Source organism: Nicotiana tabacum, chromosome 16 (assembly GCF_000715075.1).
Source record: "Nicotiana tabacum cultivar K326 chromosome 16, ASM71507v2, whole genome shotgun sequence".
NCBI classification, from domain to species: Eukaryota; Viridiplantae; Streptophyta; class Magnoliopsida; order Solanales; family Solanaceae; genus Nicotiana; species Nicotiana tabacum.
The window spans coordinates 166252665-166324753 of NC_134095.1; the positions used below are offsets into that span (position 1 = coordinate 166252665).

Below are 72089 nucleotides of genomic sequence, written 5' to 3' on the forward strand. Positions count from 1 at the left end.
TTTAATTAATATTTATTTATATAAGAGTATATATATATATAATATTAATATAAAAGATTTATGAGTTAGAATCCAATTGTGAATTGGATAACTTTACATGTAAAGTCCTAAAAAGGACGTTCGGCAAGTTCAAACCCATTTGGAATGAGATTAATATTTTCCTTATATATGAAAAGTTCATAAATAAGAGAATTCAACTTTGAGTTGGAGGAATTACGTGAAGGACTCAGCAGTCACGTTTTCATTAGTTACGTGATTTTCTAATTTTCCATAAAATTCCATGAAGTTTATTTTTGGAATAAACTTTACCCCAAATAAATCATTACCTCAACCAAATATGAAAAGGGTTTATATGGAACAAAATTTGTCATCATTAATTCTTGAGAAGAAAAATACTTTGTGAAAGTGAGAGTGACATACCAAGCCAAGACAGAAAATACAATTACAAGAAAAGTGATTCTTGTTCTTCTAATTTGAGTTGAAATTTTTGAGAAAAATTTCAGCACAAGTTTTTTCGTTCAATTTGTTCGCGGGTTTCATTGATCAAAGAGTTGATAGCAAAGGATTGGTCTCGGTGTGGATACGCATATAGTCTTCGCACTATCAAAGAAATTTTAAAAGGAGACTCATTTCACCAGGTACGTCTTAGGTCCGATCTTTGACATATAAATAAATTTTAAACACGAAAAAATCTACCGAGAATTATTATTGTCTTTCGCTGCGTGTTACGGACACCTATACGCCATCCTTCAGATTTGTTGTCGGGCTTTTAGAAATTTGTAGTTTTAGTAACTGAAATTGTCAAGGCTTCTCATCTCAGTTGTGAGTTGCTGTCTTTTTGTGCCTCCCCTTATTGTAATTTGTAACATCTAGCTAGAATCTAATTTGGTGGTTACATTTGACAGTCTTTTTGTTTATTAATATAATTGGACGAATTTCAACTGTACATATTGACCAATTAATTACACAAAATTGATTAAATGGTACAGTATTAATTAATTAGCTGAAAATTAGTTTCAAGGATTTCTAATGGAAGGTCGAGGATTAGGGTAAAAGGTTACGTAGTCGAGTGGTTTCCTTGTTCATACTAATAGTATTAGTACATACTCTTGTATTTTTTAGTCTTAGGTTTCTACTATTGCATGTTGTTTCTTTCATTTTGGTTATCTTACTATCTTGATGTTATTAATGCTTCTTTTCTATGGCTCCACACTGTTGTTTCTGGACTGTTGTGCTTATGTTTTATTGAGTCGAGGGTCACTGCAAACAGCTTCTCTATCTCCACGAGATAAGGTAAGATTTGCGTACACACTACCCTATCCAGATCTCACTATGTGGGTTTATATTGGGTATGTTGTTGTCGTCGTCGTCGTTAATTTTCTGATTGGAGGACCTAACCGTCAAGTGTCATTTTTTAGTTACCTTTTTAAGATTGCACTTTTCGAAGAGTTTTATAGCCCGTTTTATAGGCAAACAGGCTATAAAACTCTTCGAAAAGTGCAATCTTAATAAGGTAACTAAAAAATGACACTTGAGTTAGGTCCTCCAATCAGAAGTGCTTTTTTTCAAAAGTGCTTTTCTCAAAAGTACTTTTGATGAGAAGCAGTTTGTGTTTGGCTAATTAGTTTGAAAAACAATTCTGAGCAGCAATTAGTGTTTGGCCAAGCTTTAAAAAAACTGCTTCTAAGTGTATTTTTCTCAAAAGTGCTTCTCAAAAAAGTGTTTTTGGAGAGAAGCTACTTATTTCTGCTTCTTCAAAACTGCTTCTGCTTCTCCTCAAAAACACTTTTTTTTCCTTCCAGAAGCTTGGCAAAAAAACAACACTTTTAGCCAAAAATAAGCTTGGTCAAACACGCTATTAGTCTACTTTCATCTAATGCAATTTTATTAATGCTTGACTTTGTTGTTAAGTGAATGTTCGTGCTTGAGTTCGTGGTTCAATTTTCTAGAATATGGCTTTCAAAATAATGCTTGAATTTGTTGTTAAAGCTTTAAAGAGAGATGCAAAACCAATGTAACAAATGTGACCTAAAATTTCTTCACGTTATCTCAAATTTTAATCATATATCGTAGAAACTACATATACTTATAACTTATAAGCGTACAATATCCTGACATAATGCTCATTATTTTCTTTTATAGAAATGATTTTTCAAACCCGAATAAAAAGAGAAGGATTGTGGTAAATTGATCAAAACACTATCTGGTTGGCTAATATCACTATAAATCTTTAATAAATATTTTTCCTGAGAAATATTTTCACTTTCCGACCAAAACATTTGCAAAGCTTTTTAAATTTATATTGTATACATAATATAAATGTGCTAAACAAATATTTGCATGTGAAAATTAATCTAGGATGCTACAAAAAGTTGGAAAGTGAAATAATTGCGATTTGGTCAAAGCAAATACTTAAAAAAGGACCGTGAAAGAATGTTAAGTCCAAATAGATCGTGGAAACTCTGATATATTATAGCGTTGAATAGTCTGCATTTCTATATTTAATTACATGTTCAAACTAAACGGCTAATACGATTTAAATATATTAAGAGTATGAAAAAGAAAAAGAAGACACAGAAACAAGAATGAGGGAAATGAACCAAACCCAACTACCCTCCATTAATACAATTTTTAATTCTTATTAGTTACTTATGTGTAGACTTTTCGAGGCATATTCAAGTTCAAGAAAATAAAAGTTATGGTAATTAACTTAAAGACCAATACAAAAAGATATGGAGTATTCATATTGCTGTATAAACTATCTGACTTAATTTGGAATTTAAGCATGGTAGACTGGTCTATTGGCAGCCTAAACTTCATGTTGTTTGATTAACATACTAGTTAAATTATAATGTAGGAATTGTATGCGATGATTAAAATGAAGTAAATGCTATGAGGTAATTAATTATGAGAAAATTATTATACTCAAATTATTTATTCTTCAAATAGTTTAATGTCTGTGTTATTATTACTGTTATTCTTATTCCATAATATAGCTTATCGCATAACTTATTCGTATAAAATAATATTATACAACTTAATGTTGTTCTTATTAGAAGAATTAACCTAAATAGTTGCTCAAACAATCGTTTAAATAACTAATAATAATTGATGGATGTATAATATATATACGTAGTGTAGCATAATATATGTATGATTGCGTGTAATCCGTATATTAAGTATATATATCGATTAAAAATAAGTAAATAGTGAATCTAACCAAGAGCCAGTTTTTTTTTTTCTTCTTGTGTACATATTTTCGATTGGTAAAAATAAATTATTTACCAGAAAAATAGTAATCTAACCAACTATTTGTGTAAAGATTAGTACCGTCTATTAACACTACATTAGTTATTAATTTTTTTTATGAGACCGTTTATTGTATTATCTTATGTGAGATTTTAGCATGTTAATGGTATGTTTAATTTTTTTTATCAATAATAATAACAACAACCCAGTAAAATCTCACAAAGTGGTAGAGTGTACGTACACCTTACCCCTATCCCGAAGGAATAGAGAGGCTATTTCCGGGAGACCCTCGGCTCAAAAGGCGAACAGAGATAATGGATACTTACCAGCAACAACAACTAGAGAGATAATATAATATCAACATTGTAAGAGATGAGAAATAGGTGGAAAGACAATAAGAGCCCCGTTTGGATTGGCTGATGGTAAATAGTTGATAAGCTTGAAGTGCTGAAAAACATTTAAGTGCTGAAGTTGATTTTTTAGATAAGCATTTATGTGTTTGGATAAACATGCTGAAACTAATAATAAGCAGTTGTTGTGTTTAGTAGAAAAGTGCTGATAAGTTGTTCTTTTATTAAACTGACTAAAATATCCTTAAAAACTTTACAAAAGATTATAAATTAAAAAGTTTCTTTGTAAAGAAAAAGATGAACAACGAATATGGAATGAAAAGAAAGTTAGAAAATTTATTTTGGGAAAAATATTTTGTGAATTTAAAAATATTATTTAGGATAAACTAGTAAAAGACTTAGTCAAACTAAAAATACTTGTAAGCTAAAACGCCATGAGTTGGGGATGACCAATTTATGACTTATGGCTAATTTTAACTTATAAGTACTTGACTTATAAATATTTTGAGTATTTACCAAACGCGTAGATAAGCCAAAATGTACTTATAAGCCAGATATGCTCTAACAAAAACCGTTACTAGTAACACAATACTAATAACCAATTAAATTTTGTATACAATGTGTATTATCTTATTCCAAAATTTATGTTAGGATTAATTATTCCACTATTATCAATCAAATACAACTCCTATACTATCTTTTTGTGGGATCTTAGACAGTAGTGCTCATTCGGTCATTCCATAATCCACCCATTCCTATGCTCCATTTTGCGCTGTCCCTTTGTTGAATCTTGGCTTCTTCACTGTTCAAAAGCAAAGAGCGATCACAACAAGAAAATCTTCTTTTGCTTCATGTGAGTTAAACAGTGTTCCTTTTTTCCTTCTTGCTGTTTTAAAGTTTTCTTGAAATATCTGGTTCTGCTTCATGTAACATAAAATTTGTTCCTTTTTTTTTTCTTTTCTGATTTTTTAAAGGTTTTGTGGAAATTTTAAACATATGGGTCTGCTTCATCTGCATTAAAGATCTTATTTTTTTGGTCTGTCTGCTGTTTTTAAGGTTTCAGCTGCTTATTATCTAGTTGGACACTGTTAATGAAGTTCCCTTTATCAAGCTCAATTCCAGGGTTTTGTGTAATTTGTTGCTGTTGTGTCTGTTTTTTGCCAGAAATTATCTCCCACTCTTGACATTTTCTTCTTCTTTTTAATTAGAGCTGAATTTTTCTGCTATACTATCTGTGTTTCCTGATCTATGTATCATGAAATGTCTAGAAATGCATACATTTCTGTCAATAAGTTTCATGTATTCCCATGGATTGCTTCAGAATTTAGTCGAATCCTGTCATATAGTTTTATAAGGAAAAGTTCCACCTTTGCCCATGGCGAGTCAGATGAGGGGTAGAGGGAGGCCTAAGAAGAACTGGGGTGAGGTGATTAGGCAGGACATGGCTCTGCTCCAGCTTACCGAGGACATGACCCTCGATACAAAGGTGTGGAGGTTGAAAATTAGGGTGGTGGGTTGATAGACAGTTTAGAGTTTTGCCTTGTCTTACCGCTAGTAGTAGTACTAGTCGGGTACTTTCCAATTCATAGTCCCTTGTTTCTATACGGTGTGTCAGTATTAGCAGTAGGATTAGCACTATTCTTGTAGTTTCATATCCCTAGATCTCTGTCATTACTTGTTATATTATTTGCTTCCACTGTCTTATTACTTTGTTGTTGCTATTGTTTCTCTATTGCTCCATTTTTAATGTTCTTGAGCCGAGGGTCTTTCGGAAACAACCTCTCTACCTTCATAGGTAGGGGTAAGATCTGCGTACACACTAGTGCACTACCCTCCCCAGACCCCACGTGTGGGATTCCACTAGGTGGTTGTTGTTGTTGTTAATGAATTTCCTAATACAAATACAATGTCTAAGCAAAAGTAATTAGGTTCGGCCGAACACGCACCTAATAGACTCGCTCCACTCCTGCTTTCTGATATCCTCTAATATGTTCAGGATTCTATTTTATAATAAGGTTAAGTTGCCTTGTAAAATGCAGCTCTGAGTTTATGACATTGCAGTAGTGGATTATGGGAGACAAATTAGGACAGATAAAAGTGACCGTTGTACAAGGAAAACGTTTGGTGATTCGGGATTTCAGGACCAGTGATCCTTATGTCATTCTCAAGCTGGGTAATCAGGTCGTTCTATGTTTTCCCCCTCTGCTTCTTCCTTATGATATTATCTGTCTCATAGTACTCAGATGTTATTTATTCTTGGACGTTCAGAGATTTTACTAGTTTTATTTCAATTGCATACTATGAATCCTTGTTAGTGAGTAGCGATAATGAATTGTGATTGTTAGACCAAGTTTAATATTTTATGATGTGATGGAAGTCGCAGATAAATTGATTTCTTCTCGCTAGATTGTTTGCCTGTCTCACGGATAGAGCTGGAAATAGGGCGTCTCTCTTTCATTTATGGAATTGTTGTTGTCACTTCCTCAACCTGCAAGACAATAATTTTCTTGTACTTATAGAGTTCTCTTCATTTACAAAATAGTATTTCAAATTAATCGTACAATTGCTTCGCAAAGATTGAAAATAATATCTTTTATGTTGTATGTCACCTCAGATGCTCGTTACGATATATGATGTTACCCTTTCAGTTTACATGAGAGTTTTGTAATTGCTATGTTGAGCTGACATCTGATAGTGCATTTTATTGTTTTACCAGACTGCCAAAACCAAAGTCATAAATTGCTGCCTTAATCCTGTTTGGAATGAAGAATTTTGTTTCTCTATCTCCGAACCAGCTGAGGTTCTCGAATTGGTATATGCTTCTACCTACACTTTTATATTGTTAGCAGTTGTATTGTCATCTCTCGTAGTCCACGTCTGATCCCATTTTATAGACTTGAATTCAGGCAGATGACGTGCTTGCCTCTTGCAAAAGTTTTGCATATTTCCTTTCTTTATTTTGGACTATTATTGGTGTAGGTCTCCGGGCTGCCCTTTTGAAAGGGGAGCCTTGGCGTAACTGATAAAGTTCCTGCCATGTGACCTCCACCATGAGGTCACGTGTTCGAGCCGTGGAAACAGCCTCTTGCAGAAATGTAGGGTAGGCTGCGTACAACAGACCCTTGTGGTCCGGCCCTTCTCCGAACCCCGCGCATCGTGGGAGCTCAGTGCACCGGGCTGCCCTAGTGTAGGTCTGTTTAATAGTTGGGCTGCATGTTCTGAAATGTTTGAAGTTTAAGATTGAAAAGGATATAGCAGTTACCCATAGGGCCATCCTATGAAATTTATGATGCGGCTGAACTTCAGTCATTTCACTCTACTGCTTCAATTAGTGTATATGTTCTTCAACAATTTTTCGCCTAATTGGTCGAGATAAAGCAAAAGAAGTTAAGATAGTTCTTTAATATGCTGGAACATATTTTCAAGGATTTCTAAGGCCTTGTTCTTCAGTGTGTATATTATTTATTACATGAAAATGAAATCATGTCCGCATCCTGAACTGCTATCTAAAAAAATTTCTGTAAAATTCGTTCCAAGTCATTGAAATGCAATCTGTGACAGGAAGTATTTGACAAAGACCGTTTCAAGGCAGATGACAAGATGGGAAATGCTCAACTTAGCCTTCAACCTTTGGTTGCAGCTGCTAGATTAAGAAAGATTCTCGTTGTTGCTTCCGAGGGGACAACATTAAGGAAGGTTATCCCGGAGAAAGACAATTGTCTAGCAGTTGATAGCAGCATTAGTTGGGTAAATGGTGAAGTTGTGCAACATGTTTGGTTAAGGCTTTGTGAGGTGAAGTCTGGCGAGATAGAGTTGAAGATCAAATTGATCGATTTTTCGTGTTCTGCTCCCTCCAAGTAGAATGGTTCTTAATGACATCGATACATTTCTTGTTTGATCAGCGTTATCGTACAGTGACATGTCAAGTAGAAGAAGCGCCTACATTTAGCATCTTTCAGTTGGAACTCAAGGGATTATTTGTTGTTTTTAATCAAGTATGTGCAGATCTAATCTTATTCTGTGGAAAGGAAGGGGAGAAACAGGTCCTTTTTAAGCAGCAATTAGCACTGAATTTGTTCACTTCTCATAACCAAAGAACATGAAAAGGCTATTCTCTTTACTAGATTTGTCTGGGAATATGTGGTGTTGTATCTTATGTTGCAAGTTAATAATGGTGATTTAGGCAACAATATATGGTATTGGATTCAAACTACTGTCAAGTTAGACATTCTCTATTCCTTCTTAACTACTTCATCCGTTTCAATTCAGATGATGTAGTTTGATTTGACACAATGTTTAAGAAAAAAAAGAACATTTTTGAAACATCTTTGAAACATTTTTGAATGTTTAAGGGGCAAAAGCTTTGTGGGGCTATGATATTTTTGTGGCTATAAAAGCTTCTTATTAAGGGTAAAGTGAGTAAAATGAAAAGTTTAAAGTTAAATTGTTTAATATATAAAATGTGTTATTCGTTTTGGAATAAACTAATAACGAAAGTGTGTCATTTAGATTGAAATAAAGGGAGTATTTGAGTTAAAAAAATCTTGTAAAAAGAAAAAGAAAAATGCAAAAAAAATCTTGTCGCTAAACAATAAGGCCGTAATCCGAATCCCAAAGAATTAACCTAAATAGAAAACCCACTTAATTACTTAAATTAAAATAGCCAATGAATATATAATATATGTATAGTTATATATAATTATTATATAATCTATGTATATCGACTAAAAAGTAAACAGTGACACTGGTTGGCTATTTGCGTAAACATCAGTCACTTGGACAGGATGGATGGACACTAAGGCCCATTCTGCTTTGATTGGATCGATTCCGGGTCGAATTTGCCGCCACATTCCACTAGGCCCCAAATCATTACCAATTTCATTTCCGCTCTCTTTCTCCGCCAATGGCGACGGTGACGAAACTGAACCTGAAGGCCGAGGCCGTCGAGTCCGGCGACCGCCACGGCCGTGACTCTGAGAATGAGGCGGAACAGAATGTAGCTGTGGCAGCAACAAGCGATTCAAAAACAAAGAGAGTAGTTGTGGAATTAGGAAATGGAAGCCAAGTAATCTACATGCCTAAGTTTTTAGGATACGACCAATCATGGGATTATTTAGAGTATTTAAACAAAAATATACCCTGGAAACGTCCCACTATTCGCGTCTTCGGTCGATCCTGTGTTCAGGTTCTCCATTTCTGCAATCTCTCTTTCAATTTATCTGTTGAAGTTTGGCAAAATGCCAAAGTCCCACATTGGTTGGGAGTTAAGTTTGGGGGAATTTTTCCCCTATAAAAGAAGGCCTAATGTTTAGGATTGAAACACATCTCTCATTTGCCTTCTCATCTGTTTAAGGCATTTGTATCTTCTCTCTTTAGTATTATTTCACTTGTATTTTTGGAGTGAAATAAAATATTGGTTGTGTCCGAGGAGTAGGCAAAATTAGCCGAACCTCGTAAATTCTGGTGTTCCCTTTATTATTGTTTTATTGTCTTATTTATTATTTGGTGGCTGTCATAAATTTTTGGTATAGTAGTTGTGACTTATTCACACTATATACATTTGGCTTCCGCAACAATTGGTATCAGAGCCAAGGTACTGTCTAAGTATGCTCTGTGGTTGCAGCATAGTCTGATCTTCCACATCAGAAAAGATTTATCTTGGTAACTGAGTCAAGGTTCTGTCTGAGTATGCTCTGTAGTTGCAGCTTAGTCTGATCTTCTACATCAGAAAGGAAATAATCTTGATTTGTGTCGTCAGCTATTAAATAATATTTGTGTCAAATATGGGGGACAATAAACAAGAAGAATCTACATCAAGTGTCAACAATACGTCATCATTGGCATTTTCGCTTATGACAAGAATTGTGTCAAATGCGAAATTTGCGGTAGAAATTTTTGACGGGTCCGGACATTTTGGGATGTGGCAAGGCGAGGTTCTAGATGTCCTTTTTCAACAAGGGCTAGATCTGGCCATTGAAGAAAAGAAACCAGATGTTATTGGAGAAGAAGATTGGAGAATTATCAACCGTGTTGCTTGCGGTACCATTCGATCCTACCTTGCTAGAGAGCAGAAATATCCATACACAAAGGAAACTTCTGCAAGTAAATTATGGAAAGCACTGGAGGATAAATTTTTGAAGAAAAACAGTCAAAATAAATTGTACATGAAGAAGAGACTGTTTCACTTCACCTATGTTCCTGGTACCACGATGAATGAACATATCACCAGTTTCAATAAGTTGGTCACAGATTTGCAAAATATGGATACAACTTATGATGATGGTGACTTGGCCTTAATGTTGTTGGCGTCACTTCCTGATGAGTACGAGCACCTTGAAACTACTCTACTCCATGGAAATGACGAAATTTCTCTCAGAGAAGTTTGTTCAGCTTTGTACAGCTATGAACAAAGAAAGCGAGAAAAACAGAAGGGCGGAGAAGGAGAAGCACTGTTTGTGAGGGGTCGTCCTCAAAATCAAACGAGGACAAAGAAGGGAAGATCCAAGTCAAGATCCAGACCCAGTAAAGATGAATGTGCCTTTTGTCGAGAAAAAGGGCACTAGAAGAAAGACTGTCCGAAGTTGAAGAATAAGGCCAAACATAACAATGGAAAGGCTATTATGGATTCAAATGTAGCTGATTGTGATGATTCAGACTTCTCATTAGTTACAACAGAGTCATCAACATCATCAGACATATGGTTGATGGACTCGGCTTGTAGCTATCATATGTGTCCCAACAGGGACTGGTTCATGGAATTTCAAGAAGGAGAATATGGAGTCATCCACACAGCGGATAACAGCCCTCTTACCTCATATGGCATTGGTTCAATACGATTAAGGAACCATGATGGAATGATCAGAACATTGATAGATGTTCGATATGTACCGGATTTGAAGAAGAATCTCATCTCTGTGGGAGCCCTAGAATCAAAAGGGTTCAAAATCATTGCAGAAAATGGAGTGATGAGAGTATGCTCCGGTGCACTAGTGGTAATGAAGGCTAATCGGAAGAATAATAATATGTACCGCTATCGTGGCAGTACAGTTATTGGGACAGCGACAGTAACATCCAGTGACGACAAAGAGGCAGAAGCAACCAAGCTATGGCACATGCGCTTGGGACATGCTGGAGGAAAATCCTTGAAAACTCTATCAGATCAAGGATTGTTAAAAGGAGTAAAGGCTTGCAACTTGGAGTTTTGTGAGCATTGTGTTAAAGGGAAACAGACAAGGGTTAAATTTGGTACAGCGATCCATAATACTAAAGGCATTTTGGATTATGTACACTCTGATGTTTGGGGTCCTTCCAAAACACCTTCATTGGGTGGGAAGCACTATTTTGTAACCTTTGTTGATGATTTTTCTCGAAGAGTGTGGGTGTATACAATGAAAAACAAAGATGAAGTGCTGGGAATTTTTCTCAAATGGAAGACGATGGTGGAGAATCAAACAGGCAGGAGGATCAAGTGTATTCGCACAGACAATGGAGGTGAATACAAAAATGATCATTTCAATAAGGTCTGTGAAAATGATAGCATCGTCCGACACTTCACTGTTAGACATACACCACAACAGAATGGAGTGGCAGAACGTATGAACCGGACCTTGCTGGAGAAGGTACGGTGTATGTTGTCCAATGCTGGCTTGGGCAAAGAATTTTGGGCTGAGGCAATTACATATGCATGCCACCTCATTAATCGTCTACCATCTGCTGCTATTGATGGCAAAACACCATTTGAAAAATGGTACGGAAAACCTGCTGTAGATTATAACTCTTTGCACGTGTTTGGCTCAACTGCATATTATCATGTGACAGAGTCAAAATTGGATCCAAGGGCAAAGAAGGCTATTTTTATGGGAATTACTTCTGGAGTCAAAGGATATCGCTTATGGTGTCCTATGACAAAGAAAGTAATATTCAGCAGAGATGTTACCTTTGATGAATTTGCTATGGTAAATAAGGTAACAGAAGATACCAAACAAAATGAAGGTGCTTCTAAGCAGGTGGAGTTTGAGGGAAAGTTTATTTTTCCTACACAAGAAGCAGAGGAGGAAACAAATGAAGATTACCCTCTGGAAGGAGAGCCAGTAGAGGAGATTCCAACTCAGGAATCTCAACAACAACTTGAATCAATAGCAACCAGCAGGCCAAAAAGAACAATAACGAAACCTGTTCGTCTCATAGAGACGGTTGCTTGTGCAACCTCAATTGTAGCTGATGATGTTCCTACTACTTATAAAGACGCTGTCCAAAGTTCAGAAGAAGATAAGTGGAGAATTGCCATGAATGATGAAATACAGTCCCTTCATCAGAATCATACATGGAGATTGGCCAATCTCCCGAAGGGAAAGAAAACAATTGGGTGCAAATGGGTATTTGCAAAGAAGGAAGGATTTCCTAACCAAGTAGATGTTCGCTACAAAGCAAGATTGGTGGCCAAAGGATATGCTCAAAAGGAGGGAATTGATTACAATGAAGTGTTTTCTCCAGTTGTAAAACATTCCTCCATTAGAATTATGTTGGCTTTGGTAGCACAATTGGATTTGGAACTAGTTCAGATGGATGTAAAAACTGCGTTTTTACATGGAAACTTGGAGGAGGAAATCTACATGACTCAGCCAGAAGGATTCAAAGTTGCTGGAAAAGAAAATATGGTGTGCAAACTTGAAAAATCGTTGTACGGATTGAAACAATCTTCTAGACAATGGTACAAGCGATTTGACGAGTTTATGTTGCGGCAAGGGTACAAGAGAAGCAAATACGATCATTGTGTGTATTTGCACAAGCTTAAAGATGGTTCCTTTGTATATCTTCTCCTATATGTTGATGATATGTTGATAGCTTCCAAGAATTTGGAAGAAATTGATAAGTTGAAGATTCAACTGAAGAAGGAGTTCGAGATGAAGGATTTGGGTGAGGCAAAGAAAATTCTTGGCATGGAGATAATTAGAGATAGACGTTCAAAGAAACTCTGTTTATCTCAAAAGGAATATTTGAAGAGAGTACTTCAACGTTTTGGCATAGATGACAAGACTAAGCCAGTTAGTACTCCACTTGCTTCCCATTTTAAGCTAAGTACTACTATGTCGCCAATGGATGAAGCTGAACGAGAGTATATGTCAAAGGTACCATACGCAAATGTTGTTGGTAGCTTGATGTATGCAATGGTTTGCACAAGGCCTGACATTTCACAAGCTGTTGGAGTTATTAGCAGATATATGCACAATCCAGGGAAGGAGCATTGGCAAGCTGTGAAGTGGATTCTACGGTATATTCATAATACTGTAGATGTCGGGTTAGTTTTTGAGCAGGAAGACAATCAGTCTGTAGTTGGATATTGTGACTCAGATTTTGCGGGTGATATGGACAAACGAAGATTAACTACTGGTTATGTGTTTACTTTTGCAAAGGCACCAGTTAGTTGGAAGTCTACTTTGCAGTCAACAGTTGCTTTGTCTACAACAGAGGCAGAATACATGGCTATTACAGATGCTGTGAAAGAGGCAATTTGGCTTCAAGGATTGCTAAAGGAGCTTGGTGTTGAACAAAAAGGTATCACAATTTTTTGTGATAGTCAAAGTGCTATTCAATTAGCGAAGAACCAAGTTTATCATGCAAGGACGAAGCACATTGATGTTCGGTATCATTTCGTACGCGAAATCATAGAAGAAGGCGGAGTCACGGTGAAGAAAATTCATACTACAGAGAATCCTGCTGATATGCTGACAAAGGTGGTGACTGCGGTCAAGTTTCAACATTGTTTGGATTTGATCAACATTGTTGAACACTGAAGATTGAAGATGAAGACACAACCAAAATTTGTTATTGAGAGAGAATTGAAAATGTGGAATTTTGCCAAGGTGGAGATTTGTTGAAGTTTGGCAAAATGCCAAAGTCCCACATTGGTTGGGAGTTAAGTTTGGAGGGGATTTTTCCCCTATAAAAGAAGGCCTAATGTTTAGGATTGAAACACACCTCTCATTTGCCTTCTCATCTGTTTAAGGCATTTGTATCTTCTCTCTTTAGTATTATTTCACTTGTATTTTTGGAGTGAAATAAAATATTGGTTGTGTCCGAGGAGTAGGCAAAATTAGCCGAACCTCGTAAATTCTGGTGTTCCCTTTATTATTGTTTTATTGTCTTATTTATTATTTGGTGGCTGTCATAAATTTTTGGTATAGTAGTTGTGACTTATTCACACTATATACATTTGGCTTCCGCAACATTATCTAGCTCCATCAGTACTAAAAACTTTTTGTTTATTTCAAGGGGATCTAAAAGTGTATATATATACAAAAAAAGTTTGTTTTTTACCCTATTGTACAGTTTAATTTTTGAATTGATAGCAGAACAAACTAATTTGAAATGCACGAATTACCATTAACAACATGATCTCAAATGGATATTTAGATTTTCAAGAATTTTATTGTTTCTGGTTCAGTTTTTGTCTCGTCGTTTTAGGATGGTGGTAGTAGCAAAACCTCAGTAAGTTATGTCCATCAAGATAGAATGATGCTTTTCCTGTAACAATCTTAGAATGGCTGCAAAGAGAAGAAACCGATGATCTTAAACTTTAAATGCTAAAGCTGGATGCTTCTTTTCTCTTGTACTAAATCAGTTCAGTTCTGACTTGTATTTGAAAATGAGCAAAAAGGATGGTCGAATTTTGCGTTTCGTTAGGTAGGACTTTAAGGATCATGGCCAAATGTTTTGTCCTTGTTCGCATGATATGCTTGAACAATAACGTCACATGATTCGTAATTTTATTTGTTGGTGCCCATGATTGACCATTCAAATTAGAAATAATTGTTGCTTTACGCTCTTTTAGTGTGCGATTTCATAGTTTAGTTTGCCTGACCATTCAAATTGTAAATCTTCTGCTGATTTCCTTCTTTTATTGTGTTATTTCTTGGTTTAGTTTGTCCGTGTACCGATCAAAAGGGCATTCCGGTGCGTAAAGTATCCGACGTTCACGCAGGGTTCGGGGAAGGGACACACTCTAAGGGGTGTGATGTAGAAATAAAAAAAATGTTTAAATATATGTGTACCAATCATTCAAATAAAAAATGCTGTTACTTTACTCTCATTACCATGTGTTCTTGTGGGGGAAAATAGATTGACAGCGTTCACAATATTTCAACAGCCTAGAGACAGTTGTTATGTGGCAATTGAAGGATTACCACAGCTAGTTTATAGTGGATACCAGCCTCATGCATATTCTTGGGATGAATTTCCTCCACTTAAGGACATTCTGGATGCTGTAAGCTTGCTCTTCTTCACTTCTCAAGTTCTAGTACCCGGTCATTGAGCTGACTTTCTTTCTCATACCTTCAGTGTTGCACTTTAGGTCCACAAAGCTCTTCCAGGAAGTCGTTTCAACAGCTTACTATTGAATAGGTATAAGGGAGGCGATGACTATGTGGGTTGGCATGCTGATGATGAGAAACTTTATGGACCAACTCCAGAAATTGCTTCTCTTTCTTTTGGATGTGAACGTGAATTCTTGTTGAAGAAGAGACCAGATAAAACATCCCAAGGTATGTGATTAGTGTAAATATTGATTCTGTAATGTTCTTTTGTTTGTCAAATGATGTGCGAGTCTTCAGTCTAGTAGACCTTTCGTTCGGTTAACTCATTGTAAGTGACAATGTTGATTCCATGGGAATCTCGTTAATCACTTCCTCTTCTGTTTGCTATCTATTGCACCAGGTAAAACATCCAGTGGTGAACCGCCCAAAAAGCGACCGAAGAAGGTTGGCTCTCCAGATCAACACTCCTTTGTCCTAAAACATGGTTCATTGCTGGTAATGAGAGGCTATACTCAGCGGGATTGGCTTCATTCAGTGCCTAAGCGCGTGAAAGCAGATTCCGTACGGATTAATCTCACCTTCAGGCTTGTTCTTTGAACACTCACTATGTATCAAATGCACTTCTTAATTGTATATAACTGGGGTTTGGATGTCTTATGCAGTGCACTCAGCAACAAAAGGAAGGTGGTTTTGAGTTTGTGTGAGATGAAATTTACTAGTACTAGATCTGTTTTTTCCCCTTCCTTTTCCGCTAGTTCCCTCCCCAGACCCCACGTGTGGGATTTCACTGAGTTTCTACTCCTCCGGGGTAGGGGTAAGGTCTGCGTACACACTACCCTCCCCAGACCCCACTAGTGGGATTACACTGGGTTGTTGTTGTTGTTGTTGTTGTTGTTGTTCCGCTAGTTGTAGAGGGAGAGCATCTATCTTCAGTCTTATGGCACAATGATACGTGCTGTGTGTTCTACACCTTCTGTCTATAGAGGAAATTTTTGGGATTATATACAGAGTTGATCTCACAGATTCTGCAATCATTTAGAGAAAGGTTTATCTTTTCCAGGCTTATGATTGTTACTAGGGGGTGTACATAGGTCGGGTTGGTTCGGATTTTACAATTACCAAACCAAATCAATTGTGTCGGGTTATTAAATCTAAAGACCAAACCAAACCAATAAAACTCGGATTTTTCGCTCTCGGTTTTTCTCGAGTTTTCGGGTTATTCTTGTTTTTTCGGGAGTTTTTCCAGTAAAATCTTCGTAGAACAAAACATATGAATTGTGCTCAAAGTATTTCTTTTCCTAGTAAGATACAACTATATAAAGTATTTTTCAAGAAAATAATACAAAATATGCGATATGTCATGGCATTATCCTAAAATATTCAACAATAAAGACAATAAAATTATGTAATATAAATATTGCTAGTTAAAAAGCCATAATAAAAATAAACATAATCTAAAAGTACTAAGTCATGCTAAAATAAGTAGACTAACAAGGGAGTATTAATTACATGACTAAACGCTAAAGAAAAAATAAAAATAGGTTATATATTTTTATCTAAATTATTACAAAACAAAAAATAAATATTCAATTCATTCTCATTTGTAGTATTGAATTGAATGTCTTTTGTTATTATTAGTATTGATTTAATTTTAGTTTGGGCTTTTGTTAGCACTATTTAATTTACTAATGTTAATGCCTATAAAACTTATTGGAACATTCAAAAGTTCTAAGTCCAACCTTGAAATAATTCCTCAAAAGATAAAATTACGAAATCTTTTAAGAAATATTTATAAATTACATCACAATAAGTATATTTATATATTAAATATATCTAAAACTTCCATATATATAATGTCGGGTTGGTTTGGTTTCGGTTTGACTTTCTTTAGTTAAAACCAAACTAAACCAATTATGGTCGGGGTTTTTTTCCAACACCAAACCATAGTCGGGTTTTTTTCTCGGTTTGACTCGGATTATCGGGTTGGTGCGGTTTGTTGGTTTCCTTTGTACCCCTAATTGTTACTATGTTTTATGTTGCAAGAAAGAAATGTTCCACCTCCAGTTATGTGCCTGTATTAGCTGTATTTTTCCCATTAGAAATTAAAATGAATGAGAAAAGGAAAAAGATTTGGAGGATTGGTTCATATTTTAGACAAAATGTCTTTGCTTAAGAGTTGAGTCTGAAAATGTAACACTTTTTTTTCAAGGTTAGTTCTTAGAAGAAAAAAAAGTACTTTTGAATATATGTAAAAGCAGGTTTTTGTTAAGCAGATACTTTTAGCCCGCGTCCGAACATAAATGTATATATTTACTATTTTAAGAGCGGTTATACATTATCATTTTTACAAAAGAAATAGTTTCTCTCCAAAATCACTTTTTAGAAGTATATTTTAAAAGTTTGATAAAATGCTAATTGCTGCTCAAAGTGTTGTTCAAATTAACTAGCCAAACACAAATTGTTTCTCACAAAAAGTACTTTTTTAAAGTATTGTTATACAAATAGTGGACCAGATTCAATAGTAATTTTACATAGATTATACATTGACTATACACAATTCTCTCTCTATATATATATATATTTTTACTTCCTATATAAGAAGCACGGTAGAAAGAGGTGAAACAGAGACGTCTTCGTCGACATGCCAGCTTCCACCATTATATATTTACCTTTGTTTTTCGGTATTATTACATTAACCGCCATCACACAATTTGGTAAATAAAGGGAACACATATTTACTCAAGACTTTTCCACATATACATAGTACAAATTGTGAGACCTCTATTCGTTGAAAGTTGCATCTGCTAATAAGCACATAATACAAATACTTCAACCAAATTTAAAATTTTCTAAATCAAGTATATTTGGCAGCTCATTTATATCAAGCACAGAAATTGAAAAGGAAATTGTATTTGAATTCAATTAAATATATAAGTTTTATGCAATTAGGACCTAATAGATAACTAATTACAGATTTTGAATAGTTAATATGTTAAATCGACGGTTAAAATCAACCATTAAGCTTGAATATATGAAATTGACAAGTTAAAGCGTAGCAGAATAAATTTACTAAATAAAAATATAACAGAATAATTTCACTAAATAAAGAATATTTTTTACATATAAATATATACTAGGTTTAAGTTCAACCAATGTCAATAAGTTCATAATTAATATTTATATTCATCTAAAACTTTAAATATTATAAATTCATGAAATAAAGTAAATATAATACTATAACATTTTGCAATTTAAGTAGTTTGTAATGCTTTCAAATAGTAGTACAATTATTTGGGCGCCAACTCATTCAATATGAAGGAATGTGCATATCTTTTTCTCTAATAAAGTAATATTATGTAAAGAAAAGTTATTGTAAAATTTTAAATTAATTTTGCAACTTTAAAATTAGTTTCTAATTAAACTTTTATAATATTATTCCTAACCTATTAACCCTTATATTTTCATGAGTTTATTTATTTTTAAATACTAACATTTAAGCTAATTACTAATTTAGTTATTAATTTAATTTTGTATTTGCTATTTACCCTAAATTTAATGGACCAAAGCACTAGAATATACATTACGGAAAAAAAATGACAATTTAAAACATTTTTAATTTAGTTATTTCTTGAGTTGGAACTTGCAAGTAATATGTTTATTTGCATTACTATCGTTTCAAACTGATTTGACTATCCTGCAAAAATAAGAAATGATGGAAACTTGCGTTAATATTCCGTTGAAAAATATTTCTTACACTCACTTATTATTTATAATTATTTCTAATATCATACGCGAAATTTAAACTATAATAACTTTATCTAAAAATTTAGTTAAAATTATTGAATTGGATGGTATATAGTGTTCAATCTCGAGAAAGTTGACTCATTAAGGATATTCAAGTAGTAGATATTCAATTGCTAAGCAGTTAAATATTTTAAAATTTTTCCTTAATACTTGAGAATATTGATTAAAAATTAAAATTATTTACAAGGTATGTACTACGAAAATACAAGTTAAATAGCTATGCATGGGCCCAACAAGATATGATTGTTCTTTGCATTTGTATCGTTACGTTAGTTTTGGTGGCAGAGCATCTAAATCATTTACATGTTGACTTGCTTGAATTTCAAGCCTCTAAAGTAAAAGTTAGAATTCTAGTAGCATTGAGCCAAGACATTATTTATGTCATTATTTAACTACTATGAAAACTTCGAACTGAAATTTATGATTTCTCAGAATTAAGTGATCTCTTGATATATTCATGTACAAATAACTTCAACATACAAGTGACATACTGCTAAGGATGTGGGGAAAAAAAGGGGGTCAAAAATGGCATTAAATAGAAAGGTCAAAAATAAAGCAAAAGACTTTTACCATTTCCTGCGTTCTGGTCAACATAAGTGAAGGCAAAGTTCTCTTTAATTCGTCAATATTTTTGAGCAATTTCTCATTTTCAATATTGCCACTTGTTATTTCAACGTTTAAAGTTGCGATTCACATTCAAACTCCAATTCAGAACAACCAAAGAGTTTGAAATGAAACACCCATTGTTGTATCTTTTATTGCATACACAATTTAAAGTTCTTCCAGAGTTGTTGATAAATAGAGCCATGGTATTTCAAGTTGTTTACACTTAAAACAGCAGCTCAGACGAAAAAGATAGAAGAGGCTATAAGAGTTATTGACATTATTATATCACTAATGAAGAATACAACAAAAATAAAGTAGAAATGATACCAAAATATATAGAAGATAGAAACGTAATTAACAGGAAGAGAGTTAGTAGATGATCAAGAAGCTCTTCCACAAAAGCTGTTGTTGAACTTTCCAAAGCTTTGTTTTTCTTGTTTAAATTATGAACTTCATTATGTAATACCTTTTTGTCTGTGAGCAAAGTGCATATGTCATCATTATTTTTCACAGAAACTTCATTTTGAAAAGGCACGCGTGAAGGCATGAATTCATCTCTGCAAAAGTCAGTGCTAAAGTTTACTAACAGTTGTCTTGAGATATGGAATTTGCTAACAGAAAGATGTTGCCCCATATTAGAGATACAACACTCTTCATTTACATTTCCACATATAAAAGTGTCACATAGTTTAAGAATATCACCTTCTGTTATTGATACTTATAAGTATCTCGTCGCGCCTCCTTCATAGACAACAAATCTTTTCATCTAAATATTTGAGAGAGGTCTCTGAATTAGCTAAAAACAAAAACACGAACTGAGAGGAAATTATAAAGCAGTGAGAATAAAAGCTAATCAGCAGTTTACCACTACTTAAACAGCCCAGAAAAAGTTTTCTGTATGTGTTTCATGTGTTTGTTTTTATCCAAAACAACTGATATAATTGGAAGTGCTAAATTTAGTTTTAAGCTCATATTTAGGGTAGTAAATTAGATGATCATAATATATATATATATAAAATTCTGAAAGCAAGTAATTTGATAGTTGAACACAAAAAATGAATTACAAAAAAAAACAGATTATAATGCTACGCAAAGCTTCTATACTCTTAACATAAATACCATAAACTCTCATGAAGACATTGATTTCAAATTGCAGTCTATATGCAGTTCTCATCAACTCCAACTGTCGAGTATTCAAAACAGTTTCAACTTCCATACACTTCACTATTTGCGATTCAATCTCTCATTGCCTGAATGTCGTCTCAATTTCTTCGATAACCTGAATGAAATTCCAATGGATAAGGTACTTAGTTTATACATTGACATTCACCTAAGACATACAAACACATAGAGACATACACACATATACATGTATATATACATTACACACAAGAAAAACACAGTGAATGAGATAAAACTGCGTGGAAACACCTGATGAAGCATATCCTTGAGCGAAACTGACACAGAAGTGCAGCTGAGTGTTCCATTGCTTCAGTTTTTGTTCCTTCCTTTGTGTTTAAGAGATGACACAGGAGAATCCGTAAGCTATAGGGTTCACGATTTTTGAAGATTCAAAATCTTCATTTACAACTAATGCACAAGAAAGGCCAATTTGCACACACGTACTATCTGTTGGTACTGATCCTGTATATTTAGGAATTTTTCCGGTATAGTATTTGATTTCAAGTATGCGAAAGAGATCAATTGCACTTATTTCAAGAAGACAAAGGAATGATATGCGGAGAATATTATAGAATTTTTTATTTAAGCTAAAAGAGATCAATTGCACCTATTTAGGAAGCTCGTTAATGGAAATTCAGTTTTAGTAATCGATAAATATCAAAGTTGCAAGCGAAGATACACGTATAAGTATAGAATATTCAGCAAAAGTCTACTCTTATAAAGAGCTAACCATATCAGCAAAACTAAAAAATCTGTGAGCTACAACTCTAAAGCAGTATCACTAAGCCCCAGATAACATCTGAAGATATAGTAAAGGAAGAAAAATTCAGTATTAAAACAAGACATTGCCTAAGGAAGCAGAAGAATAGAGTTTCAATAAGGAAGGATCATGTTTTCTGCTCTACTCTTAGTCAATACTTGTTATTCATATTTTCGAAATCTACGCTACTGTAGAGTTAGTTAGTTATTTCATATTTGATACAAATGATTTAGATCATGTAGTTATGCGAATCAGGAATGGGTGTCCCAAGAAATCCTAAATGCCTCTTTCTGATACAAATACTCGAAAATCTTCAAAAGAAGAAGACCTAAGAAGCTAAGTAGACCTTAAGATGATTTGAATAGCAAGTATTAACTGCATATCCTGAGTATGAATAGAGAATGCCCGATGTATCTCTTGTTGTATGTAATAATGAGAGAAGATATTATTTTTAGGGGGTCTATAGTAACAGCAATTGTTAAATCAATCCATTCAACAAGAAAATTACTTACCGGATAGCTAGTGTTGTGCCCAAATTGTGTCATACCTTGGCTTCTGATAGTACAACGGTCAATTTATAAGATAGCAGCTGCCAGAATGATTTCTTCGTATACTACATTGTGTGTTGTATCATCATCATTGCTATCAAATGTTGGTGGTCGGATCAACAATTTCACAGAATTCGAGTTTTTTGGTCGTGATAAAGCAACATAAAGTTGACCGTGGGAAAAAACAAGCTCTCGTAAATAAATTTCAACAAAATCTAATATCTGACCTTGAGCTTTATTTATAGTCATAGCAAAATATAATCTAATAGGGAATTGTGTTCTTTTGAAAGGAATAGGTATTTTTTTATCTTGTGAAGATAACAACGGTATTCTCGGAATAAACACGTGTGTATTTTTTAAATCCCCGCTTGCAATTTTAGCACTTATAATATTCCTTTCAAAATTACAACATACAAGTGGTGTACCATTACATAAGCTTTCGCACAGATTAAATTTTGCAATAATATAACAGGACAATTTTTTTTCAAACTTAATTTATACGGAGGTAAACCAGCATGTTGTAAGCTATGCAAAAAATCTTCATATTGACTTTGATCATTTGTTTCAGCAGTTTCATCAAATGCAACATATGTCCTAGAATCACCCAATAATTGAGTTATGAGCATATCATTTATTTCATCAACAGAGTCATTTTTTGTTGTCAGAATAATACGAGAAGATGTAGAAGACATATTACAAGGAGATGCATAAAAATCTGGATAAGTTACTCTAAATAAAAGATTCAACGATTCTTTTTCACTAATAAAAGGAACAATGAAACAATTAGGGATTTCAATCTTACCTTGTCAATTTGTTTTTCTTTTCCGCTCCCTATTTTCATCAAATATTCACAAAAGGCAGGATCTGTTCTCGCTCGCATATTTACTGATAATCGCAATTGTTCCAGTTGATTCCAAATGTCAAAACATAGCAAGCTTTCTTGTATGAAGTCCTCTTTTTTTCCACTACGAACAACTGGAAGAGTTTTCCTGAAATCATGTAACGACCGGACCGGTCGTTTTGAATTTTTGCACTTTGATCGTCAGTTCCCGGGCATGACTTGCCCTGTGTAATGTATTATGACTGATGTAGATCGTTGGTTTTGGTTTTCAGGAAAAATCGGAATGAATTTGAAGGAACAGTCTCAGTTGAAAGCTTTGAATTTGAAAAGTTGACTAAGAGTTGACTTATTTGTATATGAGCTTGGATCAGAAATTTTATGGTTTGGATAGTTTCGTTGGGTGATTTATGACTTAGGAGCGTGATCGGAATGCATTTTGGAAGTCCGTGGGAGGATTTGGCTTGAATTGGCAAAGTTAATATTTTGGCGAATTCCGGTTGATAGGTGAAATTTTGATCAGATGGTTGGAATGGAATTCCGAGAGTTGTTGTAGCTTCGTTATGTCATTTGTGATGTGTGTGCAAAATTTCAGGTCATTTGGACGTCGTTTGGTCGACTTTTTGATCGAATTTGGATTTCGGAAGTTTTGGAATTCTTAGGCTTGAATCCGAGAGTGATTTGATGTTTTGATGTTGTTTTGAGCGTTCCGAAGGTTGGAACAAGTTTGAATTATTTTATGGGGTATGTTGGCATGTTTGGTCGGGGTCTCATGAGGCTCGAATATGTTTTGGAATAGTTTTTGGAAGATTTTGGCATTTTGATTATAAGCATGTAATGATACAAAGGTCCATTTTTAGTTCTAGATATCGAAATTTGATTTTTAGACTTTCGGAATTTTGATAATGAATTATAGGACTGATTTGAAAAGTTTGGTCTAATTTCATCAAGTCGCGATTGGGTTTTTGACACGAAACATGAGTTAATTGTTTAACGAGCGAAATGGGTATTGAACTGAGCAAATGAGCTCCGAATTGAGTTTCGACTGAAGGGCTATGTTCGTATTATTATTTGTGACTCATAGGAACAAGAATCATCAAATTCTGAGTTCGTATAATGGAGTTAGAGCCTTTTTAATGAAAAGAAAAGCTGCTGTAATTTTCTGGGCAGTTTCTGCATTTTTCGCACGTGTGAACAGTAACCGCACCTGCGTGAACAGTATCCGTGTACAGTACCATGTACAGTAAACATGAACAGTATCCGTGTACAGTACCCGTATATAGTACATATGAATAGTATCCCGTATAGAGTACCCATGAACAGTACCGTGAACAGTACCCATGAACAGTAAAATGCGTGAACAGTAACCGCGGAAATTCTGGACAGAATGTTGAGTTCTAAAAATGGGACTTCGTCCCATTTTCCATTTTTACCAAATTGGAGCTCGGGTAGAGGCGATTTTTGGGAGATTTTTAGAGAAAAAAATGGGGTAAGTGTTCTTAATTTAATTTTGGTTGGATTACCCGAATCTATTACTAGTTTTGGCATTTAATTGATGATTTTAATTGGGAAAATCTTGAAAACCCTCTTGGTTTAATTTGAAGATTTGAGGGTTGAGTTGATGTCAGATTTTAGTAAATTGGTATGATTGGACTCGTGGTTGGATGAGGTTTCATATTCCGTAATTTTTGTCGGGTTCCAAGATGTGGGCCCCACGGGCGAATTTTGAGTGCAATTTCGGATTTTTAATGGAAAATATAGAATTTCATATGGAATTAATTCCTATAATCTTTATTAACTGAACCGAATTATTGTGGCTAGATTCGAGGCATTCGGAGGTCGATTTGAGAGACAAAGGCATCGCGAGCTAGAGGATTAGCCGGTTCGAGGTGAGTAATGATTGTAAATGATGTCCTGAGGGTTTGAAACCCTAGATTTGCACATCGTAGTGCTATATTGAGGTGAGACATGCGCTGAATGATGAGCGCAGAGTCTTTTACTACCGGGGATTGTGACTTGGTCCATCCCGATTGATGATTTTACCACATATTTGATTGAAACTTATTTGTTATCATTATGATTTGGGCTGATTGTCATACTTGGGTTTCGTGCCAATTATTTGAATCATTTGAGAACTTTTATCACTATTTTCTCACTGTTTTGACTTATATTTAAACTCAGTCCTGTTGATAATTATTGTTTTACAAACTCAGCCGCTTTTATGCAGATTTGAAAACTCAAATGATATTTTTAAATGATATTTTGGGCTGAGAACTACTGTTTTACAAATGCCCGAGGGGCTTATGATGATTTCCGGACTGAGTGAGGTCGAGGGCCATATGTGAGGATATGCTAAGTGATATGAGGTCGAGGGCCTGAGATACTATTTATGCCACGAGGTGGCTTGAGTGATGTGAGGCCGAGTGATATGAGGCCGAGGGCCTGAGATACTTTATATGCCACGCGGTGGCTTGAGTGATGTGAGGATATGCTGAGTGATGATTCCACGAGGTGACTTGATATAGCGCTTGGGCCGTAAGGGGCCCCTCCGGAGTCTGCACACCTACAATGAGCGCGAGTACCCATTGTTCTGAGTGATTGATACTATGCCCGAGGGGTTGATACTATTCTGAGAGTGAGCCCGAGGGGCTGTTATTGTTCTGATATTGAGCCCGAGGGGCTGTCACTGTTCTGATATTGAGTCCGAGGGGCTGGTTCTGTTGATATTATGCCCGAGGGGCGGTTTGTTGTACATGTTTTGCCCGAGGGGCTTTTACATTTCTATCATTTTTGTTACTCACTTATAAACTACTTGCTTTACTTATTGGAAAAAAGGATTTTCACTTGATTTCTCACTGCTTTACTGTTTAAAGTGATTTTACTGCTTCAATATGGAATGTCTTGTGTTTTTGCGTAATTTATTCCCGTTAGTCTTTATTTATTATTATTACTCACTGAGTCGGAGTGCTCACATTACTCCCTGCACCTTGTGTACAGATTCAGGTATGTTTTGGATGATCGGAGGCAAAGTCATAAGAGTTTAGCAAGGTAGCTGCCGATGTTCGTAGCACTGCTTTTCTCTCTCCTCATTTCATTAGTCTATATTTGTACACTCCAGGCTTTCAGTTGTATTTATACCCTAGTAGATGCTTGTGACTTGTGACACCCTGGTTAGGGCGGTGTCGGGCTGGATTTCTGCATTTTTATTCATATTTTCCGCTATTTGGTACTATTAAACCATGTTTATACTATATTTGTGTTAAATTACTGTTTTAAAGGACGAGTTGGGTTAGATTGACTGGCCTTGTCTTCACGAGAGGCGCCATCACGACCAGGGTCGAGATTTGGGACGTGACAAATCACCACCAAAAACAACAACTTTCCCACCAAATAGTATCTTCGTATCCATTAGATCTTTCAATAGTAAATCAAAAGCCTCTATCAATTCTTTTTTGGTCATTGATACTTCATCCCATACGATTAATTTGGCATCTTGTATTAATAATGCAAGAGAACTTTGTTTACTAATATTATATGAGAATTGTCCATCAATATCAATAGGAATTTTAAAACGGGAGTGAGCAGTTCGTCTTCCGGGAAGAATTGAAGCTGCAACACCAGGGTAGCTGTTGCTAAATCTACAAATCCTTTTGATCGTATAGCAGCAAGTAATGCACGATACAAAAAAGTTTTTCCTATTCCTCCAGGACCATCTATAAAAAAAGCTTCAGGTTTATTTTTAAATATTCTATCAAGAATTATATTATATGCTTCTCGTTGTTCATTGTTCAATTTTGCTTCCAATAACAAATCTTCTTCTCTAACAATTATATTTCTTTCAAAATGAGAATCTTGAGCCTTTTTAGCAGCTGATGAAGCTGAAATTCTTTCCGGTACAAGTGTAAATTCATTTATGCCATGAATCATTGAATGCAAAATATCATTAATATGGTTTAAATCATATGACGAATCTGTTTCTTGTTCAAATTTGGCATAATCTTAAAGTCTTCAGACATAGAATCTTCAAATTTGTCCCAAAGTTCTTTCGGATTAGCAGGATCACAATAGATCAACAACGTAGAAAATAAACATCTTAAACTATAAGGCATCTGATATCTTACAGTTTCTAACATACAGTCAACCAAGTTATTATCGCATTGTAATAATCCTTTTTTTTCTACGGCTTATCTAAATGTACTACAACATACTCCATTTATAGTTAGCAAATGTTGATATAATTTTGGTCCTCTAATATTCATTAATAACAATTGAAGATAGTATCTTTCCCCCTCTGTAGGATGACGTGTTACAATACGTCCAATAACAGTACCCCATTGTTGACGTGTCCACATCCTATATTGTTTGGACTATACAAAATATTCTAGAAATTTCTTGTAAAGTAACTTTAGATTCTTAGCATCTTTGTTTTCTCTGTTCATCAAAAAAAATTCTGTCAACATTGTTTTTCTAATTATAGAATTACTTACAATTGCATTTATGGTCTATGTGGTTTTAAAAGAAACAAATTGTTGTCCTTCAAGATGTAGTTGAAGATGGTAAACAGCTAGGCTCATTTCGCTAATGGGAAAACCAAATAAACGCCAAGTTGCTTCCGGCGGTGAAACCCATCTAGCGGATTGATATTGTTTGATCTCATCTATTTCAATATTTGGATCATCAACATGTATGAAAAAAGCAATTTTATCATGTCCCTTGCAAATATATTTATAAAGATATTTGATAGCTTTAATATCAGAACAAACTTCAACATTAATATGACAATTAAATTTGCCCAGTAGATATGGATTGTAAGGAACTACCCAGGAGTTATCAAGAAGTTGTCCTCTAATATTTACAACTTTGGCGGTATTTCGTCTTTGATATATTGGATACCCATCTTTTCTCTTTGATGTGTGATCGGCAAATTCCTTTGGATATTCAAACTTACAATATCCTTTTTTTTTCTAAACAAGGACATTTAGGATTTAAGCTACCACAAGGTCCATGCATCATATGTTTAGTAACACGTGTATACAAGTAATTATTCGTATCAGAATCAGGCAGTTCAGCACAAACAATTTTTTCATAAGCTTCTGGAGTTAACAATTTATATTCGTTGTTGAGTATGATAAGAAAATGAGCATGTGGAAAACCGCGCTTTTGAAATTCAATAGTGTACATAAAAGCAGCAACTCTTCCAAATATGTTTCTCTTTAGTATATCTGTTTTTATCTCTTCTACCTTCGCTCTAAACACTCGACTAACTAAATCAGGCCGATTTTGTACCTCATCTGTTACAAATAAATGTTCTTCTATTTCAGACCAAAATGGATTACATGTCATTGTAAAAAATATATCAGGTTTTCCCAAATATTGCACTAAAGCAATAGCGTCCATATATCTTCGGCACATATCTCTAGGACCTCCTACAAAACTCGCAGGAAGAAAACTTTATTTACCAATATTTGATGTATCTCTCTCTCCGTGTCTTGGAACATTAAGAAGCCCCGCTAGTGCATCAACTCGAAATAAATCTTGATTAAGTGAATAGAAATCTAACCTTTGAGTCTTAAGCTTGATGAATTGATCAACTGAGTACTGTTGAAATGTTCTCCCAGCATGTAAAACTCCATTTTCTTCGTCATCCCTCATTTGAAGCTTATAACAGTAATATTCACGGCAAGATACAATATTTCTTTTTCATTTTTTTTTTTGCAGAAGTTCCATTTCTATATCAAGAAGCATGTCAATTGAGCACATATTTTCTACACTCGGAAGTTGGTCGTGTTCACGGTAAATTCCAGTACTAATAGTATTGTTCGTTCGAATAATCTTTTTAATACCACAGTGCCATCCATTATGTTCATAAGGAAATAGTAATGGATATTGCAATGGATCATAACAACCATAGTAATAATTTACCAATTGGCTCTTACAACTATGCGTGTAAATTCGAATGTGCGGTAAAGAAATATTGGAACTACTCTCATCTTCTATCCATATTGCCGCTACTTCTGACGATGTTGGTAAGTTGTATGTTCTTTGATCTAAACTAGAGTCAGACTTAAGTGCAATATAGAAGTTAGATAATTCTGAAATATCTATTAACGATTTCAAGAAAATGCAGTATGAGTTCATTTTCAAAGTGTCCATCAAAGTTCTGATAACTGATTCATTAAGCTTATCAGAGAATGTCATTCGATTCATTACTTCATTATTTGTATCGTAGAAATACAATTGTACATTTTTAGCCGGTTGACTCGATGGCACCAAGTCATCTATAAAATGATACATTTTTCCTTGTACTCTAAATGTATAAATACCGCGATTTCTTCTCGCTAAATCTCTATCATATTTCACTCCAAGAGAAGTAAATGCGAACATATTATTATACATTCTAACATAAGTGCGAAAATGTTGACATTCCTCAGAGTTTCCTAATTAAAGATTTAGCAATTCAGCAGGCATTCCATAGTGAACCAATTTCACTGAACCATTGTCACAACAAAACCCCGACGGTTCATATTCAAATCTTTTGGCTCTACAAAATTTACAGTTTGATACGGGTTTGAGTCTAAAAGAGCTAGTAGGAAATTCATTAGTGTTGCAACAACCCAATATTCTATTTTTACGACCTGTGTATCTCAAATTTTAGCGAAGGAAAATATATCAGTTCAAGGGAAAAAAATAATTGAAATGATTTGAAGGGTAGCTGAAAACAAACCTTTCTTTGTTGTTGTATGTGACGTAATGGTGTATTGTTCGGTGCACGTTCCTGAGGTGGACCCTAACATATAAGGAATTATAACATAAGTATGGATATGTCAAAAAACTACAAATAACACCATTGTTCCAGGCTTACCAACTTCAAAAATGCAGGAGCTACTACTTATATCTCTGCCATTATCAGAAATAACGGAAGCATCAACTGAGTACACATTTAGTAAGACAGACAAAGAGAAAACAAGTTAGTCACATCACATTGATGTGTGAACATATAAACTAAAATATACACATATAAGAATCAAGTTATTAACTAAAAAAATAATACTGTACTCACTTGTTTCCAAGAGATAAGGTGAGGCTCCTCTTACACCAACTGCATTCTCGATCCGCTCTTTGCTAAATTGACAGGCAGTTGGTACATCCGTGGAATTACAAATAGGATTATGTGTTGTAAAATGAAGGTATACCATTCGTTGTTGCATTAAGTTTAATTCTCTTATGTTTGCCAACATCTCTCTCTATATTTCACGGCGTCTCTCTTTTATTTTGACGCCTCTTTCTTCAGAGCATTGCCACTTCCCTTTTTTTGTTGGCATATGGAATCAATATTTTTTTCAAGCCTAGGCATCTTTTTATAGTCACAAAACTTGATCGCTGCCAAAAAAATGAAGAAACTTCTGTTAAAGTTGCTAAAATGCTCTACACAAACCATTATCAGACTATAAAAATAAATATGCATGAGAAATTACAACATCTCATTTTGATACACCAGTAAATTGACTATAACAGCAAACTAATGTAAGCCCTCCATTGATCCAGCCTCTTTCCCTAATCATCATAAGGCTAAGGAAATCAAAATTGACAACAACTTATGCCCATCTTGGTGAAATTAACAATTTTCCTTTCAAAGGCATCCAACTGAATGAATGAACTCTAATATCCAAAGATAAAGAAAACCTAGATTTTTTTAAAATTCTGACTTATATCATCTTCCAAACAGTAGTTATGATATAATTTAGCCCCAGAAAAATGAGAACAAAAGCAATTAATACTCCTCAAGACAACGGAGATAAAAATAAATCACAAACACTAAAAGATAGAGAAGATAGAAATATGCATAACAAATTTAATAGAAATGGTAATTCATTGAAGAATTTATTCAAACACTTAGAAAAGAGAAGGCATTGGTAATAATTTTATACCTTCAAAAGCCATCACTAACTATTAGCACGTCTAATGGAAAGATGAGAATAAGAACTCCTGAATTTGCATATATATAAATTTGTTATGAGCTGATAATTTAAAAAAAAAAAAGAAAAAAAAAGAAATGAAAATAAAGAAAAGAATTCACAATCAGTCCCAGTAAAGATGATTACCATTCACAACGTCTATAGTACATTTTATATGTAAATTTATGGCAATTTGCTATATATCTTGTAAAACAATAGTACGAAATCATTTAATTTAACTTAAATATAATTATTGATTTCGCATAACAAAGACGCTGGCCTCATACTGAAAAATGATATTTTGAAACAAAATTCTGTGTTCTGAGGCCTTAAAACCCTCTTTTAGCATCACCTCGATTTGCGTACGCAGTCCGGGAGCGTAGCCGGAAAGCTTAAATATGAAATTCTATGAAAAATGATAAAATTTGGTTATAAAATGAGTTAATTTGACTTCGGTCAACGTTTTGAATAAACGGATCCGGACCCGTAATTTGATGCTCTCGGAGGGTCCGTAGGAAAATATGGGACTTGGGCGTATGCTCGGAATCGAATTCCAAGGTCCTGAGCCCGAGAAATAATTTTTTTTAAAGAAAATTATTTTCTGAAATTATTTAAGGAAATTTGAAATGAAATTTGATTAGAACATGTTAGTATCGGGACTGTATTTTTGTTCCGGCACGCGGTATAGGTCTTATATATGAGTTAAGATGTTTCTGTGAAATTTTATGAAAAACGGATATCATTTGACGTGATTCGGACCTAAATTGCTAAATTTGATACTTGATGAAGTTTGAGAAAAAGTTCTTGATTTTGAGGATTAATTCGTTGTTATTGAGGTTATTTTAGCGATTTGTTCACTTGGATAAGTTCGTATGATATTGTTGAGTTAGTACGTGTGTTTGGTTAGGAGCCCCGAGGGCTCGTGTGTGTTTCGGGAAGTTTTGAACTTCAGAAAATATTGCAGATTTCTGTTGTTAGTGCCCAGGGATTTAACCTTTCGCGTTCGCGTGGTCCCTCTCACGAACGCGTAAGGCAAAAATCCCAAGTGCCCTTCGCGAAGCTGAGGGGGGAGACCCTTCGCGAACGCGTGCCTCCACTCGCGAACGCGTAAGGTTCTGGGGAGGGGTCACCACTTGTGCATCGCGAACGCGACTACTGGTCCGCGAACGTGTAGGCTTGAGGAGCCAAAGCTCCGCGAACGCGAAGGCCTAGCAGGCCTAACCCATCGCGAACGCGAAGGGTATGTCGTGATCGCGAAGAACACTTTTGCCCAGTTATTTTAAAGTCTCAAAACAGAACCCTTTACGGGATTTTCACAAAAATTTCATAAACCTCTTCTTCTCCAAAGCTCTTAGGCGATTTTTGAAGCTTCTCTTCACCATAATCTCTTGGGTAAGTAATCTTTAACTTCTTTTCTTCCATTTTCATCAACATCCATTAGATTTCTAGGCCTAAAACATGTGATTAGGGTAGAAAATTAGGGATTTGGGTAGAATTAGGGCTTTTTGATTAATTGTGATTTAGACCTCGTTTTGGGGTCGGATTTGAGAACAAATTATATATTCGGGCTCGTGGGTGAATGGGTGATCGGATTTTGGTCCGAACCTTGTATTTTGACCAAGCAGACCCGGGGTCGATTTTTGGGAAGAATGATTGGAAAGCTATAATTAAGCATTGAAATTGGATTGTTTAGCATTTATTGATGTTATCAAGTCGATTATGTATAGATTAGATTGGGTTGGAGCAAAATTTGAAAAGAAAAGCGGTGTTAGAGGCTTGAGTTGGCTGTGGAAGTTCGAGGTAAGTGTTTGGTCTAACCTCAGCTTGAGAGATTAAGAGTTGTGTCCTATTTGTTATTTGTTCCTTGTTGAGTACGACGTATAGGCATGGTGACGAGTATCTATGCGTTGGTGTCAAACATAACCGTGATTCTTATATTGTGATTTTCATGATCTCGTTGTATTATTCATGTCTTGGTGAAGATTTCTATTTGTTGTGTAAAGTTGTGGAAAGAATTGTGACCTATGAACATTGAGGAGCGTTGACTCCAGTTGTATAACGAATTGTGAAAGTATAAGTGATAATCGAAACTCTAGAGCATTGGTTCGAGTTGTGAAGTGAATTGTGAAGTAAAAGTGAGAAAGAAAAGAGATCATTATGTGCCCCCTTGTCGGGTTATTGTTGAGTTGAGGTTCCCTTGCATTGTGTTCTTAATTGATATTACTGACGCTTAGGTTGATGATTCTTTGTGTTAGGTGTTGTAACAAGTTGGGTTATAGCTGAGGTAGTTAGATGTTATCCCTTGCCAGACTATTGTTGAGTTGAGGTTCCCTTGCATTGTGTTCTTAATGGATATTACGGACGTTTAGGTTGATGATTCTTCGTGTTAGGTGTTGTAACAAGATTAGTTATAGCTGAAGTAGTTAGATACTGAAACTAGTTGAGTTATAGCTTAGTTATGGCTATTTCTCCCTTGCCGGGACGGTTAATTATAATTATTGTTAACTGTATATGTGGATCGGGTTGCACGCCGCAACGGATATTATATTGGATCGGGTTGCACGCCGCAACAGTTATATATGTGGATCGGGTTGTACGCCGCAATAGATATTATATTGGATAGGGTTGCACGCCGCAACAGTTATATATGTGAATCGGGTTGCGCGTCGCAACAATATTGTTATTGTATTGTTGTAGACCTCAAGTGTTCTTCATACTTAATTAAGTTTCTGTTAGAATTGATATATTTCCCTGAAGCATGTTTGCCCTTCCCTTTTAAACTGTTATTTCCTGTTTATATTTTCGCTATATATTATATAACTGCACAAGTTTATCTGGAGTCTGGTCTTAGCCTCGTCACTACCTCGCCGAGGTTAGGCCAGACACTTACCAGCACATGGGGTCGGTTGTGCCGATGCTACACTCTGCACTTATGTGCAGATACAGGAGCAGTGCTTGGTCAGTAGCATTAGGGGAGCCAGCCTTCAGTCCACCGAGATACTGAGGTAGCCTTGCAGGCGTCCGCAGGCCCGACGTCTCTTCTATCTTTTATTATGTTCTGTTATCCTTTGTATCCGAAATAGACAGTGCTTTCTTTCTTTCAAACGGTTGTGTGTAGTGATCTTAGTAGTTCGTGGATATTGTGACACCAGTTTCTGGGTAGAGGCATATGTGGATCTTCGTGTTATTTTGGGTTATATATTTATTTAAGTCTTCCGCTTAATCTCATATTCCATTGTATTTAAATATTTATCATTTGTTGATGTAATTTGTAAGAAGATTAAAGCAAAAGAGTAATTTGTTGATGTAATTTGTTTTCGTGGCTTGCCTAGCTTTTACGAGTATGCGCCATCACGACTCCCGATGGTGGAAAATCTGGGTCGTGACAACTTAACTAGAAGGGGAAAACCAGAAAATGACATACCAAAAGACACAATTTTCAAACCTGTATTTTAGGTAAATTTGAGTCTAATTAGTAAATTGAAACTGAAAAATATCTTGGAAAACTTAGCGAAAAGGAAAAGAAAAAAAAGCGCATATATAAAGACATAATATTTAGATGGATTAAATCAAGAATTCAAGAAATGATCAAAACATGGATGATTACTGTAATTAGATCTATTAATTTTAGAGAACAAAAAAGAATTAGAATACTATGAATTACCAGGGGATTAGCTGATTTACAAAAAACTTTTAAGAGTTGATTTACAAAAAACTTTTACCCTTACATGAGAATTTGCTGTATCTTTTTTTTGATTTGGTAACCTCGACCAAAATCACAGTAACATACAAAACACCATCCATAAAATAAAATTATCCTATATAATAATTACCTTGAAATAAGTAAAAAATTCGAAATAGAACTTCTGAAGCAGCAGTCGCTATAACCTCTGATTATCAGACAATGTGTTCTTCAGAGAAAACCAATGGGAAAAACAAGCAAAATACCATAAGAATATCTTTCAATTGAGTAGACACAACAACTTAAAGTCCGAAGTTCACAGAGAAAAAGCTAAGGTAATCGAAAAATAAAGTTATGGAGAAGAGAGTATCTGCAGGTTTATAATTTTCTGTGTTGTACGAAAATACCTTGGAGCTGTCAATCTACGTGTTGCTTTGTAACTATAATGAGTCAGCCAAGATATAAAACCTGTCACTTTTAGAGCTAAGGCAACAATGAAAGGTCAAAAGTGGGCTTTGAAAATACCTAAAAGTTTTTCGGGGAATTGCATCTATACCCGTTTTTTGTGTCACATTTTAACTTGTGCCCGCTTTGCAAAAAAATTGCAAACGTACCCGCTTTTTCGCATAACTTCAGCACACGAGACTGAAGTAGCAAAGGCAATCACGCAAAACTTCAGCATTCTAGTAGCCAGAGTTTTTGTGTTGTAACTGGAAACTTCAGCTCTAGAGCTGAAGTTTTTATGTTGTAACTGGGAAACTTCAGCTCCAAGCTAGCTTGATATTTCTAAGCTAGCTTCAAATTGATATTTCGTTAGATAGCTGCTATAACTTTGGTGATTCTCGTTCATATTTTTAGTCATAAAGTATTTGTTCATGCTTATGAGTAATTTATCTGGTAGTAGTAGCCTGTTGCAGTTCGCTGGAAGCCATCCAACTCGTTGTTTCTCATTATCATATATCACCATTTTGTCCAGTAGAGAAATATCTGTAGATGAAAAAAACATCAGAAAGAGAAAGATTAAATGCACAAAGAACTTGGATACCAACTCTTATCAAAATTTAGTTCCCCTTTAGTATTTATGCAGATAAAGAACTGTATTTTCTCTTCACTTTGTTGATACTACTATTCCATCATTATTTATAAATGTTAAAACACAACCTTGCTTTCTTCTGGTGAGGTACTGAAGGGGAGGAGAAAGGGAACTGAAGTTATTTAAAAAGTGGGTACAAATTAAAAGTTTTTAAAAAAATGGGTATAAGTTAAATGGGGGCGACCATAGGGCGCCCCGTGCAATTTTTACAAGTTTTTTTCCTATAAAACCCGTCACGTTTTAGAGCAAAGGTAACAATGAAAGGTCAAAAGTAGGCTTTGAAAATACCTAAAGAGTTTACTTTATTTACAAACTGGCGTGATGGCTTATGTAGGGGCATTTATGGAGTTTCACATTGTATCTGTGTTAGAGGTAATGTACGTGCCAGCTTCATCACCGGTACACACTAGATAAGATGGCTGAACAGTAGGGCCCATCTCAATTTCCCATTTCATGCATTCACACCTAGCTCTTATTTATACCCCTGAGTTATAACTTTATTACTTTAGATAGACCTATTTGCTTCTGTAAATTTTTTAAACTTTTGAGAGCTTTTTATATGTTCCAAAAATCTTTCAATTGAGTAGACACGACAACTTAAAGTCCGAAGTTCATAGAGAAAAAGCTAAGGTAATCGAAAAATAAAGTTATGAAGAAGAGAGTATCCGCAGGTTTATAATTTTTTGTGCTATACGAAAATACATTTATTGGAGTAAAGAAAATTGTTTTCACACAATGATAAAAAAATTTGAAATGCTCGATAAGCATGCAAATTTCAATAGTTTAAATACAAGTATTATCAAGTTATATGATTCTACTTAGTGCAAATTTTGTGTAATATTGGTAAAAGTATAAGCTTTTTTACAATAATATTAAAGACAAATTCTCCATTAAGACACCAAGGACGTTTAAGTTATGCTAATATCTATATTATATTAAAAGCACGAAGGCCCTTAGCGAAATGTCGTTTGCCTTTTTTATCCTTTTTAAAATAGAGTTCATATTAGACAAAATAGGCATTTGATTATTTCCATAATATTTAAAAATAGTCATTTGATTATTTCCATAATATTTAAAAATAGTCATTTAATTAATTCCCTACTATTTAGGAATAGTTATTTAATTACTATTCCTATAATACTTATAATTGACACACATACTAGGAAACATTTTCGTTCTCTACACATAGGAAGTTTTCGTCCAACTCTATATTTAGGAGTATTATTAATTTTTTTTTTCTAATTTAGGAGGATCTTTTTTAGTTAATAAAAATTTGTCCAATTTACACACAATAGGAAGGATTCAGTTTTTTTTTTAGTTAATAAAATTTTAACTAATTCACATACTAGGAAACTTTTGATATTTTCAACTATATTTAAATTTAGGAGTATTAAAATTTCACACTTGAAAAGTTCTTAAATTTTGACTAATTCATGCACACACTAGGAAAGTTTTGATATAAATTTTTGACACTAAATTTTTTTATAACTATATTAGATGAAGACGAGCTCTTTGAAAACTTATAAGAGTCTTTTTTTTTAAATAAAATTTTCATCCAATTTTATATACGCCTGTAATTCTATAAAAAGAAGTTACAATTTCACCTTTTCATCATCATAATTTTGCCTTGTTGGAGCAACAACTACAAAATTAAGGGTTTTAGGTTTTCTTTCTTTGAGCAATTATTTTACTAGTAGTTGAATTTTGTATTCATGTATTTGTATTAGTATTTGAATTTTGCATGCACGTATTTAACCAATACATCTTATTGCTGATCTGGATTGTAAAGCTTGGTTGAATAGAATCCTTTTTGTGTTAGACTGTATGCTTTAACCTTTAGTCAAGTTATTTCTTTTACTATTTTTTCGTGCTCTTATTGGACCTTTTTTCTCCGTTTTTAGTTGCTTTTAATAGTTCTTATATTGGACAAAACTGTATTAAATTATTTTTCTTAAAATTTTAAGATTTTGCAATTAACTAAAATTTTAGTTATAATTTTTTTATTTGAACTATGTAGGAATTCCTAATATTTAATACTCTAAAATCATAAGATTTTACCTTATGAAATTTTTAAAAATAATTTATTCATTGGAACTAAAAATCACGAAGGCCCTAAACGAAATGTCGTTCGTCTTTTTACCCTCTAAATATAAAGTTCACACTAGATAAAACAATCATTTAATTATTTCTCTAATAATTAAAAATATTTTGTTTAATAGATTTCCTAATATTTAGGAATACTCATTTAATTATTCTCCTACTATTTAGGACTTTAATTTTTCTATTCCTTTTAGATCTACAAGTCGTGCCTTTTTAAATCCATGTAGATTTAGTAATATTAAATTTTATGAACTTTCAATTACCACTAGGAAAATTTCTGAAACTTTGTACCACTTATACGTTTAAGATGATCTTTTAATAAAATTGTCGTCACTTTCAAATTCCATTTAATTTTAGACTTATGATGGTTTTTCACTTTCTACTTCCACTTAAATTTAGCAGTATTAAATTTTAAACACGATTTATCCTAGGAAAGTGACCACTTTATAACTCCTTTTAGTTTTAGGAGGCTTTTTAAATAAAATTTTGACTCAATTAAATTTCAAGCACTTTCGTTTTATACTAGGAAAGTTTCGATCACTTTGTACTCATTTTAGATTAATTTTTTATAAGTTATTAGGTAAAAAATAAGCACTTTGAATTCCTTTTTGTTTTAGGAGTCTCTATTTTTTTTAAAAATCTTTATTTATTTTAACTATATATAATTTTACCTTACATAATTTTTTTCCGGTTTCAATTATATATATAATGCTTCTATAAAAGAAACTTTACTATTCTACTGTTTTTATCATCGAAACTTACACAATTTTACTTTAGAAAGTGTCAAAAAATTTGCACTGAACAAAATATTTATTTAATTATTTTTTGAATATTTAGGACTTTAATTGTTTCTTAAATATTTAGGACGTCAAAATTAATTAAATTTATGTATTAAATTTTTTTCTATTCTGATTATGTATTATACCTTATTTGTAAAAGAAAATCACGTTTTTAACTTTAGAAGCTTAAAATCCATATATTACAAATTTAAATTAGGACTTCCAAGTTCCAATGCACGGAGGCCATATGCCTTGAAATCATACTTTTAGCTTCGAACATCAATTTTAGGTTCAAGGGTCTTAATTATTATAGTTTTAAAACTTTCAAAGCAGGTAGACAAAAATTATAGTTTTACCTTTCAATCAAATGTTATTCCTCTGATATTTTTATATAATAAAGCAAGTATTAGAACAAACTAAAGGAAAAACTACTAGAATAGATCAAATTCCTAAACATAATTAACACAATTATCATTTAAAACTTATCATTTTTGTTAATTCTTATATTATAACCTAAACACATCTTTTGAATAAAATTTATGTTATTTTTAAAAAATTATTCTCATTAATACGAGGTAACACCCAGCAAAGGTACAATAAGATGCAACACGTACTTTCCATCTATTGATACTATATTAAAAGCAAGAAGCTCCTTAGCAAAATTTTATTTGCATTTTTTATCCTTTAAAATAGCTTTCATAATAGTCAAAGCTATAATTTAGTTAATTCTATTATCTAAAATTTTAAAATTAAATAAAATTTTAATTATTAAAACTTATTTTTTTTCTTATTTTAACTATATAGAAACTCCTAATATTTAGAACTACATCGTCAATAAATTTTCTTTGACTTATTTGACATAAAACTTTATTCTCCAAAATATTGTTACTACAGTTTTTTTATCTAACATTAAATGTACGTACAATATTTTACTCCTATGATTAATATTTTTTTTAGTAATTTACATGTATTTTTTCCCACAATAATATACATGCATATTTACTTTTAATATTCTTTGCTAAAATATTTGGCATTTTAGTAAATGCATCATAACAAACTTAATCAAATTATTTATTGTTGTAGGTCCAATTATTGTAACTCTAACTATCGCATTAACTTAATAATCAAATTTTTGCATCTACTTTAATGCTCATCTACAATTTTACATAACTTGTTCTTTTACATAAATTTTAATTGATTGACGCGATAAACACGTGCAACGCACGTATCCTAAAGCTAGTATATATTAAGGGAGCGATTATTTGGGTTCATTTATAGAAAAAGACTTGCTCAAAATTTAGAAGCTCGGATAGCAAACCAATAACGGCGCAAAATCAATTTGGACACGCCCTTCTATGCAATTGCTACCATCTGCTCTATCTCCATAAAATACAATTGATTGAAACTTCAAACTAATTTATTGCAAAAAAATTATTCACTGCCTTAAAATTCATCTTTGATCAAGCTCTTTCCTCTGTTCGTTACTTTATCTTGGCTCAAAATCAGTTCACTTGGGTCTTATTCATATTTCATTCTTGTTTTTGACGGATCATTTTTGGAGAAATCTATATGGCAAAGATGGTTAATGATTCCATTAAACCTCGAGGTTCTTCTTTCTCTTTTAACTTTAAATCTATCATGGATTTTTCAGAATTTGAATTATTTATTTATTTTTAGCTTGTAAGAATGGTGGGTTTGGACTTTGGAGTAGCAGAGTCAGCTATCTGATTTTACCTTTGATTTTTTTTTTTTAAAAGAAATTAAAATTTTACATAGTTAGAAGCTGCATAGACACTATATATCACAATTTTTATGGTTAAATTTCTTTGACTCGTTGAATTGTAATGGTACCGAAGGATATTATCTCCTGTAACCAGTTACAATTTGAATAGAAGACAATGATCCATTTTATTTTTTGGTTCACTTTCAGAAAAAATAAAAGAATAAATAAAAAGGGGCAAAGTGCTACAAAAGAACTCTGTTATTTCTTAGCCTATCTATAACAGGAGATCATACTACAAAGAGATCATGTGTTTTATTTAATATCTTAGAGCCCGTTTGGCTTAGCTGATTTAGAGCAGGTGATAAGCATTAGTGTTTAACCAAAAATCTGAGTCTTTGATCAAAGCTAGAAATAAAGAGAAATTCGGGTTACTGATAATCTGGAGACTAAAATAATGGAGTAGAAGATTTCTGAGAATAATAAAGTAATAAGTAGTTTTTTATTTCCATGTCCCTACAAATGTTGAGTCCTTCTCCTTTTATAGTTGATTCTAGGAGAAGGTGTAATGCCTTTGTCTTAATGAGACAATTATGAGCAATAAATGATATTAAAAGAAACGTTACTCAGTCATTCCTATTAAATACAAATTCTCTAACGTATTTGATATTTAATGCTGAATTTGGACTCTTTTGCGTCATCAGATTCATATCTTCAATCCCTTCCGATCTTCGGTCTTTAAATGACTCGAATAGGTACGAGACTCGTGCCATTTGAGTAACGGTCCACACCTATGTTGCTTTCTTCTCCCCATATCTGTTGTCGCCCGTGCCTCTTGGCTATTTATTGCGTTTTGACCTTTTGACCAGTCCACGTGTCATGACACGTCATCTTCAATATACAGACTCAGTTTTTTCCCAATACAATTAGGTGCTGAAAAACACTTTTAAGTGCTGAAACTGATTTAAAAATAAGCAGTTATGTGTTTGGATAAAAGTGTTGAAATTAATAATATTTAGAACGGGGTATACGAAGAGTTTTATTTCAAAAAGAAGTATTTTAGGGATGAAATAGTAAATATTTTGGTCAAACTTAAAGTGCTTATAAGCTGAAATTTGATAAGTTGAGGGAGACCAACTTATGACTTTTGGCTTATAAGCACTTTTAATTTTACCAAACGCGTAGATAAGCCAAAAAGTGCTTATAAGCCAGTTTGACAAGCTTATAAGCTAAGCCAAACACCCTCTTAGAAGTTGCTCCCTGCATACCAATTTATGTAGCACCATTTGACTAGCCACGTAGTTTAAGAAAGAAAAGGAACTTTTGAAACTTGTGGTCTAAAGCAAGATTTATATATTTGTGTGGCTATAAATCAATCCATTAAGAGTAAAGTGGGAAGTTTAATGTTAAATTGTTTCTAAATATAGAAAAGATGACATTCTTTTTGGCACTGACTAAAAAAGAAAGAATGTCACATAAATTGGGAAGGAGGAAGTATGTTTTATTGATCTCCGTTGAAAAGGGCCACATAACTAAAAGCACATTTGTGACGGGTCGTAAAACTGATCTCCGACAAACAAATTCGGGCAAATAGAGTAGTTTGGTGCTATTAGTGTTGGTTAGAAGTCTATGAACATATTTGGACATATTTATCTGTCTAGACATGCTTTGTTTCATCTATTGTTTACTGGTATAGCAATTAATAAAGTGATCATAAAGATCTGATTTTTAACACCAAAAAATGTATGTATGACGGAATGTTTGAAATTCCAGATGTATGCATTGTGGGTGTTGCTCGAACGCCAATGGGTGGTTTCCTTGGTTCTCTTTCGTCTTTGTCTGCTACAGAGCTTGGTTCTGTAGCTATCCGAGGTGAGATTAATGGATAGCTACATTTTGCATTAGTTATCTAATGTCCATTTAGCATTGTTGGTTATGTTAGTAAACTTCCCGTGTTTGTTACGCCTGTAGCTGCTCTTAAGAGAGCAAATGTAGACCCGTCCCTTGTTCAAGAGGTCTTCTTTGGAAATGTTCTCAGTGCAAACTTAGGTCAAGCCCCTGCTAGACAAGCTGCCTTAGGAGCTGGGATTCCTAATTCAGTGATTTGCACTACCATTAACAAAGTGTGTTCTTCAGGACTTAAAGGTGGGATCAGTATCTATACATTTTGATTATTTCTATCAAACTTCTTTGCCGCAGTTTTACCTGACATGTTTACGCTTGTTGCAGCAACAATGATTGCAGCACAGACTATACAATCAGGAAGCAATGATATCGTTGTGACTGGTGGCATGGAAAGCATGTCTAATGTACCGAAATACCTTCCTCAAGCAAGGTTCGATTTTTTGGTTCTAATAATTGTAGGTATCTGGATAATAATGAAATGATTGCCTCACTTCCCAAGGAAAAAGAATAAAAAAGAAAAGAGGGAGGAAGCAAAAGGAAAGAGTGTAGTCACTTATTCTTATTAGTGTTTTTCCGTCTTTCTTCCATCGATAATGTAAATCCTTAATCTATTTTGGCTGTAAAGCCTTCCTATTTGAACTACAAAATTATCTTCCTTATGTGAATATGAGAAACCAAGCTTTATTTTTTTGGGTTCTACATGAAGATTTGCATGCTTTTAAAGTTTGCGATGCCTCAAAGTGTAGCTTTTTACATCCAGCTCCTCATGACATGGGCATTTTGGTGGAAGACACTACACCGTTGCATTCAAATATATGTATTTATGTCTGTGAATCAGGCTGTTTCTTTATATTCTGGATTGGATCACATGAGGACTCCTATAGATAATCATCTGAAAGAGCTTTGTTTCTCTGATCCTGGAAAAAAACGTTCTTTAAGGATTTTCTCTTTCTTCCTTTTATTGGTCTGCTTTGAGGAAGCTCCAGTTTGAGAATGGCTGTCACTTAGAATTTGTTTAATATAACTTCCAGTAAAAACCATTTGCCATTTCTGATTTTACTTATTTCGATAGGAAGGGATCGCGGCTAGGTCATGATACTATAGTAGATGGCATGCTAAAAGATGGACTCTGGGATGTCTATAATGATTTTGGGATGGGCGTCTGTGCAGAACTATGTGCTGATCAGTATAAAATCACAAGAGAAGAACAGGTAATGTCTGTTTCTACCTCGAATTTTCCAGATTTCTCTCTTCGTCTATGAACCATGTTGTGAACTTGCAGTCAGCATTCCTCTCTCATTCTGCCTGTTGACCTTTTCCCTTTCTCCATTGTTCATGAGTTGGTCTTTTTGCCAATTGGAAATTACTGTGACCTGATCCTTCGCCTGTCTAATAATGTTTCTCCACCGTTTTGTGTAGGTTCTCTACTTTTTAATATCGTTCTTGTATCTGGAGTTCTTCCTAAATCAATAAAATTATTGTTCTATTAAAAAAAAAGTTTCTCCATCAATCAAAAGGACAAACATGTAATTTCCTTGTTATCAACCTCTTTCTTACAGGGGTGTACCTGCCTCCTGTTTTCTTTCTTTTCCTTCCGAAGTACTACCTGAGTGTTTCTAAAGTAGAGCTTAGAGCCGTTTTGTTCTCTGGAAGCAAGGCCATAAAATTTTGAAAACATAGTATTAAACATTATTGTCTATTGAATTTTCTATCTGTGCTTTATCTTCCCATTTTTCTCTAGGATTCTTATGCTATTCAAAGCTTTGAGCGAGGAATTGCTGCACAATGTAGTGGTGCATTTGCATGGGAAATAGTTCCGGTGAGATTGTCCATTCTTTCTTAGGTATAAAATGATGCCCTAGAAAGTTCAGAGTTTAGATTAAAATTTCGATGTTCGTGCAGGTAGAAATTTCTGGTGGAAGAGGAAGACCATCTACGGTTGTTTATAAAGATGAAGGTTTAATAAAGGTGAATCAGATTGGTTAACAAACTGATGTGCAGTACTTTTTCTTTTATTTTGGTAATTTGATTTCCATCTGAGATTATCTTTAGGTAGATCAGAGTTTTGATGATCTTCTTCACCTTTTATGTATCCTTTCTGCCTACTTTCACCCCTTAATATGGGAAACGTCACCTGACTAGCTATATGAAAATCCCTAATATTCTATGTTGTGCAGTAAACTAATGCTTCAATGTGAAATTTAGTTGTCTCTCAATGTCACTGATAAAAGTTCTTTGTCCATTTTTTATCTAATGTCTGTCAGTTGTACTCTCGGTACAACTCATATACTTAATGGTGGTAATCTAATGTCACTTTGGCAATTTTAATGGTGGTATTCTTTCCAGTGCACAGTCAAACTCATATACTTTAATTTTCCTGTCTCCTTCCATAAACTCTTGATGAAAATTCTACCTGGCCATTTAACCTAAATGGAATTGATCCCTAGATCTGCTGAGTTAGTTATTTTACGTAGCAACACATTGAACCTCTTTTCATTGTTGTTTTGCTAGTTTGATGCCTCCAAACTAAAAAAGCTTAGACCAAGTTTCAAGGAGAATGGAGGTTCTGTTACTGCAGGCAATGCTTCCATTATAAGGTATTCTATCTCTGTCTCTCTTTCTCTGCCTCAGCACACGTGCATGTGCCACAGCCGACAAATTTCTTTTCATGCCCTTTTTAGTGACCTTGAAACATATGATACTAATGAGAACCTGCTTCTGGTGTTCCTTTAGTATTTTTCATGAACAATCCTGTGTTAATGCTGTTAGATGTAGAAAGTAGTCGCACTTGATTTATTTTGACCTCTTGTATGCTGTAACTCTAGTGATGGCGCTGCAGCATTAGTTCTGGTGAGTGGACAAAAGGCACTTGAACTTGGATTGCAAGTAATTGGTAGGATCAGAGGATTTGCAGATGCAGCTCAGGTAGAAGAGAATTATTATTGTTTTTTTTTTTGTTGACTGAGTTTTACAACTTAGTGGGACTTGTCTAACAAGATTTATTGGGCAGGCACCTGAGTTATTTACAACAGCTCCAGCTCTTGCAATACCAAAAGCAATTAAGAATTCTGGCCTTGAGTCATCTCAAATTGATTATTATGAAATAAATGAAGCATTTTCTGTAAGGATCTGTATTATACCTTCTGATGCTAATTTTATCTAGCTTGGCCATAATTTAGCATATTTGCTTCGCAGGTCGTGGCTCTTGTCAACCAAAGACTGCTCAACCTCAATTCCGTTAGTCTCCAATTGCTCTTTTCTTTGCTTTTGACCCTTCCCTTTGGAAAGTCAATAGTTGCTTATTGTTACTCTCTGCTTATGTAGCGAATTATTGTGGCAAAATTTAGTTGGAGAAAACAAAGAAATGTGCTAATTTTGTTCGAAATCTGTAATTTCTCTTCTAATTTTATCATGTCCTCTATCTCAATCCTGTTATAACTTTGTCCCGTGGTCAGGGCAAGCTAAATGCTCATGGTGGAGCTGTGTCATTGGGACATCCTTTAGGGTGCAGTGGAGCTAGGATCCTGGTATCTCTTTTAGGAGTATGTTGGCCGCATCTTCCTAAAACTCTTATGCTTAAGCAATTACAGTCTTTCTCAAACTATTATGCTTAAGCAATTAGACTTGTCCAGTTTGTGTTATTTATTGGTTAAATATGATTTGACCGTATATTTATTGATGGATATTGATATATTGTTTTAGTAATGGACAACTAAATAGTATCTGCACAAAGTTGCTGCATTTTGTTTTGTCTTACACAATTGTAAGTATGGTTCAGGTACTGAAGCACAAGAATGGGAAGTTTGGTGTTGCAGGAATCTGCAATGGGGGAGGAGGCGCATCTGCTCTTGTTGTAGAGCTCATGTAAGCCCTTTCTTTAGTGAATTTTATGATTTATTCGCTTATTCAACCGCTTTAGATTTTTTGCCACAAGTTTGTTTTTCTCTATTTCTAATCCTTTTTGCTACAAGTGCTTTTGCTTAACCGTAAACATAAATCTGAAACTGGTGGGATAAATGATCCAGTCACTGTATTTTATGCTCAGAGAAAATTTGCATCCTGAACTTTTGAACCTTACTCGACTCAACATTATAAGTATAAACCGGAACTTTGTTTGAAGAGCTTATTTGTATTATCATAGGAAAACGTAAACGTACATCTTAGACCTTAGTGGTGCAGGACAGAATTCAGGAATCAACTCATATTTTTCGCTCTTCTTTGTCTGGTGAGGAATAGAGTATCTTTTGAGGAACTACAGCTCTCTCTAGCATGCAAAAATTGTTTTTTCACTCTCTTTCACATCTACAGTAAAGGCTAGTCAAAATGCTTTTGCCCCATGACCTCCTCAGCAAGCAGAAGCCATAAACCTTTATGTCCAATAAAACAGTAGAAAATGATTTTAGAAAATACTTCCCTTTGTATAAAATTTTTCATTATGCCAAATACGGCCTACAGTTTCTGGTACTTGCAGCGGAATATGTTTTGCTTTACTAGGTTCAGGAACTATATAAAAAAAAATCATTTCCGTCTTTGATTATAAATAAAATAAATATAGTCAACTCTACACAAAATGAAGAATGAGAGAGGAAGTGCATGATTGGATAAAATTTGTAGTGTTCTACGTGGTTGATTGTCTTTCAAAGATGATACCTCTGTTTTGATTGGGGAATAATTATTTGGGGAAATTTCCTAAAAATATCGGCGAATTCAAAATAGTTTGAGTTGAAGTTACCTAAACTTAGATAAGAGTCTTTACACTGCAGTTGACTCACTGCAGTTGACTCCATGTAAAGTTTGCATTTGATTCAAGTAATGTGTCTTTAATCATAAAGTCTTGCATATTGCAGGCCTATAAGGATGGTGGCACGTTCATCGCTTTGAAACTGGAATAGTTTGTACTATATTTGCATCTAGCTGCTGCACAGTTGCACGCCCAATGAGTTCTGCCACATTGCATCTAAAGTAGTGAGGTATCTGAATGCTTGTATCCATTATGTAAAACCATAGAAGCAATAACCTAATAATACCATGAAAATCGAGCAAACACTTGTTTTCCTTTACACTCAGCATAGTTAGCAGTTCTGCTCGTTTGTGTCACATAATCCTCCATCATCAATAAATGAATGTTCATTAGTTTTTACATTGAGGACTCCACAGCTATGGCATTTCGACACTATATATATATATATATATATATATAGGAATACCGAACTTTTTATTATTACATACAGTGGTGCAACAGTACAACAGAGTACAGACATGAACTGAGAACTGAGAAGTGTGAAATGATCAGTATTTGGCTAACAGATACAAAAAGGTAGCTAAGACAAGAGAAATACAGGTGACAACAAAGGGCATACATCCCTTGTCATTCCTCAAGAAAAGCCCCTCATATAAAGGCAAGTTAACGATTACTATTAACCCCGTTAAAAGAATCTGAATACCAAGAGATTCTACAATAACTGCAGCCTCATGTGGATCCATAATAACCCTTAACATGACATCTCCAAGACAAGAAAAGGTTCCACAGTGCTATGGTTGCTAAAACATAGAACATAGGTGTTGATGATGAGGCAGCTGAAGTGCCAAACTCCATGATTTCTTGCTCATATCTTTGACTGACATTTTCATTATCTGAACCTTTTGCTGTGACTACAAAACCTGACTTGGTGAATCCTACAAATGTCAAGATGGTTTGAAAGAAGGCGAATAGGTAAGAAGTCAATCTCTTGTATAGCCAGAGTCTCTGATCATTCCACCATCCTTTCAATGTGCCTCCACACCATAGATGTTCTAGTAAGCTATATGTTGTAGTGGCAATGGCAACATATACATATGGTAGCATCCAGAGGCTTGACAACTGTATATGCAGAAATTAAATGACTTACTATACTTAGAAGAACATACAGAAATGGTGCTGCAAGGAGCACATGGTACATATGGTAGCATCCAGAGGCTTGACAACTGTATATGCAGAAATTAAATGACTTACTATATACTTAGAAGAACATACAGAAATGGTGCTGCAAGGAGCACATGCCTGCCAGTCATTCTCTCTTTATGTAGGATTTTGCTAACCTACTATATGGCTGTTGTAGGTTATCGTTGTCCCCATTTTTCAGTTTTTAAAAATAAACATGACAGCTCATTCAAAATATATCATGATTTTGGTAAAGATTTAGTGGGCAACCCGGTGCACTAAGCTCCTTTTATGCGCGGGGTTCGGGGAAGGGCAGGACCACAACGGTATATTGTACGCAGCCTTACCCTGCATTTCTGCAAGAAATCGATATCTCCTGGTTATATGACAATAATTTTACCAGTTACGCTGAGACTTTCCTTATTTAAAGATTTAGTGGGATTCACCCAAAATCCTACTAAAGGTCGTGATGGTGCCTAACCTGCTAGCTAGGCAAGCCGACACTCAAACAACCATAAGTAAAACAAATTATCTAAATCTTTAGCAGTATCATGATATAATATGAAAGCAGAAATAGTCTCAAAACCAATATCATACATGTAAATATCTGAGACAGGGTCTAAACACGACCACAACTGTCTACAATGCTTAGAACCCGGTTTCAGAACTATCACAAGCATCTAACAATGATAAAGAGTGCCTATACATATACATACATATGCATTCATATGTACATGTATATATATAATATATAGACACTTATTTCTTAGAGGGACATACCTTTGGAAACAAGCTGATGCCATGGAGAAGGCAAAATGATGGGACAATAGTATAATATAAGGTAGGCATCCAATTTGCAGCACAAAGCAAGAAGCTACAGTATGAAATCTGAAGTTTGAGTGGGATTTTTCCTTTGCCATATATGAAAGGGCAGTATTTTGAAAGGAATATCTGAAAATTACCCTCTGCCCATCTCTTATGTTGTACTAGAGTTTCCAAAAGTGTTGTTGGAGCAAGACCTAAGAATCCCTTTCTCTTTGGATTGAAATAGACAGATTTCCAGCCTCTGCATTGTATTGAGAGTCCAGTTATCACATCTTCTACAGCACAACCATACTTCAACCCTACCTGCAGATGCAATCAATGCAAAAAGGCATTTCTATGGTTAGAAAATTATAGCAGACTGAGGGTGTGTTTTGTATGATGAAAGTCATTTTTAGGAATTTATTTTCGGAATGTGACTTATTCTCCTCGAAAATATTTTTGGTGTTTGGTTGGAGAGTAAAAATTATTTCTCGAAAAAAAATATTATATTAAAGTTTGATATTATTATTAGCAAACAGGATAGTGTTTTGGTGAAACTTTTGAGTATTAAAGATTGACCAACAAAAAAAGATTGATAATAATGTTTAAGTGTTGGTTAAAACAAATATATGAAGTTAAGCAGTGAGATTATAATTCTGAAGGAAAGCTAAAAGTATTGGTAAAAAATGTTTTCTCCAGAAAATATTTTCTGACAATCAAATACCTGAAAATTATTTATAAAGAATATTTTCCATCATACCAAACACACCCTCAATTTGGTTTTGCTATCTTTTTTTTTTTTTTTTGGGGGGGGGGGGGGGGGAGTGGTCTTAAAGGGGTTGTGGTTAATTAAGGAAAATTACCTCTTTACCCCATTGAGTGCCCTCTTCATATAAGCAACTAGCAAGAATTTTGCATGTTTCTTCAAGTATATCACTAGTTTCTTTGTATTCTCTCTTGTTGTCCACTTCTTTCTTATAGTAATTTATTATCTTGGATCCTTTACAGTATTTCTTTCCACACAGAACTTCTCTCCCATGAAAGCAGCCAGTACCAATGTACAAAGGTCCTCCACTTGCATCTAATCCTGGAAGCTCTACCTTCACAATCACCAAATAATAACAAATCAGATACAGTCGACCTCTCTATAACAACATCTCTATATAATATCCATTCACTATAAAAGCCAAGTTTTCTCTGATTGTTTGTTGTTGTTATAATATATGTCTTCTATAATAACACTTCACTATAGCAACTAAAAAATATCGGAACAAACGAGGCTGTTATAGAGAGGTTTGACTGTATATGAATCCTTGTTAATTACTCCCTCCATTCCAAGTTATGTGACACAGTTTAGCTCGTCATTGTTTACGAGAGAAATGAAGACTTTTATAACTTATAGTCTGAAATATGCTCTAATACTTGTATGATTGTGTAAGTTTTTTAAGATTTGTGGTTTTAAACATGTCATAATATTTGTGTGGCTATAAACTTGTTATGAAGAGTAAGATGAGAAGTTTAACTTAAATTGTTTGCAAATTTAAAAAAAGACATTCTTTTTTTAAACATACGAAAAAGGAAATAGAGTCGTCACATAAACGGAAACAAAAGGAATAGTAATTAGATGTGTTATTTTATATAGCTATAAGGTTCTTTAATTACAACAACTGATCTCAAACTTGGTATATAGCTCTTACCTCAGTGATTATACGTAAAGAATTGCTGTAAAGATCATTCTTGGTGATATTACTAAATTGCTGAGGATATTGTACAAAAGCAATGCCATTGCTTTGTTCTTCATCTAGGAAAAAGCATAAGGCATCTCTCACTGATTCTGAATTGTTTGAATACATGTCACAATCCACATTCAGAATAATAGGACTGTTGCTTATTCTTGCTGATACCCTTATCTGTTCATGTTTTTTTTCAAAGAGTCAAATAATGGTTGCACCAAATAGTAAGACATTAGGAACAAAAAACAAAGAACTTTTATTGGTGGGAAGCTAAGTTAAAAGAGTTTAATTTCTATAAAGTGACAGTATAAATAATTTATGCAATTAATTAGGTCACTAAATTTGTTAATTAAGAGTTTAACTTATACACAACCGACAATATAAAGAAGCTTTTATATTGTTAAACTATCCAAATGATATCTATAAGTAACTCTCCATAAAAAATTGAATGGAGTTTGTAATCTTGAAAATAAGATAGATTATCTGTTCTAATAGACAAATGGGTCGTAAAATTTTTTATATTGTTGAAGGATGTACTAGTTAAACTCATTGGACAATTACAAGTAAATAATATATCTGTTAGAAGAAATAACATATCTGATAAATATTACTAGCAATCTGTTAGAAGAAATAACATATATGATATAACAAGTTAAATTTTCAGTGATATTATAAAAGCATCTTCATACCATTAGTTTATATAACTAAAAAACTAAGTTAAAAGAGGGTAGCTCGGTACACAAAGCATTCTGCATTCACGCAGGGTCCAGGGAAGGTCCGCATCCGAAGTGGTGTAATGTAGGCAGTCTACCCTAATGCAAGAGCCAGTGGCTGCTTTCACGGCTCAAACTCCTGACCCATAGGTCATACTGAGACAACTTTATCGTTGCTCCAAGGCTCATCTTCCCAAAACAAAACAAAAAAAACTAAGTTAAAGAGAGCAAGTTAATTACCAAGGCATTCATGGCACCTGCTTTGAAGTGATGGTGGTGTTGGGGTCTCTTCTCTCTTGCCAGGTATACTAAAGTCGGCAAAATTTGTCCTACCACATCCGCATTTTCACTACTGTCAATTAATATCTGCAACAAATTGAAGCAAATATTTCAGTGGAAAATATCAATTAAACTTTATGTTCACTTCTTTGAAAAGAAAGAAAAAACACTTATTTACTTGGATGATAGTGTGATGGTCTTGTTTGCTTGAAATGAAATTCCACTCTCGAAATCCTTTATGTTGTTTTCTCAGCATTTCAGGGACATGGCCTTGCCTTGTAGTCTCATCTATCCTTTTAATCATAGCTTCGTATAGCTTCTGTAAGTTTATCAATGAACAATAATTCACTAAAGTATTAACTTTAGATAAGCAAAATTTCTTATATATATGTACACATTATGTATTGACTCTCCTTGACTTATTCGTGTGTTTTATTTTTAAAAAATTGACGTTCCTAAATAAAAATTCTAGCTCCGCTATGTCGTAACACTTGTTCTCCAACAACGTAAATGCATTAAAACTTCTTTATACGATTTTTGGAGACATATAGACAAACAAGTTAAGAACGATGTTAATCTATTCTGATTCAGAAAGAAAGTGGCTTCTAGTTTACTGTTAGTTATCGAACTTTTATTAGAAATATACAAATCCTTGTACTTTTTTTTAGTAATCGAGAAATTTCTAAGGGCTAGAAATATATCGTCTATAATTCGGTGAATAATGGGTCTACTTCTTTACGTTTCTCCACTTAAATACCAGTCTTTTTGTCAACTACAAAATTTAAACATGTGACGTGCTCCTAATATACACATTGCGTGTTGCAATCATACCACTAGACCAAGGGCTTAATTAAGTTCTATTAACTAATGATGTAAAAAAATATTTTTACGATCAGATCACTTATTATATACTACTAATTAAAGTATTTTCCGATAAGCATTAATTTGTAATTTGATAAAAGTGGTAACTAACATGTTATCACGGATTAAAATTCACTAATAATGTAAAAAAAAAAAATTTACACTATTTTGATGTATAACTTAAATCAGTTGATTAATTATGTGAATTGTTCTATGAATAAGTTAACAATTTGTCAAGTTAGACTAGCATATAATAGCAGAAAAAAAACTGTAAGGAGTTAATAATATATGTACCTTGATGGAAATAAACTCATCAGCTGATAATAATTCATGAGTTTCATGATTATTATTCATTGAAAAATAAGCAGCTGGTGTAGGTGTTTGTACTTTAAATTTCTTGCAAAATGGCAACCAATATTTGGAAAATTCAGAAGCTTCAAAGAGAGCAAAGAACATAAACTCAGAACAACCATCATCTGAGAGATAAACACTCATCTTCTGAGGTGGATAGTTATAAGCCATTAGAGATAAAACTGTGTTTATCACCATAGATGGTGGCTCTATCACATGGTTTGCTGTGCATACAAATATGTCTATACTCGGTAGCTCCTCGTCCCTCAATCTGTACATAGACAATGGCGAAGACAGAAATTTCGTTAAAGATATTTAAGATTAATATGTATGTATAAAAGGTACGTAGTAGTATATATCATTTAACCTATATGATAAAATGTAATTTTTCTGCAAAGGGTGTCTAACCATCCTTCGTCTAATGTAGCATCGGATATGTATATACGAGGGCGTATCTATGTGGAGGAGCATAATACACGTAAACCCATATTTTTTTAAAAAAAATTACGTTAAATATATATGTTCATACCTAAGCTCAAATAACCTTATGGTATAATGTTCATTGGGTGCACCTTTACTAGTGATGTTTCTCTCATGTTTATCTTGTTGTTTTTTCCTACGAAGTTTCAAATCTCGTATATGTGGGCATGTCTAGCATCCTCCTCTTGTGTTTTAATTAAGTACTTTTACCTTTCTTTTTTTATTTAGTTTATCCATTCAAAGTCTCAAAATCTAATTAACATACTGAAATCGTGCAAGGATATGTTTAATTTTGAACATATAATTTCAAAATGGTAATGGTTTCATAGTAAATAGAACCTAAAAGTTAAATCACCAAATATAAAATTCTGAATCCACCTCTTCGTCGTAGTGCACCTATCTTCTTGACATTAACAATAATAGTGAAACAATAACTAAAGAGTAATACAAAAGACTAACGCTAATAGTCAAATATATTTTAAAATTATTTACAATTATAAAAATATGTCAATCTTTTTAGACTGGACTAATTGACTAGTATCACTTACACTAGAAGCCTAGAATGGAATATTTAGAAATAATTTAACTTTGATTTCATACTTTAACCACAAAAATGTCACGGTAAGACAACAAGTTCTAAATGTCTATCTTTCTTGCTTACATATACATACATTAACATAACAAATACATTAAACTGAAGGAAGTAATAAATTTTCCCAAAAATATACCTCTGAGAGAGCCTATCCTTGAAAGTATAACGATAAACAGCATTACAACGAAGTGATTGAGTGATGATCCAGTAACATATATACCAAACTTCTGCCATTAACAAACTAATCCAAACCCATCTTCCTTTTGCCAGTAAGTTACTCACTCTGTGAAAGTATATAAAGACTATTCCAATTAATACTGAGATTGCATATACCCAATAAAGTTTACGTCCTTTTGCTCCCTTTGTTTCAAATAAAGGAATGTAATTACTATCTTTTCCCATAAATCTGATTGTACTGTTTTTCTCTTATTTTCCTCTGCCTTTCTCTTCCCCTTTCTTGCATTTAATTTCTCAACTCCCTCGTGTTGTAAGAGCTTAAAATAGGTGTCAAGTCTGTGTAGAAGAACTAAGGGAAATTATGTGGCCAAGCCACACGTGTGTGTATATATATTGAAAGAGTTTACCTTATATACACGACGATGTGATGAAATTTACACTATTAGGTCACTTAAAAGATATCTAGAGATAACTCTTTATAAAAAGTGAGATTTTATAATCTAAAAAATAAGGTAGATTATCCAATAAAACAAATATCGGTAAATATTACGATATCGGTAGATATTAGTTAAACTCATTCTTAATTTGGCTCGATCAGCAGAATATTGGCAATAAGGAAATATTTGGATATGTTCTAAATGGGTCCTTATCACAAGTCTTAGTTTATTTGTACTGATGTGGGTGAGGCAAGCAAATTTTGATGCGTAGTAACCTACTGACGCCAAATTGCGCAACTTAAGTCAAAAGGGTCAAATTTGTTCTTGTATTGTTCGAAACTGAACAATTGTATCTTCCTTTAATTTTTTTTACTATCTAATAGTGCTATCGATAATATATAGGAAAAAGTTTAGTATTTGCAATTGAGCCCGAGCTGCAAGCTAAGAGTAATTTTATATATTCAAAAAGTTGAAGGGTAAATTCAATGTTTTTTTCTTAAACTATTTGGACATGTAGAGTCTACCAATTTCAAGTTGGGATTCCGTTAATGGCAAATGCATTTATGATGGCAAATTTGAACCTTTTTGCTTTAAGATTTTTTCATTGAATTTTCATCAGTTGTGATAGGTCACGTATTGTCAATTTATACCGGTCAATAAAAAGTTACACATAATCAAATTTAAACTCATAATTTATATTCTTACGAATTGTGATATACGGGTTTCAATGTGTTGAAGTTTGGCAAAATGCCAAAGTCCCACATTGGTTGGGAGTTAAGTTTGGAGGGGATTTTTCCCCTATAAAAGAAGGTCTAATGTTTAGGATTGAGATACACCTCTCATTTGCCTTCTCATCTGTTTAAGGCATTTGTATCTTCTCTCTTTAGTATTATTTCACTTGTATTTTTGGAGTGAAATAAAATATTGGTTGTGTCCGAGGAGTAGGCAAAATTAGCCGAACCTCGTAAATTCTGGTGTTCCCTTTATTGTTGCTTTATTGTCTTATTTATTATTTGGTGGCTGTCATAATTTTTGGTATAGTAGTTGTGACTTATTCACACTCTATACATTTGGCTTCCGCAACAATTGGTATCAGAGCCAAGGTACTGTCTAAGTATGCTCTGTGGTTGCAGCATAGTCTGATCTTCCACATCAGAAAAGATTTATCTTGGTAACTGAGTCAAGGTTCTGTCTGAGTATGCTCTGTGGTTGCAGCTTAGTATGATCTTCCACACCAGAAAGGAAATAATCTTGATTTGTGTCGTCAGCTATTAAATAATATTTGTGTCAAAGATGGGAGACAATAAACAAGAAGAATCTACTTCAAGTGTCAACAATACGTCATCATTGGCATCTTCGCTTATGACAAGAATTGTGTCAAATGCGAAATTTGCGGTCGAAATATTTGACGGGTCCGGACATTTTGGGATGTGGCAAGGCGAGGTTCTAGATGTCCTTTTTCAACAAGGGCTAGATCTGGCCATTGAAGAAAAGAAACCAGATGTTATTGGAGAAGAAGATTGGAGAATTATCAACCGTGTTGCTTGCGGTACCATTCGATCCTACCTTGCTAGAGAGCAGAAATATCCATACACAAAGGAAACTTCTGCAAGTAAATTATGGAAAGCACTGGAGGATAAATTTTTGAAGAAAAACAGTCAAAATAAATTGTACATGAAGAAGAGACTGTTTCACTTCACCTATGTTCCTGGTACCACGATGAATGAACATATCACCAGTTTCAATAAGTTGGTTACAGATTTGCAAAATATGGATACAACTTATGATGATGGTGACTTGGCCTTGATGTTGTTGGCGTCACTTCCTGATGAGTACGAGCACCTTGAAACTACTCTATTCCATGGAAATGACGAAGTTTCTCTCAGAGAAGTTTGTTCGGCTTTGTATAGCTATGAACAAAGAAAGCGAGAAAAACAGAAGGGCGGAGAAGGAGAAGCACTATTTGTGAGGGGTCGTCCTCAAAATCAAACGAGGACAAAGAAGGGAAGATCCAAGTCAAGATCCAGACCCAGCAAAGATGAATGTGCCTTTTGTCGAGAAAAAGGGCACTGGAAGAAAGACTGTCCGAAGTTGAAGAATAAGGCCAAACATAACAATGGAAAGGCCATTATGGATTCAAATGTAGCTGATTGTGATGATTCAGACTTCTCATTAGTTACAACAGAGTCATCAACATCATCAGACATATGGTTGATGGACTCGGCTTGTAGCTGTCATATGTGTCCCAACAGGGACTGGTTCGTGGAATTTCAAGAAGGAGAATATGGAGTCGTCCACACAGCGGATAACAGCCCTCTTACCTCATATGGCATTGGTTCAATACGATTAAGGAACCATGATGGAATGATCAGAACATTGATAGATGTTCGATATGTACCGGATTTGAAGAAGAATCTCATCTCTGTAGGAGCCCTAGAATCAAAAGGGTTCAAAATCATTGCAGAAAATGGAGTGATGAGAGTATGCTCCGGTGCACTAGTGGTAATGAAGGCTAATCGGAAGAATAATAATATGTACCGCTATCGTGGCAGTACAGTTATTGGGACAGCGACAGTGACATCTAGTGACGACAAAGAGGCAGAAGCAACCAAGCTATGGCACATGCGCTTGGGACATGCTGGAGGAAAATCCTTGAAAACTCTATCAGATCAAGGATTGTTAAAAGGAGTAAAGACTTGCAACTTGGAGTTTTGTGAGCATTGTGTCAAAGGGAAACAGACAAGGGTTAAATTTGGTACAGCGATCCATAATACTAAAGGCATTTTGGATTATGTACACTCTGATGTTTGGGGTCCTTCCAAAACACCTTCATTGGGTGGGAAACACTATTTTGTAACCTTTGTTGATGATTTTTCTCGAAGAGTGTGGGTGTATACAATGAAAAACAAAGATGAAGTGCTGGGAATTTTTCTCAAATGGAAGACGATGGTGGAGAATCAAACAGGCAGGAGGATCAAGTGTATTCGCACAGACAATGGAGGTGAATACAAAAATGATCATTTCAATAAGGTCTGTGAAAATGATGGCATCGTCCGACACTTCACTGTTAGACATACACCACAACAGAATGGAGTGGCAGAACGTATGAACCGGACCTTGCTGGAGAAGGTATGGTGTATGTTGTCCAATGCTGGCTTGGGCAAAGAATTTTGGGCTGAGGCAATTACATATGCATGCCACCTCATTAATCGTCTACCATCTGCTGCTATTGATGGCAAAACACCATTTGAAAAATGGTACGGAAAACCTGCTGTAGATTATAACTCTTTGCACGTGTTTGGCTCAACTGCATATTATCATGTGACGGAGTCAAAATTGGATCCAAGGGCAAAGAAGGCTATTTTTATGGGAATTACTTCTGGAGTCAAAGGATATCGCTTATGGTGTCCTATGACAAAGAAAGTAATATTCAGCAGAGATGTTACCTTTGATGAATTTGCTATGGTAAATAAGGTAACAGAAGATACCAAACAAAATGAAGGTGCTTCTAAGCAGGTGGAGTTTGAGGGAAAATTTATTTTTCCTACACAAGAAGCAGAGGAGGAAACAAATGAAGATTACCCTCTGGAAGGAGAGCCAGTAGAGGAGATTCCAACTCAGGAATCTCAACAACAACTTGAATCAATAGCAACCAGCAGGCCAAAAAGAACAATAACGAAACCTGTTTGTCTCATAGAGACGGTTGCTTGTGCAACCTCAATTGTAGCTGATGATGTTCTTACTACTTATAAAGACGCTGTTCAAAGTTCAGAAGAAGATAAGTGGAGGATTGCCATGAATTATGAGATACAGTCCCTTCATCAGAATCATACATGGAGATTGGTCAATCTCCCGAAGGGAAAGAAAGCAATTGGGTGCAAATGGGTATTTGCAAAGAAGGAAGGATTTCCTAACCAAGTAGATGTTCGCTACAAAGCAAGATTGGTGGCCAAAGGATATGCTCAAAAGGAGGGAATTGATTACAATGAAGTGTTTTCTCCAGTTGTAAAACATTCCTCCATTAGAATTATGTTGGCTTTGGTAGCACAATTGGATTTGGAACTAGTTCAGATGGATGTAAAAACTGCGTTTTTACATGGAAACTTGGAGGAGAAAATCTACATGACTCAGCCAGAAGGATTCAAAGTTGCTGGAAAAGAAAATATGGTGTGCAAACTTGAGAAATCGTTGTACGGATTGAAACAATCTTCTAGACAATGGTACAAGCGATTTGACGAGTTTATGTTGCGGCAAGGGTACAAGAGAAGCAAATACGATCATTGTGTGTATTTGCACAAGCTTAAAGATGGTTCCTTTGTATATCTTCTCCTATATGTTGATGATATGTTGATAGCTTCCAAGAATTCGGAAGAAATTGATAAGTTGAAGATTCAACTGAAGAAGGAGTTCGAGATGAAGGATTTGGGTGAGGCAAAGAAAATTCTTGGCATGGAGATAATTAGAGATAGACGTTCAAAGAAACTCTGTTTATCTCAAAAGGAATATTTGAAGAGAGTACTTCAACGTTTTGGCATAGATGACAAGACTAAGCCAGTTAGTACTCCACTTGCTTCCCATTTTAAGCTAAGTACTACTATGTCGCCAATGGATGAAGCTGAACGAGAGTATATGTCAAAGGTACCATACGCAAATGTTGTTGGTAGCTTGATGTATGCAATGGTTTGCACAAGGCCTGACATTTCACAAGCTGTTGGAGTTATTAGCAGATATATGCACAATCCAGGGAAGGAGCATTGGCAAGCTGTGAAGTGGATTCTACGGTATATTCATAATACTGTAGATGTCGGGTTAGTTTTTGAGCAGGAAGACAATCAGTTTGTAGTTGGATATTGTGACTCAGATTTTGCGGGTGATATGGACAAACGAAGATCAACTACTGGTTATGTGTTTACTTTTGCAAAGGCACCAGTTAGTTGGAAGTCTACTTTGCAGTCAACAGTTGCTTTGTCTACAACAGAGGCAGAGTACATGGCTATTACAGATGCTGTGAAAGAGGCAATTTGGCTTCAAGGATTGCTAAAGGAGCTTGGTGTTGAACAAAAAGGTATCACAATTTTTTGTGATAGTCAAAGTGCTATTCAATTAGCGAAGAACCAAGTTTATCATGCAAGGACGAAGCACATTGATGTTCGGTATCATTTCGTACGAGAAATCATAGAAGAAGGTGGAGTCACGGTGAAGAAAATTCATACTACAGAGAATCCTGCTGATATGCTGACAAAGGTGGTGACTGCGGTCAAGTTTCAACATTGTTTGGATTTGATCAACATTGTTGAACACTGAAGATTGAAGATGAAGACACAACCAAAATTTGTTATTGAGAGAGAATTGAAAATGTGGAATTTTGCCAAGGTGGAGATTTGTTGAAGTTTGGCAAAATGCCAAAGTCCCACATTGGTTGGGAGTTAAGTTTGGAGGGGATTTTTCCCCTATAAAAGAAGGCCTAATGTTTAGGATTGAGATACACCTCTCATTTGCCTTCTCATCTGTTTAAGGCATTTGTATCTTCTCTCTTTAGTATTATTTCACTTGTATTTTTGGAGTGAAATAAAATATTGGTTGTGTCCGAGGAGTAGGCAAAATTAGCCGAACCTCGTAAATTCTGGTGTTCCCTTTATTGTCTTATTTATTATTTGGTGGCTGTCATAATTTTTGGTATAGTAGTTGTGACTTATTCACACTCTATACATTTGGCTTCCGCAACACAATGGTTATATGGTCCATTTACAAAGTTATATCGCCGATTTGAATTTAACTCGTTTACTTAATACTAATATATATATATATATATATATATATATAGTGAACTTGAGGAGAAGAACATGCACTTGTAGATATTCAGGTCAACATGTAAAAGTTGAGAGCCTATAAAGGACGTTAACTAAAGTAAATGTTGTTTCTATTTTCATTAAATGGATTGAATCGGTTGGATGTTGGCTTGATGCTCCAGCTATAGAACAGAGTCCGACAAAGTCGAAACTGCTGAATTATTTTTTTAGAATAAAAAGGGTGGGTCGGATTAGGTATTGAGTTGGTAAGGTTGGGTTGTGTTCTAAATTGGTCCAGGTTCATAATTAGTGCTTTAACAATTTTTTCTTAAAATTAATATTAAAACGTCATTAAATCTCGTCGAAAAATAAAAATCCGGTGAAAATGATTAAAATTAGTTAGGTAACGTAAAGTGATTTTGAAGATTATATATACATGTATAACTTTGATGACAAATTACTGAAAGTTGAGTAATTATTTGAGCAATCAACTAGATAAAATTTGGATCTTTTTCTTAAAAAGTTTGGACACGTAGAGTCTACCTATTTCAAGTTGGAACTCCGCCAATGGCAAAGAAAATATTAGACCGCTTTGTTTATGATAAGAGTATGAATTGGCCAAAAACGTGATGGAGTTCTAAAATAGAGCAATTATGCGTCATATATAGTCAAACCTCTCTATAACAACATTATTTATATAACAATACTTCGCTATAAAAGCTAAGTTTTTTTTGGAATCAATTTCATATTCTGATATAATATATGTTTTCTATAGCAGTAATTCGCTATAACATTCAAAAATATTTGGAACTAAACGAGGTTTGACTATATATACTTGGCCGAATTGGATCTTTTGCTTTTAAATTATATATTTTCAATGCAAACATTTGCGTTTAAATTATACACTTTCAGTCTCCTCTTTAATTTCCTAATTAATTAGGTTTGTCCTTTAACAAACATTTGGATGATGGAGAATAATAATCACCTTATAATCACCATATATCTTTGCGTTTATTCCGCAGAAACCTCTAAAAACTCTTGGAAATGAATGTCTGTTAATCACCGAAAGAACAGCAAATAAAAACAGAAAAATGAAATCAAAAACATTTTGGACCTCATATGTTGCAAAATGTTAGAAAAAATTGGTTTTATGTCATTTCATGACAAAACAGAGAGAAGCAAATTAGTAAAACATTCATACCTACCTCATCCTTAGTAATTTCTTCTTCTCTTTATTCATATCCTATGATCATTTTCTTGAAAATATAAAAGGGAAATAGACCCGAAAAAGTTCCAACATTTCTCCTGTTTATAGCACAATGTGGATACAATCTTGAGAATTGTTATATACACAAACAAAAAGTTGATAGCCATAAATCACATTTCTGGAATTCTGAGTTATCTTGTATGAATAAGAAGTGAGCTATATATCTCTTTATATTTTCGTGCATGTTATTTACTATATGTTAATTAAGCGTTATTCAATAGTCTTGACTTATTTGAGATTGAGACGTAGTTAACATTAATTATTGTTTGCATAAAAGTTTAATGATCATCAAGCTTTTCTTCGCAAACCAAGATCATAGATTTTCATGCATGCAGTGGCGAAGACGCCCTTTAGAAAAAGGTGTCATTCGGCATCACTTTACGATAAAAAACAATTTCCTTATATATATGTGTATGTGTATATACAATAGCCTGACATTGCTTTGAAGTAATAAATGTCAATATGAGATAGAAAGTAAAAGCTTAAAATCAATATATTCCTAGAACCAAACTCATTTACAAGTCGAATTATGACAGTATGCCAACATTGCGTACGCAAAAATTCGTGTACGCTACTAGCCTACTCCATGCATGCATGCATGTAAGGCCGAAGCTACACCATTCTAAGGGTGGTTAACTAACCACCTTATGAGAAAATTATATTATGTGTATAGGTTAAATATTAAATTTTAATATATTGAACACCCTTTGTCGGGGATTTTTCTCCTTCTTCCTCCCCTTCTTCAAACTCCGATTCATATTTTTCATAGAGAAATCTCTAATCAAGGATAGAACAAGAGCCGTTTTGCATCATATCTAAGGGATTCCTCGGTTCAGGCCGAAGAAGCAATATCACTCGATCATTATCAAACTGACTGCAATCTTTTTCTGTCCGTGAAGATCCCACTAGAGCGCCTTTCAAGTTTGAACACCCCTGAAAAAGTTGCTGGCTTCATTACTGCATGCATGTTACGATCATGAAATCATTCTTTATGTGGCATTTAGAAAAAATAGTGAATATTTCTTTTTCTTCAAAACTCATAATCTTGAATATGCATCCTTTTATTTGCAGGATTTAGCAGGAGAAGGTGTAGAAATAGAACCACAAAAATCATGTTTGGATTCAGTATAAGAACTGGGAGGCAAAATGCCTCAGGTTCACCAAAATCCACAGGTTCTCCATCTTCTGTTGGTTCTCCAAAAACAGCAGGAAGCACAGGTTCCCCAAGAGCAGAAGTTGGAGAAATTGATACAAGAGCACCTTTTCAATCTGTAAGAGCAGCTGTTAGTTTGTTTGGTGAAGCTGGTTCTTCCCCTAAGGCTAAGCCCACAATTAAAAGATCAAAAACCATTGAAGAGGTATGTAGTACTATATATGTTTGGCTAATAAAACGTTCTCAGCTATGCTTAGAACGAGTGACCTTATTATATGTATGGATGCGGATGGAGTATATAATGAATGAGTTCAACTAAACTCGATAATTTTGAATCCTGAACCTATAATTTTGAAATTGTAATGGATCGAGTTGTAAGAACCTAAATATTGAACCTATCAAATTTTAATTCTGAACACATAATTTTAGCATGTGTACACATCTATGTTGCTCGGATTCTCCAAAAATATCCGTCCCACCCAGGGGCAAAGCTACATTGTCCTAAGAGTGGTCAATTGGCTATCCTTTGTCGAAAAATTATACTGTATATGTAGGTAAAATATTAGGTTTTAAATGTATATAATATATATGGAACATCCTTTCTCGAGGAATTGTTTTTATTTCTTTCAAGTTTGAATACACTTGGAGAAATTCCTGATTTCGCTACTGATCCCACCCATGTCGAATCCTCCAAAATTGCATAATAATTTTTAAAGGATCTGACACAAAGCCACCGGTATTTTTGAAGGATCTGACCAACATAGATATACTCAATTGGAGCCGAAAGCAATAGGTTCAATTGAGCTCACAGCGCTCGCCCTAAATTTGTCCCCTGTGGATTGACCTTGCTCTAGCCACAAGTTAGGACATATATTTATCATCCATCTCTTTCCAATATATGCTATTCTTCAAATCCTATTTTTTTCTACAAAATGAAATTTTGAGAATCATGCATTTATTTTTGAATTGTCATATAACAACTTCTCTTCTCCTTCACAGAGGGTGCTAGAGAAGGAAAGTAGGCTTCACTTAGCCCTGAGAGAACTAGACAGTTTCAAAGAACAAATAAGAAGTACAGAGACAACAAAAGCTCATGCTCTTCGCGAACTCGAAAAGGCCAAAAGAACTCTCCATGAACTCACTGGAAAGCTCGAAACTTTATGCGAATCGAAACAAGCAGCCATTGAGACAACAGAAGCTGCAAAAGCCCGAGCCATCGAACTCGAAGAACAGAAATCCAACAAGCCACCAGTTGGCACTGATGCATGGAAACAGAATGTTGAAGCTGAAAGAGAACAATATCGAACATCTTCAGGCGAGTTAAATGCAGCGAAACAAGAGCTAACAAATCTTCGTCAGGACTTTGACGCGGCCCTGGAAGCAAAATTAGCTGCATTTCAAGAAGCTGCAGACGCGCAACATAACGCGGCCATCAACAAAGAGAGGCTAGGTAAACTCTCGAAAGAAGTTGATACATTACGCGAAACGTTAGGCCAAGTAAAAGTTGCATCTCTCCAAGCACAAGATGAGCATGAAAAACTTATTGCAGAGAAAGAAACTCACTTACATTCCCTTAGAACAGCTAAAGAAGAAGCTGAGGACAAAATCAGGGCTCTCAAACAGGACCCTGATTCTCAATTAGTAACCGAAAACATCCTGGAAAAACTCGAGGTAACCAACGAGGCGATTCACGTCTTACAAGACCAACTAAATCAAGTTCGAGCCCTGGATTTGGACGCTTATAATAAAGCAAATGCAGAGCTCGATGCTACAAAGAAGGCGTTGAGCGAGATAACAGCAGAGGAAAGTTCACTCCGAACCCTAGTTGATTCGCTTCAACTAGAAGTAGAACGCGTAAAAGGCGACCTCTCTACGCTTAAAAAGAAAGCAGAGGAAGCAGAGTCCTTAGTTGAAAACTTAAAAATGGATCTTGAAAATAGCAAGAAGGAACTTGAAACAAGTATTTCAGCTAAAACACAAGCAGAAGGAGATTCTAATGATTTACCTTCAAGAATTCAACAGTTGAATTCCGAGGCGATTCAATTTAAAAATGAAGCAGAAGAGATGAAGAGGAAAGCAGAATTACTCAAACAAGAAACAAAAACAGCTCAAGAAACAACCAAAGAAACAGAAGAAAAACTAAAAGTTGCATTAAAAGAAGCTGAAGAGGCAGAAACAGCAATGAAACTTGCAGATGATAAGATACACAATCCTACTGATGATAATGAAGAACATAATTTAGCGTCAAATGGGAAGATAAGATTGTCAATTGAGGAATTCGACGCGATGAAACGACAAGTGGAAATAAAAAAGAATGATGCTGAAATAAAAGTTAAAACTGCATTGGCTCAAGTGGAGTCCATTAATGCCAATGAAAATGAAGCAAACAAGAAACTCGAGGCGATTTTGAAGGAGAAAGAAGATATTGAAGCTGCAACACAAGAAGCAATTAAGACAGCAGAAATGGCTGAAGCAGCCAAATTGGTAGTTGAAGGAGAACTGCAGAAATGGCGGCAAAAGGAACAAGAAGAGGAAGAAATTGGAGAATCATCTAATGGAAATATTGAAGGGACATGAGAAAATTTATAAAAATAAGAAGTATAGTAGAAATTTAAGCCAAGGGATGGGAGATTTTATTTAATTTGTTATATGTTGTATCTTATGATTTTCATATAATTCTTGAGGCATTCAAATGTGCAGAAAGTGTATGAATGTCTTACTTAGAAAGCGCTTAAAGTTGTCTTTGTGTGACCTGTTGATCACGTGTTCAAGCCGTGGAATCAGCCATCGATGCTTGCATCGCGGTAGGTTGCCTACATAACACCCCATGGGATGCGGCTCTTCCCTGTGAACGTCGAATGCTTTATGCACCAGGCTGCCCTTTAGCCAATTTACGCTTAAATATTCTCCATTAGATACCAAAAGTATACGAGTCTATGTAACTTCTTGCATATCTACATGTATAATCGAAGACATAAGTGCTTAAATTGATGCAAGAAGAGCTTCAATTAGATCAGAGATATCAATTAATCGGCATCCGAGACTTCGGCAAAAATTCTATATATACTTGCAAATGTTCTCCAAAAAATAGTCAAATATTAACAAAGACCCCGTACCAATCTTTATGAGCAACAATAAATTTATATTGACGGTAAAGGTGCCCCTATGATTGTCGAATCCTCAATCCTGGATCCGCCTATATATTTATATCCACTTTCCTCGAACCCATTTCATTCAAATATTGGTTATAAGTAACCAGTCTTCTAAAGCAAATTAGAGGTTCTTTCAAAACTATGTGTCAAAATCTGGTCGTTATATTTTTAATTGGACCTAATATAAGTGTAACAATAATAATATACTTTAGGCCAACTAGTTTGTAACACCTATAGGATCCTTTGCACAGGAAATTTCAAGCATAGTGACAAATATCTTTGGCAAAATTTGATACTACTAAGTAACAGTAGCCAGAGACGTAAATAATATTTAAAGTTTATGGATTCTGAATGTGTTAAGTCTTAGCTCATTCTAATTATTGGGGTCGTAATTAAATATTTATACATATTTAATAAAAAAATAAATACAAACACAAGATCTAAGAAAAAGCTATTGGGTTCGTCCAAACTCGTAACTAATATTATAGCTACACCCTGACAGTTGCACAGAAAGCTTCAGTATCATAACTCTATACAGTCAAACCTCTCTATATATATCAGTCTTGTTTGTTCCGAATATTGGATGTTATACCGAAGTATTGTTATAGCAAGCATAGTGACACATATCTTTGGCAAAATTTTAATACTTGTTACGGTAGGCAGAGATGCAAACATGATTTAAAGTTTATGAATTCTGAATATATATCTGTAATTATATACTATCCCTATATTTTAGTATAGTATTTAATAGAGGATATAGCTAGCAAGATTTTATGAAACATCACGTCGAGGATATACTAGTTATGCTTTGATTAATATAAAAAACTAATGTGCAAGTATTTAGGATTCCAGTACAAGAATCCATTAGATTTATTGTCAAAAAGCATCTTTGATTCTCACACACTGTTCAACTAATCTCACTTATTTTTAATAATCAAGAGGAATTTTTTTATTATATATATATATATATATATATATATATATACTGTATACAAAGAGCATTTGACCTTAGACAATTTCCTATTGCTTGATTCTGGTAGCTATTTCGCATATTCTTTTGGAAGTCATTATCAGAATAACTTCACGACATTTAAAAACCTTTTACTCATGACATCATTCCTATCACTTATTTCTTAAGTTTGGTTTATTAAAATGAATGAATAAATGTTGTCTTCTCAGTTGACTAATTATTCATATTTTTTAGGCATACCAACTAGGAGCTAGATGTGCAAAATTCAATTAAAGTACTTATGTATTTACCTTTTTTCCCCCTATAAAGGGGTTACATTAAATTACATGTAAATTTCTAGTGCGATCATTTATACGAGTTTAACTTATACACCAAAGATATTTATAGGTAATCTTCATAAAAAAAAAATGTAATCTAAAATAAGGCTGAGTTACCTAGTTACAACAAGTAACAACTTGTTTGGATGGTTGTTAATTAGTATCGTTTCATAACGTATTGTGTAGTATTGTATTGTATTGTACTGTATCGTTTTGATGTATACAATACTTGGATAGATTGTATTATTTGTTATTATTTTATGATGTCATGCACCAATAGTATGAAGGATAAATTTGCAAGAAAAAATAAGGTACAAGGTAGAATTATATATAAAAAGATAGAGTAAAGGATAAAATAGGATTATTAATTAATAATAAGAAAGGGCAAGATGAGAGAAAAAAATAAGGTAACGACGCGACTACACTAAATCTGTTGTTCCATAAAGTGGCATTTTTCCTGGTTACGTAACGACGAATTTAACGATACGATACAATAAAATTTATATAAAAATCAAAATAAATATTATATTTAAAATAACAATACGATACAACACAATAGTGTAAAAATAGCACATTTACATGATATGTAATGACATAACATCAACAACCAGCTGATATATGAAGCATATTCAGTGGAATATCTTGCTTATAATACCAAAATCACAAATAAATAAGGGGTTCTTTTTAATTAAGTTGGTTGCTTACAATAGGGACATTAGTACATAAGAACAAAATGTCTCAATTTATAGCAACCTTTAATTTGTCCTAAACTTTTCTGTCTGAGTTTTTTCAAACAACTGAATCTTTTTGAAGCAAATAAGATAGCACAAAGACAAAAACAATGAAGAGTGAATATGAGTTCAATTACAAAGATGAGTGTCAAAGTCAAAGTCAACAAACTAACACAAACACTTTGATCAATGAGATTGAAGAAGAAGAAGATGAGAAATTTTATTATTCTACTACAAGTTATTTATTTGAAATGGATCATAATAATGGGGGTTTGGTCCGTTTGAACAGTACAAGAAGTGAAGGTGAAATGGATCAAGGCAGTTTGTTTTCCTTTGATTTTAATAATAAAGGAGGAGATATTCATGATATTGTTTATGTTGCTGTTTGGAATAAGAATATTAGCCAAGAGGAATCAAGTATGGATGCATTGTTTTGGACTCTCAAAAATGGTGTAATCAATCCAAACTCTGCCATTGTTTTTCTCATTCTTATCTTTCCTCAAACCAAGTATATCCCTACTCTTTGTAAGTTTTCTCTCTCTCTCACACACACACAAAAAAAAAAAATCAAACATACATAAAATCCTTTATTATGTAGTTATTCTCTTCGTTGCATTTTATTTGACGGTGTTTACTTAACATGGAGTTTAAGAAAGATAGAAATCCTTCGTTATATCTTTCTAAAGAGTATTGATTCCATTCCTTTAGCCCCTTATTTCATTCTTGAAAGTGAAATTGTCCAAATTTATCTATCTATTTTACAAAATATTTAAATTTTATCCTTTATTGATTATACGTTGGAGTCATGGATACCTTTGTCGTTTAGCAAATAGTCTCGTATTTGCTATTAGCTTTGATTATACGTTGGAGTCATGGATACCCTTGTCGTTTAGCAAATAGCCTCGTATTTGCTATTAGCTTTAAAAGAGCTCTAATTCCGGCTTGAACTGAGTGGATTTCACGTGTCAATATACTTCGGTGAAAAGGTTCAAACTTACCCCTCGACTTTTGTCTACAGTTTGAAATTATCCTCAGCGATTCTTTAGATTAGATTTCTGTTAGGGTAAAGGGTAAATACGAGACAATTTACTAACGACAAGGGTATGAAGGGCCTTAAGACATAACACAGGGTAAAATTTAGGTATTTTGTGCAATAGAGGAGTATTTTGATCCTTTTACCTTTATGAAGAGAAAAATTATTTGAATTTAGACCTAATTTAATTTATTGTACACTATAAATTTTCCAAATTTTGTTATAAAACAGTGGGAATGATTCCAATAAGCCAAGTGAATGAAGAGCAGAAGGAGAAGTTCATGGCTCAAGAAAGAAGCAAGAGGAGGCAGTTCCTTAAAAAGTTTGTTGACATCTGCACTGCTTTCAAGGTACACAAATAAACTACACATAATCTCTTATATTTGCCTATAACAGATTAGTAACTTGCAGAAACAAAACTGTGACGGTTGAACACCTTTTGTCGGAAAATTTATCTTGCATATATAGTGAAATACTACTTTATATACACATATTAAATCTTGAGCATTTTTAGCCAAAATTCTGATTTCGCCACCAGAAACAGATCTAAGGCTATATCAGTGGCGGAGCCACATGCACCAAAGGGGTGTCAACCGACACCCTTTCGTTGGAAAATTATAGTGTGTAGTTGGGTAATTTTAAAAAAAATAATATATATATACACACTATATATATAATGACACCCCTTGACTTCTTGATGAGTTTGTTTCTTTATATTTCGATCCTCTTAATGAAAATTCTGGCTCCGCCGCTGGGTTACATGATATATGTGCCACTTTGAACAGGTTAAAGTGGATACAATTCTTATAGAGAGTGACATGGAAGGCAAAGCTATACTGGATCTTATTCCTATCTGCAACATAAGAAAGCTGATTCTTGGTACTTCTAAAGCCAATATCAAGTATGAGAAAAATAAAATTACTGCCACTTAAACTACTACTCAACTTCTCCATTAGTTTTAAGCTGCTTTTGTTAATCTTATTGATTAATTAAATTCCTTTGATCATAGGAAAATGATGTCAAGAAGAGGTAACGGTACGGCTTATCAGATATTGCAAAATGCACCAGAGTTCTGTGAGGTTAAGATCATATGTGAAGGCAAGGAAATTGTAGAGCTGCAGATGTTTGAGTCTTTATCTCTTAGATCAGATTCCTGTGGCAGCCCAAAGTCAAGTGATGGCCAGAGCCAAAATCTGGCTCAAGAATCCCAGAATGAATCCAATAGATGTAAAGGATGTTTCAGAGCCAAGGTCATGCCTTAGATCTATAGCTCATAGTGTCCTACCAATGACTTGAAGGATACAAAATTTCTATCACCAAATAACTGGTTTACACACAAGGACCACCTTCGCCCCACCCCCACCCCACCCCACCCACCCCCCAAACCCCCTCCTCCCTCTTTATCATACCATAACTATTAATGTATTGTACATCAATAAAAAGTCGCATGGTATATGTTCCCACCTCCAATCATAGTCTGTTTCAGATTAATTGTCTAAATCAGTGTGAATCAAGTATAATATTTCTGTTTCTCTATTTACATATAAGAACAAGTTTCTTTTAGTAATTTTAGCTTCAAAACAAATTTCACATTCGTTAATATTCTTTGAGAACAATTGTATTTTCTTTTTTATGAGACATTAACATGTCTTAATTTAGCATCATACAAAGATAGACTCAGCCATAAACAGCTAAATCTCTCTATAACAATATATGTTGTTCTGATAATTTCTTAGCTTTTATAGTGAATGTTGTTATACACCTATATATAACAATATTTGACATTTAGATATTATTTGGTTGTTACATGCAAAAATTATCCAAAATTTAACTTTTTCCTTTATTAATATTATATATAAAGCATAAGAAATTACTCAAATTTAAAATTTCAAAAGATATGCATATTTTACTAATTAAATATTAAAAGAAGGTGGTACATTACTAATAATCTATAACTAAATCTGCAAAGATTTAAACTTTTGTGCAATGAAAGGAAAATGTACAAGGATATCTTTTAATGAAATTGCATGAAATCTTTAATTATGGAAGTAAAATGAAGCATGAGAGTTTAAAAACATTTGGTCAACACCTTTAGACTTATTATTGGTAAAATGAAGCATGAGAGTTTAAAAACATTTGGTCAACACCTTTAGACTTAAGACGGATCCAAAATTTAGAATTTGATATTTATGGAGCTCTACAACAACCTCAAGTTAATTTATACTACAATAATAATTGAGTTCGCAACGAGCCATGGTGTGAGCGATGGACCCAAACTAACACATTAGATCTTCCCCTATGTCAGATATCATTAACAAACAAGTAATCTTTATTTTCCCATTTTTCATTTGATTCCTTCCTGTTAAAGATCCTAATTAATAAACTGATGTTATTGCCTGATAGAATCTAAAGGAAATTAAATTAAAAAGAAAAAAAAAAAAAAAAAGAGAAACGCAGAGGGTTTTAAGCATATGGTGACATACACGTGGAAGAGGTGTATGGGTCAAAATTAGGTCTAGTTTAACGAATGTAGACGGACGAGCTAAAGCCGAGGTAGAAATCAAGCACGGTCCAGTGGCGAGGAGTCGCTCAAAGGGAGAGATGTGCCGAGGTCGAGTAGAGAGCAAACGGCTGCAACTGTTAGAATATTCCTAGGGTTATGAATAAGAATATTCTATTGAATATTTCCCCTTATTGTACTTTTTAGGGTTTTCTAGGGATATCCCTTATAAATAGGATGAGGGAGAAAACAAAAGGGGATTCGAAACTTTTATAAAAGATCATCCTGTAAAGAGTTGACTATCAAGAATATACAAAAAACTTGTCTTGTCTCCTTTGTTTGATTCCATTATATACTCCCTTCGGTTCACAATAAGTGTCCAATTTACTTTTTCATTTTGGTTCAAAATAAGTGTCCAGTTATGTAATCAAGAAAGAATTCAATTTGTCTTTACAAAATAACCCCTATGTACATATCCCTAAAAAAGTTTCTTACTCCTCACATTAAATGTTTAATTAGGGGTAGTTTAGTCATAGTAGGTATTTTTGTATAGAATTTAGTATTTTTTTAATGGGCATGCTAAAAGTAAATTGGACACTTATTGTGAACCGGAGGGAGTAATATTCCTCTTTAGTTCACAAGATCCAAGAACACATAGTTCATTTTTATTGTATGTTGTCACACGTTGTAGTTAGAGGAAGATCCAACATTTGAGTGACAAATTCCTTCTTATTATATTTAATGTCATTTATCACATTTATTGCATGTTTTCATTCTCAAATTTATTAATAGTCATTGAGTATTAACTCGGCATTTGTTGACTTGAACACGGTCCCATACCATCCAAGTTGTTTAATTTAGGATCTCAAATTTATTACTTTTAACTCGGATTCACCCCTTGTCTATTTATTAAATTGGTTTAACTAAAAGGGCTTAAAACATTTTGG

At 34.2% G+C, this 72089-nt stretch overlaps 4 protein-coding genes, 1 long non-coding RNA gene and 1 pseudogene across 6 annotated transcripts; 4 read left to right on the forward strand and 2 right to left on the reverse strand.

Moving 5' to 3' along the window:
* The first annotated feature begins 4262 nt into the window (after positions 1–4262).
* LOC107797605 (protein C2-DOMAIN ABA-RELATED 11-like) lies at positions 4263–7837 on the forward strand. Of its 2 annotated transcripts, none has more exons than XM_016620504.2 (4): positions 4263–4452; positions 5661–5780; positions 6316–6411; positions 7161–7837. In XM_016620504.2, exons 2-4 carry the CDS (start codon positions 5670–5672, stop codon positions 7458–7460), a joined length of 507 nt encoding a protein of 168 aa, XP_016475990.1. In that variant the 5' UTR covers positions 4263–4452; positions 5661–5669; the 3' UTR covers positions 7461–7837. The 2 variants fall into 2 exon arrangements, with proteins under 2 accessions (XP_016475990.1, XP_016475989.1); XM_016620503.2 differs by having other exon boundaries at positions 4270–4452; positions 5639–5780.
* An 18536-nt stretch (positions 7838–26373) lies between these two features.
* Positions 26374–30090, reverse strand: LOC107797602 (uncharacterized). Its single transcript, XR_012700397.1, has 3 exons — positions 29710–30090; positions 29512–29577; positions 26374–29436 (listed from the first exon to the last, which is right to left on the reverse strand). It is a non-coding gene; the product is annotated as an uncharacterized LOC107797602 (long non-coding RNA).
* Positions 30091–39532: 9442 nt separating this feature from the next.
* LOC107797603 (acetyl-CoA acetyltransferase 2-like) lies at positions 39533–47023 on the forward strand. Its single transcript, XM_016620502.2, has 14 exons — positions 39533–39864; positions 41752–41850; positions 41950–42123; positions 42208–42313; positions 42956–43094; positions 43625–43702; positions 43786–43851; positions 44395–44480; positions 44709–44808; positions 44894–45004; positions 45079–45120; positions 45339–45425; positions 45662–45747; positions 46731–47023. Exons 1-14 carry the CDS (start codon positions 39828–39830, stop codon positions 46762–46764), a joined length of 1245 nt encoding a protein of 414 aa, XP_016475988.1. The 5' UTR covers positions 39533–39827; the 3' UTR covers positions 46765–47023.
* A 126-nt stretch (positions 47024–47149) lies between these two features.
* Positions 47150–54111, reverse strand: LOC107797601 (cellulose synthase-like protein E6; annotated as a pseudogene).
* A 7050-nt stretch (positions 54112–61161) lies between these two features.
* Positions 61162–65131, forward strand: LOC107786075 (WEB family protein At5g55860-like). The gene is made up of 3 exons (XM_016607507.2): positions 61162–61437; positions 62358–62644; positions 63439–65131. The coding sequence occupies exons 2-3, from the start codon at positions 62399–62401 to the stop codon at positions 65014–65016; spliced, it is 1824 nt and encodes a 607-aa protein (XP_016462993.1). The 5' UTR covers positions 61162–61437; positions 62358–62398; the 3' UTR covers positions 65017–65131.
* Positions 65132–67572: 2441 nt separating this feature from the next.
* On the forward strand, positions 67573–70107 carry LOC107786076 (uncharacterized). Its single transcript, XM_016607509.2, has 4 exons — positions 67573–68134; positions 68874–68992; positions 69428–69543; positions 69652–70107. Exons 1-4 carry the CDS (start codon positions 67720–67722, stop codon positions 69902–69904), a joined length of 903 nt encoding a protein of 300 aa, XP_016462995.1. The 5' UTR covers positions 67573–67719; the 3' UTR covers positions 69905–70107.
* Positions 70108–72089: the final 1982 nt, after the last annotated feature.

Coding starts and splice junctions, on each gene's coding strand:
- LOC107786075 (XM_016607507.2), top strand. CDS start 62,399: ATGTTTGGATTCAGTATAAGAACTGGGAGGCAAAATGCCTCAGGTTCA. Junction 62,645..63,438: donor GATCAAAAACCATTGAAGAG/GTATGTAGTACT, acceptor TCTCCTTCACAG/AGGGTGCTAGAGAAGGAAAG.
- LOC107797605 (XM_016620504.2), top strand. CDS start 5,670: ATGGGAGACAAATTAGGACAGATAAAAGTGACCGTTGTACAAGGAAAA. Junction 5,781..6,315: donor TTCTCAAGCTGGGTAATCAG/GTCGTTCTATGT, acceptor TTGTTTTACCAG/ACTGCCAAAACCAAAGTCAT. Junction 6,412..7,160: donor CAGCTGAGGTTCTCGAATTG/GTATATGCTTCT, acceptor AATCTGTGACAG/GAAGTATTTGACAAAGACCG.
- LOC107786076 (XM_016607509.2), top strand. CDS start 67,720: ATGAAGAGTGAATATGAGTTCAATTACAAAGATGAGTGTCAAAGTCAA. Junction 68,135..68,873: donor CAAGTATATCCCTACTCTTT/GTAAGTTTTCTC, acceptor GTTATAAAACAG/TGGGAATGATTCCAATAAGC. Junction 68,993..69,427: donor ACATCTGCACTGCTTTCAAG/GTACACAAATAA, acceptor CACTTTGAACAG/GTTAAAGTGGATACAATTCT.
- LOC107797603 (XM_016620502.2), top strand. CDS start 39,828: ATGGCAAAGATGGTTAATGATTCCATTAAACCTCGAG. Junction 41,851..41,949: donor TGGTTCTGTAGCTATCCGAG/GTGAGATTAATG, acceptor TTACGCCTGTAG/CTGCTCTTAAGAGAGCAAAT. Junction 45,121..45,338: donor GACTGCTCAACCTCAATTCC/GTTAGTCTCCAA, acceptor TCCCGTGGTCAG/GGCAAGCTAAATGCTCATGG.